This window comes from Lasiodiplodia theobromae (genome assembly GCF_012971845.1).
Source record: "Lasiodiplodia theobromae strain AM2As chromosome Unknown scaffold_73, whole genome shotgun sequence".
NCBI classification, from domain to species: Eukaryota; Fungi; Ascomycota; class Dothideomycetes; order Botryosphaeriales; family Botryosphaeriaceae; genus Lasiodiplodia; species Lasiodiplodia theobromae.
In genome coordinates, this window is record NW_023336556.1 from 1 (window position 1) to 65,968 (window position 65,968).

At 55.5% G+C, this 65,968-nt stretch overlaps 21 protein-coding genes across 21 annotated transcripts; 13 read left to right on the forward strand and 8 right to left on the reverse strand.

Moving 5' to 3' along the window:
• Positions 1-999: 999 nt before the first annotated feature.
• Positions 1,000-2,202, forward strand: LTHEOB_12741 (Histone H1/H5; the record flags this gene model as incomplete). Its single annotated transcript, XM_035509642.1, has 7 exons — positions 1,000-1,075; positions 1,160-1,185; positions 1,332-1,354; positions 1,447-1,577; positions 1,634-1,743; positions 1,796-1,960; positions 2,014-2,202. The coding sequence occupies 7 exons, from the start codon at positions 1,000-1,002 to the stop codon at positions 2,200-2,202; spliced, it is 720 nt and encodes a 239-aa protein (XP_035363859.1).
• Positions 2,203-3,879: 1,677 nt separating this feature from the next.
• LTHEOB_12742 (Multicopy suppressor of Stt4 mutation) lies at positions 3,880-6,773 on the forward strand (the record flags this gene model as incomplete). Its single annotated transcript, XM_035509643.1, has 3 exons — positions 3,880-4,988; positions 5,047-6,007; positions 6,063-6,773. The coding sequence occupies 3 exons, from the start codon at positions 3,880-3,882 to the stop codon at positions 6,771-6,773; spliced, it is 2,781 nt and encodes a 926-aa protein (XP_035363860.1).
• A 1,935-nt stretch (positions 6,774-8,708) lies between these two features.
• LTHEOB_12743 (Glycerol uptake protein 1) lies at positions 8,709-10,752 on the reverse strand (the record flags this gene model as incomplete). The annotated part of the gene is made up of 4 exons (XM_035509644.1): positions 8,709-9,671; positions 9,725-10,315; positions 10,369-10,436; positions 10,488-10,752. The coding sequence occupies 4 exons, from the start codon at positions 10,750-10,752 to the stop codon at positions 8,709-8,711; spliced, it is 1,887 nt and encodes a 628-aa protein (XP_035363861.1).
• A 300-nt stretch (positions 10,753-11,052) lies between these two features.
• Positions 11,053-17,845, forward strand: LTHEOB_12744 (Condensin subunit cut3; the record flags this gene model as incomplete). Its single annotated transcript, XM_035509645.1, has 9 exons — positions 11,053-11,101; positions 11,155-11,647; positions 11,700-11,794; positions 11,847-12,241; positions 12,299-12,583; positions 12,636-12,697; positions 13,103-17,534; positions 17,595-17,720; positions 17,792-17,845. 9 exons carry the CDS (start codon positions 11,053-11,055, stop codon positions 17,843-17,845), a joined length of 5,991 nt encoding a protein of 1,996 aa, XP_035363862.1.
• A 363-nt stretch (positions 17,846-18,208) lies between these two features.
• On the reverse strand, positions 18,209-19,170 carry LTHEOB_12745 (Btb poz domain containing protein; the record flags this gene model as incomplete). Its single annotated transcript, XM_035509646.1, has 2 exons — positions 18,209-19,022; positions 19,079-19,170. The coding sequence occupies 2 exons, from the start codon at positions 19,168-19,170 to the stop codon at positions 18,209-18,211; spliced, it is 906 nt and encodes a 301-aa protein (XP_035363863.1).
• A 947-nt stretch (positions 19,171-20,117) lies between these two features.
• LTHEOB_12746 (KH domain RNA binding protein) lies at positions 20,118-21,695 on the reverse strand (the record flags this gene model as incomplete). The annotated part of the gene is made up of 3 exons (XM_035509647.1): positions 20,118-20,140; positions 20,200-21,073; positions 21,126-21,695. The coding sequence occupies 3 exons, from the start codon at positions 21,693-21,695 to the stop codon at positions 20,118-20,120; spliced, it is 1,467 nt and encodes a 488-aa protein (XP_035363864.1).
• A 958-nt stretch (positions 21,696-22,653) lies between these two features.
• LTHEOB_12747 (uncharacterized protein) lies at positions 22,654-23,751 on the forward strand (the record flags this gene model as incomplete). The annotated part of the gene is made up of 2 exons (XM_035509648.1): positions 22,654-22,824; positions 22,873-23,751. The coding sequence occupies 2 exons, from the start codon at positions 22,654-22,656 to the stop codon at positions 23,749-23,751; spliced, it is 1,050 nt and encodes a 349-aa protein (XP_035363865.1).
• Positions 23,752-26,185: 2,434 nt separating this feature from the next.
• LTHEOB_12748 (AGC/DMPK protein kinase) lies at positions 26,186-26,896 on the forward strand (the record flags this gene model as incomplete). The annotated part of the gene is made up of 1 exon (XM_035509649.1): positions 26,186-26,896. The coding sequence occupies one exon, from the start codon at positions 26,186-26,188 to the stop codon at positions 26,894-26,896; it is 711 nt and encodes a 236-aa protein (XP_035363866.1).
• Positions 26,897-30,395: 3,499 nt separating this feature from the next.
• LTHEOB_12749 (CP2 transcription factor) lies at positions 30,396-33,096 on the forward strand (the record flags this gene model as incomplete). Its single annotated transcript, XM_035509650.1, has 5 exons — positions 30,396-30,409; positions 30,487-30,618; positions 30,737-31,297; positions 31,352-32,664; positions 32,723-33,096. The coding sequence occupies 5 exons, from the start codon at positions 30,396-30,398 to the stop codon at positions 33,094-33,096; spliced, it is 2,394 nt and encodes a 797-aa protein (XP_035363867.1).
• A 2,188-nt stretch (positions 33,097-35,284) lies between these two features.
• Positions 35,285-36,124, reverse strand: LTHEOB_12750 (Ureidoglycolate hydrolase; the record flags this gene model as incomplete). Its single annotated transcript, XM_035509652.1, has 1 exon — positions 35,285-36,124. The coding sequence occupies one exon, from the start codon at positions 36,122-36,124 to the stop codon at positions 35,285-35,287; it is 840 nt and encodes a 279-aa protein (XP_035363868.1).
• A 2,524-nt stretch (positions 36,125-38,648) lies between these two features.
• On the reverse strand, positions 38,649-40,649 carry LTHEOB_12751 (uncharacterized protein; the record flags this gene model as incomplete). The annotated part of the gene is made up of 4 exons (XM_035509653.1): positions 38,649-39,072; positions 39,124-39,223; positions 39,278-39,852; positions 39,904-40,649. The coding sequence occupies 4 exons, from the start codon at positions 40,647-40,649 to the stop codon at positions 38,649-38,651; spliced, it is 1,845 nt and encodes a 614-aa protein (XP_035363869.1).
• A 1,678-nt stretch (positions 40,650-42,327) lies between these two features.
• Positions 42,328-43,358, forward strand: LTHEOB_12752 (Nad dependent epimerase dehydratase; the record flags this gene model as incomplete). Its single annotated transcript, XM_035509654.1, has 4 exons — positions 42,328-42,466; positions 42,522-42,694; positions 42,745-42,848; positions 42,902-43,358. 4 exons carry the CDS (start codon positions 42,328-42,330, stop codon positions 43,356-43,358), a joined length of 873 nt encoding a protein of 290 aa, XP_035363870.1.
• A 781-nt stretch (positions 43,359-44,139) lies between these two features.
• LTHEOB_12753 (Arylsulfotransferase) lies at positions 44,140-46,159 on the forward strand (the record flags this gene model as incomplete). The annotated part of the gene is made up of 5 exons (XM_035509655.1): positions 44,140-44,244; positions 44,300-44,428; positions 44,480-45,647; positions 45,702-46,088; positions 46,137-46,159. 5 exons carry the CDS (start codon positions 44,140-44,142, stop codon positions 46,157-46,159), a joined length of 1,812 nt encoding a protein of 603 aa, XP_035363871.1.
• A 742-nt stretch (positions 46,160-46,901) lies between these two features.
• LTHEOB_12754 (MFS transporter) lies at positions 46,902-48,837 on the forward strand (the record flags this gene model as incomplete). The annotated part of the gene is made up of 3 exons (XM_035509656.1): positions 46,902-47,568; positions 47,631-48,105; positions 48,165-48,837. 3 exons carry the CDS (start codon positions 46,902-46,904, stop codon positions 48,835-48,837), a joined length of 1,815 nt encoding a protein of 604 aa, XP_035363872.1.
• A 1,460-nt stretch (positions 48,838-50,297) lies between these two features.
• LTHEOB_12755 (R3h and g-patch domain-containing protein) lies at positions 50,298-52,681 on the reverse strand (the record flags this gene model as incomplete). Its single annotated transcript, XM_035509657.1, has 2 exons — positions 50,298-52,519; positions 52,573-52,681. The coding sequence occupies 2 exons, from the start codon at positions 52,679-52,681 to the stop codon at positions 50,298-50,300; spliced, it is 2,331 nt and encodes a 776-aa protein (XP_035363873.1).
• A 500-nt stretch (positions 52,682-53,181) lies between these two features.
• On the forward strand, positions 53,182-54,643 carry LTHEOB_12756 (Peptidase C54; the record flags this gene model as incomplete). The annotated part of the gene is made up of 4 exons (XM_035509658.1): positions 53,182-53,722; positions 53,774-53,942; positions 53,993-54,220; positions 54,268-54,643. 4 exons carry the CDS (start codon positions 53,182-53,184, stop codon positions 54,641-54,643), a joined length of 1,314 nt encoding a protein of 437 aa, XP_035363874.1.
• Positions 54,644-55,203: 560 nt separating this feature from the next.
• LTHEOB_12757 (Histone h2b protein) lies at positions 55,204-55,806 on the reverse strand (the record flags this gene model as incomplete). The annotated part of the gene is made up of 4 exons (XM_035509659.1): positions 55,204-55,294; positions 55,351-55,438; positions 55,492-55,563; positions 55,641-55,806. The coding sequence occupies 4 exons, from the start codon at positions 55,804-55,806 to the stop codon at positions 55,204-55,206; spliced, it is 417 nt and encodes a 138-aa protein (XP_035363875.1).
• A 494-nt stretch (positions 55,807-56,300) lies between these two features.
• On the forward strand, positions 56,301-56,932 carry LTHEOB_12758 (Histone H2A; the record flags this gene model as incomplete). The annotated part of the gene is made up of 4 exons (XM_035509660.1): positions 56,301-56,356; positions 56,474-56,562; positions 56,615-56,818; positions 56,874-56,932. The coding sequence occupies 4 exons, from the start codon at positions 56,301-56,303 to the stop codon at positions 56,930-56,932; spliced, it is 408 nt and encodes a 135-aa protein (XP_035363876.1).
• A 777-nt stretch (positions 56,933-57,709) lies between these two features.
• Positions 57,710-58,228, reverse strand: LTHEOB_12759 (Complex 1 LYR protein; the record flags this gene model as incomplete). The annotated part of the gene is made up of 5 exons (XM_035509661.1): positions 57,710-57,732; positions 57,787-57,828; positions 57,880-57,958; positions 58,016-58,148; positions 58,203-58,228. The coding sequence occupies 5 exons, from the start codon at positions 58,226-58,228 to the stop codon at positions 57,710-57,712; spliced, it is 303 nt and encodes a 100-aa protein (XP_035363877.1).
• Positions 58,229-58,621: 393 nt separating this feature from the next.
• Positions 58,622-60,085, forward strand: LTHEOB_12760 (Biotin/lipoyl attachment domain-containing protein; the record flags this gene model as incomplete). Its single annotated transcript, XM_035509663.1, has 5 exons — positions 58,622-59,182; positions 59,239-59,691; positions 59,740-59,794; positions 59,849-59,988; positions 60,041-60,085. 5 exons carry the CDS (start codon positions 58,622-58,624, stop codon positions 60,083-60,085), a joined length of 1,254 nt encoding a protein of 417 aa, XP_035363878.1.
• Positions 60,086-60,508: 423 nt separating this feature from the next.
• On the forward strand, positions 60,509-62,502 carry LTHEOB_12761 (Glycoside hydrolase family 2; the record flags this gene model as incomplete). Its single annotated transcript, XM_035509664.1, has 2 exons — positions 60,509-62,064; positions 62,112-62,502. The coding sequence occupies 2 exons, from the start codon at positions 60,509-60,511 to the stop codon at positions 62,500-62,502; spliced, it is 1,947 nt and encodes a 648-aa protein (XP_035363879.1).
• Positions 62,503-65,968: the final 3,466 nt, after the last annotated feature.

Consider the following 65,968-nt stretch of genomic DNA (forward strand, 5'->3'; position numbering starts at 1 on the left):
GGGGGGGTGGGGGGGGGGGGGGGGGGGGGGGCACGGGAAGGAGATGGTAGGAGCTAAGTTTCCTTCTTGCGGGATTTCTTGGTCACGAGGCGAGGTGAGCGAGAGGCAGCGCGCGCGCACCTCCCTTATCATATGGCCTTTCTGGGCGGCCCTGTCTAGCGCCGTTTTCTTGGTACGCCCAGACGGGCAGCTGATGGTGGGAGAAAAACGAGACGAAGCGAGCGAGTGGGAGCGGAGGAAGCAGCGTGCCTGGCGGGCGGCGACAAAGGGCAGTGTGAGACACGCGATGGAGATCCGCGGCAGCGTTGTTGTCGATTGCCGAATCGGGAGCGTTGGATATGGCCACGGCGCTTGCGGTCAGTGTGCGTGTGAGAGCGTGGGCGTGCGCGTGGGCGGGTTTGGGTGAGGGTGATGGTACGGCGGGCGACAGAAGCTACCAGCGCCGGCACCTCACCCACGCCCGGCGCACGCGTCGCCGGGGACAGAAAAAGGACGGGAGAAGCAGATGGTGCGAGAAGAGGCGGAGCGCGTGCGTCAGGATGCGGGAGAACGTCAAGAGGAACGTGGAGGGCAGGCATGAGGTAAGGTAAAGATACAGGCAGGCGGCAAAGCATACGCAACGCAGCCAATCGAAGGAGCGAGACGGGAAGGCGGCCAGCTGTAACAGGCGTGGAGACGGCTCAGACTGGCCAGCGGACAGCGGGCCAGAAGAAACGCGATGATCGAAGGTTGTTGATGCGATAGGAAAGGGTTTAGCGTCGTCGAGTCTGAACTGTTGTTGCGAGTGATCTGGAGCACGCCAAGCCGCGTCTCAGCGCCTTAAGTAGGACTCAGCTCCCCTCCCCGCGCGCGAGACGTGCTCCGGCAGCTCACTTGTCTCCCCATCGCAACGCCCTCCTCGCCCGCACCCCGCCAAATAGCCCGCTCTTGCAGCCCGTCGTTGAACAGCTCCGCTCTCGCACTACTCAGCGCATCCCATTACCCCCAGTCGTCGCCGCCATGCCTCCCAAGAAGTCTGCCGCTGCCGCGCCCAAGAAGGCCGTCAGTGCTACCCCCGCCCACACCTCCTACCAAGGTATGCTGCACTCACCCACGCCGATGCCATGCAATCGCTCCATCCCCATCGTGTTCTCCGGCCAATGCTGATTCGGTACCGTAGCCATGATTTCGGATGCTATTCTTGCTGTGAGTCCACGTTCTCCGGCGCATTACGGTCGCACTCGCGCCTCGCTGCGCGCCCCCGCCGCGCGCCCGATCTGTGCCCGCCAACTTGCCTTTCCGAGGCTTGCAATGCCTGAGGAAGCTTGCTAACGTCTTTCTCCGTCTCTCAGCTCAAGGAGCGTTCCGGTAGCAGGTTGGTTTTCCTATCTTGCGCTTGCACCTCGCCGTCGCGTGACGTGCCTTGCTCTTGACTTGCCCGAATGAGATGCTGACACGACTGTACAGCCGCCAAGCCATCAAGAAGTATGTCAAGGCCAACAACAAGATCGGCGACATCACCCCTGCTCAGTTCAACTCCCACATCAACCGTGCTATCCAGCAGGGTGTGGAGAAGGGTCACTTTGACCAGCCCAAGGGTGAGTTTTGCAACCGAGCTTGCCCATGCGCCGCTAACCATGCCTGTGTTGTGCAGGTGCCTCTGGTCCGGTGAAGCTCAAGAAGTCGGACAAGAAGGAGGCCCCAAAGAAGGCCTCGCCTCCTGCTACTAAGAAGGAGGCGCCCAAGAAGGCTGCTGCTCCTAAGGTCAGACCCGTGGCAACTTGATGATGGTCCCTTGATCCTAACTCATCCACAGAAGGTTGCTGAGAAGAAGGCTGCTCCCGCTAAGAAGGCCACCACCACCAAGAAGGCTGCTGCGCCTAAGAAGGCTGCTGCTGTCAAGGCCGCGCCCAAGAAGGCTGTCGCCGCCGCCAAGCCCAAGGCCAACGCCGGCCGTCCTCGCAAAGCCGCCGCCACCTCGGTATGTTATCGCCATGAGCGAAAGCGCTGTAGCTGAGCTGACTCGAACCCCAGGCCCCTGCTGTCGAGGACAAGCCCCCCACCGTCCTGGGCAAGACCAAGTCGGGACGTGTGACCAAGACCAAGGCTCCTCAATCCAAGCCGGCCGCGAAGAAGGCTGGCGCAAAGAAGGCTGCGCCGGCAAAGAAGGCGACGCCCAAGAAGGCGACCCCGAAGAAGGCCGAGGCTGATACCAAGGCTTAAGAAGCGACGTCGCACTATTCTGCCCTTCTACTCCGGACTTATTCTTCTTGCGGTGTCTGATAACATTAACTCTCGGTAACGTCACAGGGTGTTGCTGTCGTTTGTCGGGCAAGGGAGGTGGGGATTGCGGCGTTCTCACGGGTGTCCTTCGCGGTCTGATATCCTCGCATCCATCTTTCGGGCGCGGCGCGTTGTGTACTCCGGTCGGGTGCGTGGGTGCGCAGGGTGTGTTTACGGTTACGACGGGCTTGTCTTTTTTGCTGTTACGGTTCGAGGTGTGGGATCCATGGGTATATGTTTTATTTCCGTTGCGCCTCCGCTTTTGCTGTTTCTGCTGGGAAACGAAGGGTACTATGTATGCCGGGCGTTTGGGGGGTTTGGTTTTGCTGGGCTTTACGCAGTCACGCGGGAGGCAGTTCGCCGCGCGTAGAAAACGAGACTTTCTCCTGACACTTGATGGCACCCGTGAGCTCTGGGATACATGGGCGTATAGATGAGTGTGAGAGGCGGAGAATGGCAGGGCATTGGAACGGGGGGCAGCTTTGCTCTTTGAAAGTGCTGCGGCAGGCTCTATAGCGAGTAAGTAGTGCAAGCTATCTTTGGATATAGTCATTGCTTTAACTGCCCGTATTAAACGTCTGATATACAGAAAAACAAATTCACGCTAGCCTTCGGCTGCAAGACCCACCTCTCTGCACGATTGAAGTGGGAACATTGCAGAGTGTGTTTGGGAATTGCCAGAACGGGTTGCCAGCCGAGTGCTAACTGCATTGAGTGGTGGATGATACGAGTGTTCTCTATTGATAGTAACTCGAGTGGTGAGCTCGCTGCTGGAGATCTGCATGACAGCGCTAGACAGCACATCAGCTCGCCAACGGAGGCCCGTTTCAAGTGTGCAGGCCACGCAATAGCGGGCAGCTCTGCGGTCCCGGCTCCGGGGATGAGGCATGGGCGAAAGAAGGACCGAAACTGGCAGGCCGGCGCTCGCATGCGACGGGCTGGGCGGCTTTGGGGCTCAGCGGCGTCCGAGACGCAATGAGGCTCTGTGCAGCGCGCGGAAGTCGCGGCATGTGATGTCCCGTATCGCCCCTGTCGCAGGAGATGAGCGCCGGCGAAGGCTGTGGCTGCGGACTGCAAACTGCGGACTCCGGCTTGCGCTGGCCGCAACCTGCGCTGGCACTGCGAGCTGACGGCCCGGCCGTGGTCGCAACGGCGCTCTCGCCGGCAGCGCGGTCCTGGGCGCTGCAAATAGAAACCACGTGTGGGCATGGAGGCTGAGGCTGTGTGGCTCGGAGCTGGCGCGCGCGGAAGCCGAAATGACGCCCGGCCAGGCTGGGTTGATGAGGCGCGCCGCAGCTTGGCCTTCTTTGTCATCCTAGCCAGCCCACGACTGCCCACCAGCCCGCGCGAACTTCTCCCTTGACATCGCATCTCGACATTGTTTTCCTGTGATACCCCCTCCGCGCCCTCTCGCAACCACCCTCCCGCCCCGCCGCCTGCCCGCCGCCCGCCAAGCGACGCATCCGTTGCCCAGGAGGCTGCCTTACTCGTGCTCCTCGAGTCGCAATCTATCAAGCCCCAGGACTGGCCAAGCCCCCCGTCCGCTGCCAGAGCGTCCTCCTGGCTGCGTCGCCCATGCCCACCCGCTCGTGATCAGAGCATCCAGCCTCCCTCGCCATGCCCTCCTTCCTCGCCGACGACGCCGACCGTGCTGCCTACCAGGCTTCCTACTCCCAATACGCTCCCTCGTCGGCGCTGAGCGAGAAGCAACCCCCGCTGACCAACGGTGACTCCAATGCCACTCAGCATTACTCGACCACCCGCGTCTTGACCAACGGCACCTCCATCTCGAGCCAGGCTTCGTCGCTGCCAAACGGTGGTCCCGTCGGCGGTCCCCACGACGACAAGAAGTCGCCCGGCCACTCCATGGACACGGTTCGTGTCTCGCATTCTGAGTCGACCCGAAACCAGCTGGACGGTGCGGACGCAGGAGGAAGACTGGGAACCCGCGACGACGGATACTTTGCCGCCGTGCAGAACGGTGTCGCCGAGGACGGTTGTCTGACCACCCACGTGAGGCTTGAGCCGTCATCGCCCCACGGAGACGGCCCTCAACCCGCCAGGACCGTCGCGCTATCACCCACGCAAACCGCGCCCGAGCCGCCCGTCGCCCAGAGGAAGAACTCGACCGCCACCACCTCGAGCCACCCAGCTCCTGACCAGACCTTGCGCGTGCCTGGCTCGTCGACGCATCGTCTCTCCTCACCCCCCGCATTCGGCGGCAACCCGCCGGGCTCCTCATCGACAGCCTCCACCGCCCAGGCCCCTGGACTGCAGCACCGCCACACCCTGGAGGTCCCCAAGGCATCCGGCTACCGCTCCTCACGAGAGGCTCAGCGCAACTCGGACGACATGGTCGTTTCGGCCACCGGACGCTTTTCTCCCAACACGCCCACCAAGAGAAGAGGCTCCATGTCGCTGGTCAGGCGCACCACGCGCTCAATGCAGTCGGATATGCACCTCGACGAAACCCAGGCCGACGAAGATGCTGCTCGCTGGGCAGAGCATATTCGCCAGAAGAGAGCCAGCAAGAGAAAGAGGAAGGAGGATGAAGATGATGACCGTGTGGTCGTGGGTACTAAGGTGGACCAGAACCACGTGAACTGGGTTACGGCCTACAACATGTTGACCGGTATCCGTTTCACCGTCTCGCGGACGAATGCCAAGATGGACCGGCCGCTTACCGATGCCGATTTCGAGGCCAGGCATAAGTTCTCCTTCGATATGTAAGTCAAGCTTTACCATCCTGCCTTCGGGAAGCCAATACTGACTCGCTCTCGACAGCACTGGCAACGAGCTGACGCCGTCCGCCAAATACGACTTCAAGTTCAAGGACTACGCACCCTGGGTGTTCCGCCATCTGCGGCAGACGTTCAAGATCGACCCTGCGGACTACCTGATGTCGTTGACTAGCAAGTACATTCTTTCCGAACTGGGATCTCCCGGCAAGAGTGGAAGCTTTTTCTATTTTTCGCGAGACTATAAGTACATCATCAAGACCATCCACCATGCCGAGCACAAGTTCCTCCGGAGGATCCTCAAGGACTACTACAACCACGTTAGGGAGAACCCCAACACGTTGCTTTCTCAGTTTTACGGTCTTCACCGTGTGAAAATCCCCTACGGCCGCAAAATCCACTTCGTGGTGATGAACAACTTGTTCCCGCCGCACAGGGATATCCATCGCACGTTCGACTTGAAGGGATCGACCATCGGAAGAGATTTCAAGGAGGAGGATTTGGAGAAGAACCCCAGAGCCACCTTGAAAGATCTCAACTGGTTGAGGCGGAACCTGCACCTGGAGTTTGGACCTGTCAAGAAGCAGGCTTTCATTGAGCAGATGGACAGGGATGTGCAGCTCTTGAAGAAGCTGAAGATCATGGACTACTCGCTCTTGGTTGGTATCCATGACCTGGAGAAGGGCAACGAGGAAAACCTTCGCGACAAGACCCTTCAGGTGTTCCAGCCCGGTGGAGATGCTGCGGAGGATCACATACCCGATCCTCTTCAGCGGACGCCCTCGAAGCTGGAAAACGCTCGGAAGGCAAAGGAGCTCCGCCAGATCATCAAGAACCAGAAGCCGATTCCCATGGACCAGAGCAGCAATAAGATGCCAGATGACGTGCAGGAGACTCGGAAGCACTTCTATTTCTACAGCGATGATGGGGGCTTCCAAGCCACCCACGAGAACAACACGCCCGGAGAGGAGATTTACTACCTGGGAATCATCGATTGCTTGACTCACGTAAGTATTGCAAGTCGGGCCGTGCATGAGTATTTTCAATTAACTTGTGACGCAGTACTCTTTTATCAAACGAATGGAGCATTTCTTCAAGGGCCTCACAAACACAGAGTCTCAAATCTCCGCCATCCCTCCGGAACGGTACGGCGACCGCTTCGTGCGCTTCATCAGTGGTGTTACCAAGACGCGCGAGCTCGCCGAGCAGGAGAAACAACAGGGAGAGGTCATAAACGACCCTGCATTGAAGGGCGTTAACCTGCAACCCAACAAGACCGACGAGGTCATGGAGAAGGCCGAGCACCAAGCGCAGAAATCAATTCGGCACGGCGCACACGAGGATGATGTGCCCGAGCGCGCCATCCACCCGGCCCGTAGCCCTTCGGCGGAAAGAGGTGAGCCTCACGGGAGCATTCTACCTGTCGTTGAGGAGGTCGGCGAGTCCGGAAGCGTCGGCGGCCGCAGCGCCCGCAGTCACGAAGCATCTCCTCATCTGCGTCCGAGCTCCGAGCTGCCCATCAGGCCACCCCCTACGCCTCCCAAGGACAGCAGGGATGAGGATCAGCGGCCGCCTACTCCTCCCAAGGACGGCCGGTACCAGCCGCAGGGCTCGCCACCCACGCCGCCGAAGGAAGAGCGCGGCCGTTCCCAGGATAAGACACTCCCGATTCCGCCGCCGAACTTTGCCAGCACCTTCACCCGAAGCCCGTCCCGGATGAAACCAGTGGACATGGAGGAGAGAGTCGCAAGAGTGGATGCGCGGGTCAACTAAAGTGGCCACTTTTTCTGATTGCCAAGTCGGCATTCGCTTGCTGCCATTGCTGCTGCTGGAGATACCCTAATCTGCTTGGACCGCTGCTTTGCCCCGGTCTGAAAAATAATCTGTTGTTGGGATAACCACAACACAACTCGCTCACTCCATTTCCTTTGTGTTTTTCCTTTGGCGTCTTGTCATGTTTTGAGGTCGCTTTTTTCATTCTCTTTCTTCCTCGCTCTGAAAAATCCCCGTCTCCGCCCCATCCTCCCGCATGGGGAGGAAATACGGAAGAGTCAGGTGGGGAAGAGAGAAGCAAAAGAAAGGAGACCAACAAGAGATGGGGTGAGGCGGGGCGGGGGTGCAGTTGAGTCCCGTGTGAAGTCGATCTGTTTGCACTACGTCACGGCCTTCTAATCTGCTGCTGCTGCTGCCTCCTTTGTCTTCTCTTTTCTGGAAATGACCCAGACATGAGCATCATGCAATCCTTGTATCACATCATTTTTCATCGTCATTGTTGTCGCTGTCATCATCATGGGAATTGGGGAAAGAAAGAAGCCCGAAAAGCCAAATACCAAAACTACGTCTTCGTATGGAGCATCCAGGGATTGATCCATACGCACATACACCACACCACAACCATCTATCCATTCAGACACTCTTTCCTATGTCAGGTCTCCTAATCCTGTCTTTTGATTGTCTCGTCTTCGGCTCTCGCCGCCTTCTCTTCTTTGCTTGATCGTACAAGGGGGAGCACTGACTACCTCTTGATATCGCCAAGCCCCCGTTTTCTTCTCTCGTGTGGGTTGTGCTGCTTCGTAGTGTTGCTGTTAACGCATGATACCACGGCGTTTTTCTCTCTTAGTTCATCTCACTACCTTTCTTCGCTTTATATATATCACTTGTTTTCCGTCTCTCTCCTCTTCACCTCCTGGACTTGTGCGAAGAAATAAAAAGGCCGCGACAACACATTCGGTCGTGCCTCCGTCTTGATTAACTGTCTGGACTACAATTCGATTCGATAATCGAGAGTCCTTTCCGCAATTTCTGGCTTTTTCTCGCTGCTTGGGAGTATTCTTCTGTTGTTAGCGTTTCCCTGTTCTTCCTTCTGACCAGTCGGTTGTTTTGTTTTCCTCTCGTTGTCTTTGTTGGAGGCGTAAACGTTGTCAATTTCGAAACCTGTTCTTCCGCTTGCCGCCGACATTGTGGGTTCAGCTTTGTGGTCCTCTCACTCTTCTTGTAAATATAGAGAGAAGAAAGGGAAAAGGACAGGAGCTCTTTCTCATGTGAACCATGGTTGATATTGTAATCTTTGCTATGGTTATGTGATTTCGATGCTGTGATTCTCGTTGATATGCTCTTGCGCTCCTGGCTGTACTAACGCAGCAACCACAGACGGACCTTTCCGTGTCGTAGTTGTGGGTAATTTGCTACAGACTCCTGAGAAAATGTTCAGATTTCCTGACAATCTAGAATTAGCGTGGCTGTCATTGGTAAACAAAACTTGATGCGCTTCAAAAGTCACCAGGTTCAGTGCTTTTGTTATATCACCCGTATTCGGTGTACTTGCCCGATGAGTATATCTTGCACAATATTTGTTTCTAAATGTATGCTCGACTGCGGGTTGTTTGGACGGTGTTCATTCACTGCGATGTATAGGCCTTCGAAGTATAGACTAGTCTTTCCTTGAATTATTATGGACAATCGTGGACATGCAACCTATGCTCGAGTATGCACGGTGGCCACTTGCTGCAGATCAGAAGCCAAGGGTGAGTCCGTACATGATGTTGGTTTTCCCTCATGCTCACGGATACTTCAATGTATATCGCGTCTTTCTCTTCCGCTGGCGACGTTTTCAAGCTCAAGGTTGTCAGGCTTTTGAGAACGATAACGATAGATGTCTATTTTTCGTAGCTAGAGTAAAATTGATTTACAGAGACTGCCAACCAAATATCAACACTTCATCTTAATACCTGCTCTCAGCTCTTCTTCTCTGATCTCAAACATGATCTGCACACCGACAAACAGCGCGCCGCACGCCAAAGCAAAAAAGGTCAATCCGGACGCTGACCCAAAAATGCCTCTGGCCAGTCCCTCCAGGCCGTCCAGCCCAACAGCAAAGCCAACCAAGTTCGCGGCCATCATGAAGAGAATCTGAGCAACAGCGCCGACTCCGCACAAGACGCGGTAGGCGTTGGGGCGGTTGGCCCATTTGCGCTTGGGGAAGAGGAGAGTGGCAATCATCTCAGGGGCGACAAAGAATGTGATGAGCCAGCCCCACATGAGCAGGCGTAGCTGGATGTCATGCCAAAGAGCGACGAAAGTGAAGATGGCGAGGTATGTGAGCATGACGGAGAAGATGCTGCGTCCGTGGCCACTACCGCCCAAGGGGATGAATATGTAGCGGATCAGCCAGCGGTTGTAGCTACGGTGCCAGCCACGCCAAAAGCCGGATATGCTATAGTTGTTGCTCATGCAGCGAACCATATTCTCAGGGGGGTCAACGTTGTCAAGGAGGGCCCACAGGCGGAAGAAGCGCCATGGAAGAAGCAGCTTTAGCCAAATGTGGTGCAGGTTGAAAAACCCAAGCATGCTGAGCTGGAAAGGTGTGTAGGCGTCCCAATCAGGCTGGACATGGAAGATTGCAACGGCATAGATGTAGTGAATGATGACCTCCATGGCAAGGAGGGCCAGGAGGAAGCGGATGGCATAGCGAGTATTGCGTTCACGCGTGATACTCGGCACACAATAACGCTGTTGGGAAATATAGTCATTGAAGGTGAGAATCGGGCCGGCATTGTAAAGAGGGGAATACAAAGCATATGCCACATAGTTGCGGAATGTGTAATCAGTTGGCTTTGCGGGAGTGGAGACTCGGTCGCGCTCGGATAGGTTGGAAGGATCGAGTTGTTTCTTCTTTTGCTTGTGAGCAGCGTGCACTGGTTGCGGCTGTGTTGCGAGATGCTTACCTCAATGGGACTTCCACCCTGCATATTCAAGCTCCAGTAGTAGTCCATGCTGAAACTAATCAAGCGAAGAACGGTAATGTTGAAAAGGACCTCCCAGCGCGGGTTCAGCCCTCCGCAACTGTCTAGCCATTCTCCCCACGTGCCCGAGCCGTCGCCGCCATGGATGAAGGCGGCAATATGTTTGAAGGGGTAACCCCGGAAGACCTCATTCGAGAACAAAGTGCAGATGTTGAATATCCACGCAGCAGCCGGAACGTAGCTTCGGGGCAAGGTGGTGGTGATTTTGTAATTGAGATAGAGGATCAGCAGGACCTTGGCTGCCGAGAAGCCATGCAGGGCAGATATGAAGACGATAGCAAAGCCAAAGTCAAAAGAAACGCGTTGTTCCAGCCTCGCATCGGCGGCAGCAAATGCCGTCAATCCTTGTGTAAGTTGGTGTCCGCCGGGGGTCGAGCCGGGCCGGACCTGGGTGTATGAGTCGGCGCGGCAAAGGTAATCGTAGGTTTTGCGGAGGATAGGGTGAACGAGAGCTATGACGAAGAGATAGGGGAGGTTGTCGCGGAAGGATGCGTACTGGCCGTCGGAATTGTCCTGTGGTTTTAATTAGTACGGGGGCAGCCGCGCAAAGTCACACCAGAACGTACCACTTTCCGGCCAGGTATCCAGCCGTCAGACAGGAGAGGCTCGATTTTGGGGTAATTGGGGTGCGAAGCTGGAGGGAGTCAGCTTCTGGGACCGGGTCGCAGAGAAGACAGCGCAGCACCTTTGGAGACATAGTAGACGACATAAAACATGGACGGTATGGCGGTCAAGAAGACCAAGTAGTAGAAGTAGAATTCGAGAGTGCCCCATCTGGACGGCTGCGAGCCGGCGGCTCTCGACGCCTTGGCTTCATTGGGCGTGGGTTTCGCAGGGTCGATAGCTGGCTCGGCGGCAGGCTGCTTCGGAGGCGTGCCCGAGGAGGTGGTGAAGCGGGTGTCAAGGGTGTCGAGCGAGTACAGGCGGCGCAGAAAACCGAGCAACGCCATGGCGGAACTGGCTATAGCATGGCAGAGGGAGAGGAACGAGCGACTGGAGGCACGACGAGCACGAGAGGAGTGGTGATGGCAGACAGCCGAGGAGCTTAAGTTCGCGGAGGAGCCCCGTGCGCCACCGCCAGGAACGAGACGATCGCTCGCGTCGCTGAGCTCCATCGCGACCACCCACCCACCCGCCGCCCACGCTGCTTCTGCCTCAACCCCGCTGGCCCTCCCCCGCCCGCTCGTGCATCTCGCGCCCCGAATACACGCGATCCACGCGCCCCCTGCGGCGCCCCAGCCTGCTCCACCATGGCGCTGCCCAGCTCCCAGCTGCCGGCCACCAACGAGTATGCCGGAGGTGAGCTCCAATTGCACCCGCGCGCCCGCAGCCTTACTGACGCCCGCGTGCAGACGAGGTCTCTGCCATCATCCTTGACCCCGGCTACTCGACCACGCGCGCCGGATTCGCCGGCGAGGACGTGCCCAAGTCCGTCATTCCGACTTTCTACGGCGTGCGCGAAGCCGAGTCGAACCCAATCTTCGGCGAGAACGCGATCCACAACCCCCTGTCGAACCTCGAGATCCGGAACCCCTGGTCCACCGACGGCATTGTTGAGGACTGGGAAACCGCAACCAAGCTATGGGAGTACTCCATCACCTCGCGCCTGACCGGCACCAAGGAGCAGAATCCGGCCAGGAACGGCCTGAACGACGCCTCGAACGGCGACATGGACGTCGAGATGGAGGCTCAGGCCGAGACGGAGAAGCCGCTGGAAGGCTCGCCCCTGCTCATGACGGAGCCGGGCTGGGCCACCACAAAGCACCGCGAGAAGTGCATCGAGGTTGCCATGGAGGAGTGGGGCGCGCCTGCATTCTACATACAGAAGACCGGAGTTCTGGCGGCGTACGCATGCACCCCGCTGCCGCCATGAGATCAGTGTGCTGACCGTCATCAGATTCGCATCGGGAAAGCCGTCGGCACTGGTCATTGACGTCGGTGCTGCCACGACTTCCGTCACCCCGGTCATCGATGGCATGGTGATCAAGAAGGGTACGTCGGTAGCCTCAAGCGAGAGCGGCATTGCAATTGACTTGTTGTTTAGGCGTTGTCAAGTCTCCACTTGCTGGCAACTTCGTCTCCAACCAAATACGCTTGGTGTTCCAGCAATCCCAACCTCCCATTCCGCTAACGCCCCACTACATGGTGACGTCCAAGACTCCCGTAGAAGCCGGTGCTGCTGCTCAAGCTATCTACAAGAAGTTCGACAAGGAGCCAACTGCATCATTCCGTAGGCTGGAAGAGGAGCGTGTGCTTACTGAATTCAAAGAGTCGGTGGTGCAGGTGTGGACCGGCGGAAAGTTCAGTGGCAACGCCGACGAAGTGTACAGCAATAGTCCAGGCAGGCCCTTCGAGATGCCCGACGGATGGAACCAAGTGTTCCGTGCTGAACGGTTCAAGGCGGTCGAAGGCCTGTTCGACGCCAAGGCGGCGCTGATGGTACGTGTCGGACTGAGTCTCGCCGGCTTGCAAATGGGCTAACTTGAGTGGAAATAGGATGCGGAAAACCCTAGGCCACGCGATGACCAGACGATTCCGCAGCTGGTAGTGCAAGCTCTCAGCCACGTCGACGTCGAGATGCGGCCCGCTCTTCTGGCCAACATCGTCGTCACCGGTGGGTCGTCTTTGATAGTCGGCTTCAACGACCGGCTCAACCAGGAGCTTGCCCAGATTTACCCCGGCCCAAGGATCAGGCTGCAGGCACCAGGCAACACTGTAGAGCGCAAGTATGCTAGCTGGATTGGCGGCAGCATCCTTGGCAGCTTGGGCAGCTTCCACCAGGTAAGACTTTCTCTTGGCGTGTCGATTATCGCGATGCTGACAGCGATGGCAGCTCTGGGTCAGCAAGAAGGAATACGACGAACATGGTGCTGGCATTGTGGAGAAGCGTTGCAAGTAAGGCTATTTCCCAGATCTTGAATTGATGCAGTGCGGACAAAAAAAATGGAGAGGGGAAGAAGACATGATGGCTCAAGTCGGCACAGCCAAAGCTGAAGAGCGCACGTAGAGGGCGGCCAGGCTGAGATATGACCATGATGCGTCGGATTGAACTGCGAGATAAACGGAGGAAAAGGACAGGCAATTTGTGGGCTTAGACGAAATTATCAGCATTCTGCAAAAATGCAAAGATGGCGCTCGCGTCGCGTCCCATGGACCCTGCGTGACGTCGGGGCGGCGCGCCAAGACGCGGCCGTGCGCGTCGTGTGTTTACCTACAGCCAGGTGTTTTGGCTGCATGCGACGACTCCATCCAGCCCTCCCCACGTCCCCATTGCACAATGTCGGCTGCACGACCCTCCAGGCGAGCGGCTGCGCGCCGCCAGACCATTGTCGAGTCCTCCGATTCCGACGAGCCCGCTGTTGAGCAACAGGACAGCGATGAGGAAGAGTTCACGCCCGCACCTGAGCCGGCTCCGCCCAAGAGCGCGCGTCGCCGCACTGCAGTGAGGCGCGATAGCGATGATGTAGAATTCACCCCGGCCCCCAAGAGCGCCCGCCGCCGCAAAGCTTCGGAAGTGCCCATCACCCCGCGTACAGTTCCCTCCAAGAAGGGCAAGACACGAGCCAGCGAGTCCGTCGAGCCCAGCGTCGCACCCAGCCCCGCCGAGAGCGCTGCCACCAGCGTCGTCGGCGACGACGACGACGACGAACACGAGGCACGCAAGCCGCCGAGGAAGATTGCTGCTACGCGCCGAGGCCGCCGCAATGTTCGCGAGAGCCGCAAAAGCAGAGCCTCCGTCGCTCCCGATGTAATACAACAATTCCCTCCCCTTTCCGCGTCCCGGTCCACGGCCGAAGGCCCGTTGACGATGCGTCTTGCGGAAAATGCTAAATCGCCCCAAAAGGAGCAGGATTCCGAGCACGAATTGCGCCACAAATCGCCTCTCTCCGATATCACAAACGACGCCGATAAGTCTTTTAACAGAATGAAAGCCTCAGAACCGGATGCTACGCCCCGCCCGAAGTCCCCACAGCCTTTCGACCCGGGCAACGTTGAGAACTCGACCGCGAAGAGCCCCACGCCCACTCCGCAAGAGAAGACACCAGCGCCCGAAGAAAAGACCCCGGTCCCTGAGGAGAAGACGCCAGTGCCTGAGCAGAAGATTCCAGCGCCCGAGCAGAAAACACCCGCGCCTGAAGAGAAGACACCAACGGGTCCCACTCCTCGTACTGTTACACGGGTTGACGCCATGGATACACTACTGGAGAGACCGATGGACATTGTGGCCAAGGCTAGAGCAGCTGCACAGCCCCTAACACAAGAGCCAGAGCCTCCAAAGTCGCGCATCTGCATCACGTGGCTGAAACTTACCAACTTCAAGAGTTACGCAGGCAGACAGGAAGTCGGACCATTCCACGCCTCGTTTTCCTCCGTCGTCGGCCCCAATGGCTCCGGAAAGTCCAATGTCATCGACTCTCTTCTTTTCGTGTTTGGTTTCAGGGCCAGCAAGATGAGACAAGGCAAACTCTCAGCCTTGATCCACAATTCAGCCCAGTTCCCAAATCTGGACTACTGTGAGGTCGAAGTTCACTTTCAAGAAGTGAAGGATCTGCCTGAGGGGGGCCACGAAGTCATTCCAGACTTCAATCTGGTCATATCTCGCAGAGCTTTCAAGAACAACTCGAGCAAGTATTACATCAACGGCAAAGAGTCTAATTATACCGTCGTTACCACGCTGCTGCGCGATCGCGGCGTTGACCTTGACCATAAGCGTTTCCTAATCCTGCAAGGTGAAGTCGAGTCCATCGCACAGATGAAGCCCAAGGCCGCGAACGAGCATGACGATGGTCTGTTGGAATATCTCGAGGATATTATTGGCACGTCAAAGTACAAGACGCCCATCGAGGAGTCTGCTGCCCAAGTCGAGACGCTCAACGAGGTTTGCCAAGAGAAAAACAACAGAGTCCAGCACGTTGAGAAGGAGAAGGACAGCCTTGAGGACAAGAAGAACAAGGCCTTGGCGTACATTCGTGATGAGAACGAGCTTGCAAGCAAGCAATCTGCCCTGTACCAGATCTTCATCAACGACACAAATGACAACATCCAAGTTGCACAGGAAGCCATCAACGAGGCGCAAGCCTCGCTCAATGAGGAGCTGGAGAGGCACAAGGGAAGTGAGGAGGAGATCAAAGAGCTTGAAAAGCAATACAAGACGGGCTCGAAGCAGTACAACGCGCTCGACAAGCAGACCCAGGAATTTTTGAAGGAGTTGGCGAAGCTGGATAAGGAGACGGTCAAATTCGAGGAAAAGAAGAAATTCTTGACCAACAAGGAGAAGAAGCTCCAGAAGACCCTCGAGACCAGCAAATTCGGCATTTCGGAAGCGGAAAGCACCATGAAAAAGTGCGCCGACGATATCGAACGAAACACGGTAGAGATCGCGGAGCTTGAGGAGAAGATGCGTGCAGAGGAAAAAGAACTGAACTCAATCCGAGAGAGCCTGAAGGGAAAGACTCAGAGTATTTCGGATGAGATTGCCAAGAAACAAAAGTCCTTGGAGCCCTGGAATGCGAAAATCAATGAGCAGCAGTCAGCCATGGCTGTTGCGCAGAGTGAGCTGGACATTCTGCGGGAGAAAGAAAACGAGGGCGCAAAGAAGATCGCGGACACGGAGGCCAGAATCGCCGGCCTGGAGGAGCAAAAGGCCACGAAGCTGAGTGAGCTTGAAGAATGTGAATCCGAGAAACGCAATACAGAAAAGGAGATCAAGAACATCCAGAAGGAGATGGCAGTCCTTGGCCAGGAGGAGCCCAAAGTCCGCTCCAAGCTGTCCAGCGCCCGGCAGAAGGCCGACGAAGCAAGATCCAGTCTTTCTGCAACTCAGTCTCAGGGGAACGTCCTCACAGGGCTTACGCGCCTGCAGGAGTCTGGTAGAATCAAGGGTTTTCATGGTCGGCTTGGCAATTTGGGCACGATTGACCAAAAGTACGACGTTGCTATCTCGACCGCTTGCCCGGCGCTGAATAACCTCGTGGTCGATTCAGTCGAGGTTGGCCAACAGTGCATCGAATACCTTCGCAAGAACAACCTTGGGCGTGCGAACTTCATCTTGCTTGACAGGCTTCCGCAACGGGATCTTTCGGAGATCAATACACCCGAGAATGTTCCTAGGCTTTTCGACCTGGTTCGGTCAAAGCACGATAAGTTCAAACCTGCTTTTTACAGCGTCATGCAGAACACGCTTGTTGCACGCGATCTTCAGCAGGCGAATCGGATTGCGTACGGAGCCAAGAGATGGCGCGTCGTGACACTCGACGGCCAGCTTATTGACAAATCCGGTACCATGAGTGGAGGTGGTACTAGGGTCGCAAAGGGTGCCATGTCCTCGAAGTTGGCTGCCGACGTGACGAAGGAGCAGGTCGCCAAGCTAGAGGGAGACCGCGATGCAGTAGAGCAGCAGTTCTCCGATCTCCAGGGAGCACTGAGAGAGGGCGAGAGCATGTTACGAGGCCTTAATGACAAGATACCGAAGCTGGAGACGAAGGCTCAGAAGATTGCTCTGGAAGTTGAAAGCTACGACCGCAACATCGCCGATGCACAGCGACGCATCAAGGAGATTGCAGCCGAGCAGCAACCCTCCAAGTCCGACAAGGCTCGCATGACCAGTCTCGAGAAGAGTATCGCCAGCATGGAGAAGGAGGTGGCCAAACTTCACACGGAAACTTCGAGTGTTGAAGAGGAAATCAAAGCTCTTCAGGACAAAATCATGGAGATTGGCGGTATTAAGCTGCGTACGCAAAAGGCCAAGGTCGACGGCTTGAAAGAGCAGATCGACACGCTCAACGAGGAGATGTCTTCAGCAGAGGTGAACAGAGCGAAGGCTCAGAAGCAAAGAACAAAGCATGAGAAGGCTCTTGTGGAGGCGGAAAAGGAGCTCGAGAAGGCGACGGCTGAGATGGAGAAAGTGGAAGAAGACATGCGTGCTCAGAGACGGGATTCGGGTGGTTCGAGACAGCAGGCAGAGGAGGCGCAGGAGGCCCTTGAAGAGAAGAAGGAGGAATTGCAGGCTCTCAAGGCCGATCTGGATGCGAAGACTGCGGAGCTTAATGAGACGCGCGGTATCGAGATCGAGATGCGCAACCAGATCGAAGAACACCAAAAGACACTGAAGGAGAACCAGATGAAGCTGAAGCACTGGGAAGAGAAGCTCAGCAAGCTCTCCCTCACGAACGTCAGCGACCTGGGCGAGGAGCAAGAAGAAGTTGAGGCGCTGCCAACTTACACCAAGGACGAGCTCGAGGATATGGACAAAGGCCAACTCAAACGCGAGATAGCCGCGCTGGAGGAGAAGACACAGAACGTCCAGGTTGAGCTTGGTGTCCTTGGCGAATATCGGCGCCGTGTCGAGGAACATGCTGCTCGTAGCGCTGACCTCGCCACTGCCGTGACGGAGCGCGACGCTGCCAAAAAGCGGTGCGATGAGCTGCGTCGGCTGCGGCTGGAGGGCTTCATGGAAGGCTTCAGCACCATCTCGTTACGTCTCAAGGAGATGTACCAGATGATCACGATGGGCGGCAACGCCGAGCTGGAGCTCGTCGATTCGCTGGATCCCTTCTCGGAAGGCATATTGTTCAGCGTCATGCCGCCCAAGAAGAGCTGGAAGAACATTTCCAACCTTTCTGGTGGTGAAAAAACTCTTAGCAGTTTGGCTTTGGTGTTTGCACTTCACCACTACAAGCCAACGCCGCTCTACGTGATGGACGAGATTGACGCTGCTTTGGATTTCAGAAACGTAGGCTCATTCTCCCCGCCAGCAAATTCCATTCGACCTTACTAACGTGACGCAATGCAGGTTTCCATCGTCGCCAGCTACATCAAAGAGCGGACTAAGAACGCCCAGTTTGTGGTCATCTCGCTGCGAAACAACATGTTCGAGCTTGCGTCACGCTTGGTCGGCGTCTACAAGGTCAACCACATGGTAAGTGGCCAAGAGGACTTTCATTTGCATTACTGGAAGTACGTTTGGCTAACGCTGCGCGACGTACTCAGACGAAGAGTGTCACAGTCGAAAACAAAGATTACATCATTCCCATTAGAAGTTAAATTTCCTTTGGTTACGTGTTTTTCCGTTTGGAGTGGATTATTGGTTGGGTGTTCGGGACCGGCTGATGGCTGGTGGAAGCATGGGAATGCGGTGTTGGGTGCAACAAGGTGGTGAACGGCGTTTGGGCAAACCGGGAACGGAAGACGGCTGGGAGGGCAACGTGCCGACGTCATGACGCTGCTGTACATTGGGGGGGCAAGCGAGCAGGTACATGGCCTGGATTGATAGGCACTACGATTACGGTCTAAATGACAATACCAACTCCTGTGCTTCTAAGACATGCTTAGCAGAAAAATGAAGGCCTCCAAATGCGGGGTATATCTACAGTCGCCAAAGCAGCAAGCCCTTCCCGGGTCATGACTTCACTCGACGCAAGGCGGCGTCTCCATGTGCTCGTGGTAGTGCTGGCACATGCTCTTCACCCAGGGCTTGCAGCTGGCCAGCTTGGCGGCATCGTCGCCGCACAAGGCCTTGCCGGTGGCGACGCACGAGTTGCAGAAGGCGTAGCCGCAGGCCTCGCAGCGGTTGGCGCTCAGGCCGGGCTGCATGACGTCGCGGCAGGTCCAGCAGGCGCGGGTGGCGGACCAGGTGGCGGGCTTCCAGGCGACGAGGTCGTGGCGGCTGAGGCCCTGCAGCTCGGGCCGCTTGACGCGGACGACGAGCTCGCGCAGGAACTGCGGGTGCCACTCGTCCGGGTGCGAGGCCAGCAGGACGTCCGTCTTCTTGAAGGCGAACAGGTCGACGACGAGCTTGCGCAGCAGCGCCGTGTCGCGGATCTCGTCGTACAGCGTGACCGTGTCGCTGGGCGTGGGCACGCTGTTGCTCTTCTCGGCCAGCGCCGCCACGCGGTCGACGACGGCGTTGCGCAGCGACTCGACCGACAGCCGGTCCGCGAGCCCGTACAGCGACAGCAGCAGGTAGAAGGCCACCTTGCCGCCGCGCGTGAAGACGTCGTCGAGCTGGCCCGTGTAGGCCCACGACAGGAAGAGCTCGAACGTGGGCACGTCCTCGGCCGGCAGCGCCAGCTCCTGCGAGAGCCCTTCGGCGAAGGTGCCCGTGAGCGCCGCGGCAAAGAAGGGTGAGTGGTGCGTCAGGAGGTCGCGATGGACGAGGAACGGCGTTTCGGTGGTGCCGACGAGGATGGTGGAGATGATGGTGAAGGTCTTGAACTGAGTCCTGATGCTTCTCGTCAGCCTCCCCTTGCAGCATTCCTTCGGCAGGGAGCAACTCACCGTAGCGAGAATGGCCGGCTGCTCTTTGCGCGCGCCGCGCCCCTCAGCGCCAGCGGCGTTCGCGCTCGAGGCCTCTCGACTTCGGTCGCCATGATCAGGTCGTCGCCGAAAGCGCGACCCGCCGCAGTTGACGCGCCGTGTATCGTGGTGGATGCAGCTTGATGGTCGGAGAGGAATGCTACCGCTTTTCCTCGACCGTGAGAACCAGGCTCAAGCCGAAGGGAACAGGAGAAGATGGGAAGAGTACCAGGAAGAAAAGGAGAGAATGTAAATCGGAACCTTGCTGCTGGCAGTGACAGCTGCACACACACACATGCACGGCACAAACACACGCTCACGGAGGCTGCACGCCCGTTTAGCGGCTTGTCAATGGGCACGCGCTGTTGGTCAGTCAAGGAGGGGCAGGTGTCAAACGCAGGAGTGGGCAGAGGGCAGCGACGGCATTCGTCATTATAAGCTGCAAGGACAGCGGCGCTGCTCACCTGTTCGCGTCGCTGGGCATTTAGGTCCGGCGGCTGCGATTATTTGGCACGGAGCGACAAACTGTTCGCGTGGATGCCCCAGCCTTTCCTTTGTCGTCGCCCATGCTCGCCGTCCGGATGCGGAAGGTCGACACACTACATGCGCGCCCAAAGGCATTGAGAGGGCAAACACTTGACCAGGCAGCCAGCACCCTTCCATTGTTGAACACTCAGCTCCTCCCCGTCCATTGGCTGCGCTGCCGACACTGGGCCTGATGCCACCGCACGCCGCATATTCAATCGCATTGCTGGGCTAATCCAGAGCTTGTCAGTTTTCAATTTGACATTTTTCATGCCATTTACCGCCGGTCGGGCCTCGAGAAATCGGACCCTGTGCTACGTCCATCGTCGCCAACCAGCCGCCACGTTGAAACGCCAGCAAAAGGCCGCCGATGCGCACTGGACTGTTCACTATTTAGAGAGCATACAGAACCGAAGCTGGAACCCAGAGCCATAGACTTTTAACCTTAAACCCCAATTGCACGCAGTTCGCCGAAGGAAACAATAAACACGTCCGCCTAGATGCGGTGCTTCTCGCTCTCTGCAGTCTCGTGTTAGCAACGCGCTCCACGCTCCAGGGGTTTCACGCCGTCTTCTCACCGAGTCGAGAGTAGAGCATGTAGAGTGCCATCTGGTTGCACTCTTGCGTTCCTGTGATGGTGACTAGGCGCTCGTTGCTGTTGTCCTGCGGCTCGTTGATCTTGATGACACTGCCGCTGAGCTGCCTAATCTCGTTGATCTTGGCACCACCCTTACCAATGATGGCGCCCACCATGTCGTTCGGAATGAAAATCTGCTGCGTCATGGGCTGTCCAGGCATCATGCCTTGCATAGGCTGCGCCGGCTGGCCCGCATGGCCGGGCTGTGCAACGTGAGGGGCACCATACTGTTGAGGCTGGTGCGGTCCAGCACCCGTGTATGCGTGACGAGGCGATCCAGCGCCATAGTGAAGCGGTGCCTGCGGCTGCTGCGGATACTGACCGTGCATGGGCGCGCCGTAGCCAGCCGCCGGAGTCCTCTGCGCCTGTGGTCCCTTGCGGTGGAACGTGTCTGGCGGTCCCCACTGGCCGCCCGCAGGCTGGGGCACGTACGGCACCACCTGCATCCCACCGGGAACAACGCCAGCGGGTCCGCCACTACGAGTGGCATATGCCGAAGCTGCCGGTCCGCCAAATCTCTCGGTTAGCTGCTCCACCAGGGTGCTCCCAACATAGTACGTCGCGATGTGCACGGCATCAGCAACCCCGAGAACCACAAGAGACCGCTCGGTCGAAAGAGGAAGGCACGAATCCGAAGCATTGAGACGCGCGCCCGAGGCCTCTTGGATCTCGCGGATGCGCACACCAGACTTGCCAATGATGGAGCCAATGAGAATGTGGGGGATAAGCAGGCGGAGTGGATACGTCTTGGACTGGGGGGTCGAGGGCGAGTTAAGGTCCTCGTTGTTCAGCGTGCGGATAATCAAACCGAATGCCTGTGACTTGTGAGTACACGCCGTGCACGAAAGGAAGCGCGGATCCACTGACCTTTGCAACTGCATCTACAAGGCCGCTGACGGTCAAGATACGCTCAACGGCACCTCTCGAGTAGTCGCTGACGGTGCACTTAGCTCCTGACATGCGGCGGATCTGCGTAACATTCTCACCGCCCTTGCCAATGACGGTGGCGGCCTCGGCACTGGAAATGATGGCGCGGACGTGGAGCCAGTTCGACTCGTCCTGGTGGCCGCTGGAAGCGGGCTGGGCGGTCGAGGGACCATTGGCGGTCGAGGTCGACTGGATGGGCTGGGTGTCGGGGGCGGCAGAGGCCGCCGAGGTGGGAGCGTCAGGGACGACGGTGTCGCCCTGGCCGTCTTTGGTGCCATTCTGGGCAGCAGGCACGGGGGCTTCAGGCTCGCTCTTGGCCGACTCGGAAGGAGCGGAAGCGGTGGCAGGCTCAGGAGCGGAAGGGGCTTGCTCGGTCGATTCTTCCTTGACGACCTTGTCCAGCGCGGGCCGCTTCGCGTCGGGCTGGTCGCCGGGGCCCGAGGGGGACGAGGGCTCCTCCAGCGGGCGCTTCTGGCTGGGCGCCGTGGCAGTGGTGGGAGAGGCAGACATTGTTGCCCTGCTGTATCAAAGTAAAGGACGTCTCTTTCTCTTTCAGGCTCAGAGGACCAGATCGGGTCGTAAAGTTCTTCGTATTGCTCGAGTTACGTACAGCAGAGGGCTGTCGAAGGAAAACTTGCTGGAGGGCGGGTCGGCAAAGGGACTTCAGTGTGGTGTGGGCAGTCGCCGGGAGAATGGTGCAATGTGCGGGTGGCGGCGAGGAGAGGATGATCGGTTGGAAGGAGCTCGCTCAAGGGCGGGATTGAGAGGAGTGCCAGTGGTGGAGGAGCTTTGTGAGGGAGCGGTCTGGTGCAGGAGCTGGGGCCGAAGAAGACGAAGACTCAGTAAACGCGCCCGCCAAAGCAAACCTTGCAGCGTCGTCGCAGCTTCGCGCGTGAGCAGCAGCGCCCGGGCGAAGGTGTGTCGGGGGCCGGGCGATGGGGAGTGGCAATGGGAGTTGATGAAGGCGCGGCGGAAGGTGTGGCGGCGAGGGCAGGGAGAGGTTGCGATGGACGGGCAGGAACAGGAAGCGACGTAGAAGCTCGTCGACGTGTGGAGTGCGCCTAGGGCCGTCCGTGGGCTAGTGCAGCTGCCGCAGATCCGTCACGTGCAGCTCGTGTCGAGGACGGCATCGGCAGCGACACCAATGGACAGCTGTCTGGCAGCGGGGCTGCTGCTTTGTCCCGCGCCGCTGATGCTCTTGCCGGTGGCGGTGCTGGTGCTGGTGCTGGCCTGCTGTTGGTACTGATGATGCACCAGGCCCGCCGCCGCACTCGTCCACCTCCACGGGCACCGGCAGCCTTTCCATCTGCACAACACCCGCTCTCCTCGGCACCCGCGCGTGCGGCCAGGGCGCACACGAGGTTTGCAATCTCCTTAGACTCTGCTCTCCGTTGCCGAGCGACTCGTGCAGCCAGCCCCTTTGTCTGCTTGGGCGAGTGCGGTCCCGTGCCTGCGCGACGCGTCCGCCATGGACCGCACCCGTCCCAGCACGCTCCCGCGCATCCAGCACTACGCCCCCCCGCCCGGCACCCAGATGGACCTGGATGCTCCGGACCATTCTGCCTTTGAAGCTCGCCTCACGCAAACCGTACGAGAGCTACAGGAACGCGTCGAGCAGCAGCAGCATGCGCTGCACGAGGTACACATGCGCGCTCTTTACGTCTGCCATTGCTCACTTCCTTCACAGCTCCGCGCTTCCGCACGCCAGCCCGCGCTCCACGCGCCTTCTGCGGATGCCCGGGAACGCCTCCGGCAACTAAGGGCTTTGCAGAACGCGTACGAGCGCCTAACCCCTGCAGAGCCGTATCTTCCTGGCGCAACATCAGTCCTGCCGGCTCTCCTTGCAACAGACATCACCCAGACATGCATCTCCGAGACCAGAGACGCTCTCACCATCTCACGTGCGAAACTCGAGGCTGCACAGAGAGAGCTCGACCGAGAAGAAAGCGGCCTCCGAGATGCGAATGCCATCACCCAAAGCTTGGAGGCACGTGTCGGCGTGCTCCAATCTCAGCGCCAGGAGCGGGCGGCCAAAACAGCGCCGCAGCTCGCCAAGGAATTACTGACATCAACACGCAAACGGCAGCAGAAATACGATGTCGAGAGTCGACGGCTTCAGTCTGCCCTCGAGAGTTTCGTCGAGGAGCACCTGGCCACTCTGGTCGCTGCCGAGGAGCTTGGCGGGCCCGTGGTGGGCGAGCTTATGGACGTTGATGACGAAATGTTGTCCGCAGGCTTCTCTCATCAAGGCAAGCCAAAGCCATTGAAGCAGGGGAAGGCGGCCGTGGACAGGCGACAAATGCGAATCGACAAGATCTGGGGTACAGCCGGCGCGAGCAACGACGAGCCTCTGGGCGAGAAAGATGCTGCCGCCACGGAAATTAGGTTGCTGGTTGAAGAGCTTTTGCGCGCGTTGTTGGGCGAGAGTAACGGCGGAGAATACGTTCAGCTGAGCAGAGACTCTGCAGCCGCCCGCTTCTTGGTCCGCGCAAAGGTTGCGCAATTCCACCCAAAAGACGCAAGGAAGCTTAGATTGGTCGATTTCGGTCGGGACTTGGACGTATGAATTGAAGAGCACGGTTGTGTTGGACCACGCCCTTCATCCGTTGTGTTTTTTTTTTTAAAAAAAAAAAGTGCCCGAGCACCGTTAGCCACGACAATTTACTGGCACTATCATATTTACGTAGCTAATATCTTCGATGTGACAAAATCCATCTGCTGGCAGCATTTCTTAATCGGCCTGTGCACTTTCGATGATGTGAAGGCAGCTTGCGCGGGGCCATGGAGCCCTATGTCCTAACGCGGACTAGCTCAATTTCACTAGCGCGCACAACTGAACGTTTGGCGAGCGAAACTACACACGTTCAGCCCGATAACGACGACATCGAAAGCCATACCCACGACGCTGCACCAGGAAATCAGTCGCCATGGCCAGTAAGTGCGGCGCACACAGCTACTTCTCTGTCGATGCTGACATGCCGCTCCTCAGAGTCCAAGAACTCGTCTCAGCACAACCAGTCTAAGAAGGCTCACCGTAACGGGTACGCATCACCTCCAGCCGCCTGGCCATCCTGTCCCGATACTCGGCAACCGTCCTACGCGCGACTCTCTGGCCATCGAATGCAACTGAACATGTTCTGACACGTCGCGCGAAACAGTATCAAGAAGCCTAAGACCCACCGCTACCCGTCGCTCAAGGGTGTCGACCCCAAGTTCAGGAGGAACCACAGGCACGCGCTTCACGGCACCATGAGGGCGCTGGTGCGTTTTCCCCCCCGGCGTCCTGTTAGACCCGTGAGAATTTTTGGCTGATATCAGTGGCAAAATACAGAAGGAGGTCAAGGAGGGCAAGCGCGAGTCGGCATAAACAAGGTGCAGCAATGTCCGGGGACGGGTTTTACGGCATAAAAGTCTTAAAAACGACTGGCATGGATTGAGCTGGTCGCATTGATGCAGCCTTTACACGGGGAAATGGAAAACGGCTTTTCGATCCCGACCGATGCACGCTTCTTTTTCCTCTGCGCCGAGCAGACTTTTCGCCGTCTCTTGCTGAACCGGTGACAGGTGGCACGAGCCGCCGACCTTTCTGAATGGTACCTTGAGTTCTCTCCGTTTGACATACACGTACGGCATTAGTGTGTACAGCCCCGCGCTCTACCCATGCGCGAATGCTGAAGGATTATTTTCGTGCCGAGATCACCTGCCCTTTCATTACCAAACATCCGGCTTCTTTCCCCATGGAGTTTGGATGCATGGAGAAAGGGCAACATATCCCTGTGAATTCTAGTCAAAACAGTTCCCGCTATAGTTTTGGTGTAATATGCTGATCGTTCGGGAAGTTCAATCGGCTGCTAGACACGCTGAAAATAAATGTTATTCCTTTACTTGGGCGTGCCCGCGGAGACAATCCGACGAATATCGCATCTCAGGTCCAGCTCTGCAAGCGATTGTTTGCTTACACGTACCCTAAGTAATGTTTGCATCATCCCAAGACATTTCTCTTTGACTTCGATTGATATTCCATGTGTTGCTGCCGCGTTTGAACCAGGACATAGCAATCAATCTCCATCGATGCAGGAACAATATCACGGTCAGAAGTTCTTAGCCACGGGCGAAATCCTATTTCCAATCCGAAGCTCTAGGCGTGCGACAGGGCCAGTATTTCAACCGAAGACGGGTGAGCGCGGGAACCGGGCACCAACCTCAACCACCTCGATTTCTTTGCGATGTCAGGCGCGCCAACCTTGAATGCAGTAAGCAGCCAGATGCACATTACCTATTGCCTAGCGGTAGTGAATTCCAACAGTTTGGACAGTGTTACTTCGATACCGGTGTACAAGGTTCTAGATCGATGTTCCTTTACCCATGACAAACTTGGTTAGAATCTGTCTTGGCCCCAACTTTCTTTCATCTACGGTCATTCATAAAAAATGCTACAAAGCTTCTTGAAAGTGCGTGTCCTATCGGAGACATTCCTCGGGCTTCTTCGCAAAGCAGATTATACATGCTCTGCAGATATCACCGTGGCTTGATTAATTCACCTGTACCCTGGTTGTTAATCAAATCTCACTAGGCAGTGCTACATCTCCGCTTAAAGTGCACGCCAATAAAGACTTAGTTAAGGAAAGATAGGTGCAGCGCAAGAATCACCATCCCTCAAGGATGATTCAGGACACCGGAGCCCAGAGCGCGGATATCACATACGATTGAGATGTTTGTAATATGCACACAGGATTGGACTGTTTGCGCTACTCTCATGATAGCTGCGATGTCCAAATACAAAGGGTCCAGCGGTGTCCCCACGAGTTAAGCCGAAAATAGGTGAATGAGAATAGCTGTGTCTCAGTTACGTATGTGCATCGTTCTGTGGCTGCGGCTTCCTCTTTCGCTTGCAGCGCGCCTTCCGTAGTCGCATTCAATGAACGACAACACCGCGGCAGCGCCTTCGACAATCCACAACCTCGACACCTGCGTCTCCCGGTTTCGCCGATAACCAAACCATGGCGGACTTACAGAACTGGATGCGCAAAACGATCCAGCCCGTTCGAACACGTACTCCGACGTTCCCTCTCACCTCCGAAGAGCGCCGCAACACTGTTGACTCCAGCTCTCTCTCCGAGTCCGGCACCCCACGAAGACGTTCTGGCCCGCGCAAGAAGATATCTTCATACTTCTCCCACAGGCCGAGCAAGCTCCTTGACGATCCTACTACAGAAATCTGGTCCCCAGATGGCACCGCTGATGACGCTCTGTCACCCGACATCCGCACCATGATCGATGCAATCTTCATCAAGCTCTGCAACCAGCCATTTGACGGCCTGCCGGCGCAGATGAACAGTTCTGTCCTGCATGTGATCGAGGCATATAGGAACTTGAGTGTGGAGAAAGAACAGCTTGAAGAACAGCTCGAGGAGGTAGGAAGCAGGCTAGAGGAAGCTGAAAAAAGACGGGAGGAGGAAGAAAAGGACTTCCGCGCGGAAATCAAGCGCCTGGAACTTATCATTGCCAAAGGGAAGAACGGCATGTCGCGGTTAATGGCCTCTCGTCAGGACAGCGTTGTCAGCCGAAAGAAGGGCTACAGGAACCAAGTGGGCTTGAGCACGCCAGCCACCAGAGGAACAGATGTCATGCAAAAGCAGCAGGTAAAGTCAAAGAAAGTCCAACGAGGTAAGATACCACTCATATCGAATCCTGCTGGAGAACAACGCTGAACGGATATCTCCCTTAGCACCGTCTATGTCACCGTCAAGCAAGGAAAGAGCACTCTCAATCCAACTCTTCTCGATTGTCAATCGCGATATTCCGGTGGGTACACCTCCGCTGGCGAATGTCTCGAATGCACTTGAAAAGGTTTCCGCTTTTCCGGGTGGCTCTCAAGGACCTATATCCCAAGGACAACCCTCAGCTTCAGAAGAAAGCGGTTTGCGTGATTCCAGAGAAGCGACCAACATCACTGGGGGTGCCGTCCCTTGCGATCATAACGAGCCAGGCACGGTACCGGAGAGTGATACAGCTAGGGATCTCCAGGCCATCAAACAGATGGCATCTGCAATCGCAACCAACCGAGGTTTGAGGGCAGAACAGATCCTACCTAAGCTCATTGAGTTGTTCGACAATGCAGAGGAACACCTGGGGATTCCCTCGGTGGAAGCGATGCAGAGAACTCCGACAGGGCCCCAGATTCGCAGACCACCATCATGGATCCCCAACGATGATGCTGCCGGTTGGAAAGATCCACGCACAATTCCTGCAATCAGACCGCCTCTCAAGACCATTGATAGCTTCGCGTCGTCTCGCTGCGATGCCATGAGTGACCTGTCAGCAAGCAGTTCAGAAGAATGTGGAGGTGAACGCGGTGTAAGAAGGCCTTCTAAGATCCCCAGCCCTACGCATGATAAAGGATTGGCGCGTTCACGCCAGGAGCAGCGGTCTAGCGTTGTGACGGTGGTGGCTGGCCCTGGTCGTTCAGAGGCAGAAATGCTCTCGTCCAGTACAAGCTCCCGCAGGACGGCATTCCGTAACAGTGCGGAGCGCCTCGAGGCGAACAACAACTTGTTGGCTCGGCAGATGTCGCAAAAGAGTAGCCGTCGTTCTCTTTCGGCGTCAGCAGCGCAAGGTGGAGCCACGTCGTCTCCTGACGCTGTAGCGGCAAAGTCAACAACAGCAATACCCAAGTAAAGCTCACCGCCGCCAGCCTCGGGCCGGACCAGCGGTCAACTGCTGCTAAAGCAACGGACTAATCAGGTAGACAGCGCCGCAAACCTTGCGGGTGCCGGGGCGGCCAGAAGCTCAGAGACCACAGTTAGCCGCATTGACCCAGTCAAGGATGGCGCGCGCCAGCCAGCCTTCCAAAAACGCAGCGGGTAGCAAATGAGGGAGCACGGGATTGGAGTCAGACGGAAAGCGGAAGCAGAGGATGCGTTGCAGCGGGTAGACGGTCTGTTTGGGCGTGCCGGCGTGCCGGGAGCTTCATTTGAGCTTCTGAGGTTGAGGCAGACCTGAAGGCCGTGGCATCACGCGTCGGAGATGAGGCAGAAAACAGCGATGGGCATCGCGATCGATCGCGATCGTGCCGGCGCGAGTAAGGAAAATAAAAAAGAAACAACGGACAACTGTCCCAGAAGCCTCGGCGAAAAGCAACGCCGGCTAGTGAGCTCCTCTGTAGTCCAAAGGATTGGGTGGTAATGCGCTCGATTGGGCGAGGCGCGATTATGCCGCGCAGCGGTAATCTGATGGTGAAGTGAGCACCGCACGGCGGGGGAAATGAGCGGCGCTGCGGCGCTGACGCAGGTTAGCACAGTCGTACAGGCCGGCCCAAAGCGGGCACGGCGAACGGTAAAATACACGCCAAGCTGCTTACGCTGACGCTTGAGGCGGCGGCGGACTGACGGCTAATCCTGCCAGCGCCAATCGCACTCCGCCTCGCACACACACTCCGCTCGAAATTGCAGGAACCTCCCCACGCGCGCGCGCCGGGCTCCATGCTCCAGCCTTCACCGCGCCCTCGACGCAAAGCAACGAGCACGCGCGCGGTGGACACTCTCCACTGAGATTGCATCATGCCGAGACGTGGTGCCGGCCGCCGGGCGGGCGTCGAGTTACATCGCAGTCGAGTCGCATCGCCCCAGAGTCGCACAGCGGAACAGCAGCACCGCTCTTATGACGCCAGCTTCCGCTGCGCTGGCGCGGAGCTGCTGGGCAGCCCCAGGCTCAAGACTCTCGGCCGCTGCGAAAACGCGCGTCACGCCGTCCTCTGCACCGGCCGCAACGGGCGACGGATCGCCAGCGACCGTGATTTGCGGAACGGCCCCCGTCAGCTAGCAGCTGTGGCGCATGAAGGCCGCCGGCTTCTCACGCGCTTCGGCATGACTGCCTGTCGCGGCGGCCGACCTATGATGTGCGACAGCCCCGGCCCGCCGATTTGAGCGCACGCTGCAACGCGCCTGTGAGCGCCACGTCGAGAAGCGATCGCGCACCATGTCAGACAAACGGCCGGCCACGGCTGCCTTTCCAGCGAGCACTGGAGCCGCGGACTTCGCCGCCGCCTTCTTTCCCATCAGCCCAGCGCCGCATGCACCCGCACCCCCGTCCGTGTCGCCTTCGGGCAGCTCCCCCCCGCCGACGTTCTCATCTCGGCTGCCCTCCATCTCGCAAGCGACACGGCTGCCAGAGATCTGGCCGCATGCGCCACACCAGCTGGCCGCGGCGGGATGCGCCGTGGGGGACCCATGCCTCCCATCCCTTCACCACGCAGGGGAAGCAGCGCAGCCAGCGGCTTCAGGCACTCGCACGCATTCGACGGCTCCGGGACGTCATTCTCATCTCCGCACGGCAGCTGAGGCGCAGCCTGTGCTCCCGGCGCGCGATAGGACGGGGCAGCATGTGCGCCAGGAGGCAACCGGCCCCTGGAGCGTCACGTTGTCCGTGTGGCTGCTTGCTATCCGCCCGCGGGGGCCCAAACACGTTCCAGAGGCGAGTGGCACGCTGCAGTTTCATTCAGCGGCGATGCTGGTGTGCTGGGCGGCCGCGACGACGACGTGCTCCCCGCGCGGCCGTGCCCCCGCGCCCGCGCCTGTGCGCGCTGTCGCGCCCGGCGGGCGAGATTGGAAGGCCGGCGCGCGACAATAATCTGCAGGCGGCTAGACCACAGCGGCGCTGGGCAGCCGCAGCTAGGATCTAGGATGCTGTAGGGACGAGCGATCAGCGTCCGAGTTTTCGGGCGGTCGAGCGGCGGGCAGCGTGGCCGCGTCTCTGGAGTGAGGTCCCAGGCCTAGCCGGCGCGCGCGTGGTCCAGCGCACAGCCACGGGCCGGCTGAGGTATGACGCAGCGCAATGGGGCGTGTAGGGCTTGTCGCGCTTTCCCCCGACCCCGACGATTGACGCTCGCATCGTGATCTGCTGTTCCGGTGCGGTCACCTTCCTGGGCTCGTGCGCGCCGCTTCCTTCCCTCACCACCCTTGCAAGTGCTGGTCCACATGGCGTCGAAATAAACGGTTTTGCTTCATAAAAGACTGGCGCCTTTCGCTCGCATATGCGCGCCCGCCTTTTGCTCCCCGAACCGCATGGTGCCGTACCTGTAGTCAGCCACACGTACTAGGCGACCACGCACCGCCCACCGCCGCCGTTCCACACCTCAGCTACCACCTCGCCAGCCTCTCCTCCTTCATGCTCCTGGCACCCTGACTACACGCTCCGCCGAGCTCTCCAGACATGTTCCGCAATCGGTAAGCCATTTGCGCGTGCTCGCGCCAGCCTGCGCGTCGCGCTCCGGCCAGCCTGCTGACATCTCGCCCACGCGCAGGACCAATTCGCAAAAGCCGAATGATGAGCTGATCGCGAGCTTCAAAGCCTCCTTTCCGCAGCTCGGCGTCGGGTCTCGCGCGTCCGCGGCGCCGTCGCAAAACACCACGTCTGCTCTCGACTTGGCACTTCAGTATGTTGATCACCCGCCGTCGCGACTCAGTCGCTCAGATGCGCTAGCCGCTTCGCGCATCACCATCGCGCCTGCGCCGCATCTCCACCACCACGCGTCTTTGCTGACCACAACGCAGTCATTTTGGCGACTCCGAGGATGTAAAGGACCAGGATCCCACCCCTCGCGGTGCTGAGCAATGGCGCTTCACGCCTTCGCTCATGGATCCGAACAGCTTCGCCTTCGCCTCGTTCGCCAACCAGCCGCCGGGCTACTACACGCCCACGCCCGGCGGCACCAACACCATCTACCACAACCAGGCTGGCGACCTGCACACGCCCGGCTTTACCATGGGCCTGGGCACCCCGCTGTCCATGCCCACGTCCGAGGGCGCTCTCCAGGCCTCCCAGTCGACTGGACCCGCAATGCACGGCTTCCAGCCTCACCCCATCGCGCCTCTTCCCTTCCAGAACCCGAATCCTTTTGCCATGCCCCAGCAGATGTCCCAGGCCCAGTCGTTCGCGCCTCATCAATTCACCCATCAGCCCGCTCCCTTCGACCCCATGTCCCAGGCCGAGGAGCCGCAAATGGACGGCATACCCGTCGACATCGAGATGCAAGAGCGGTCACCAATGCTCAGCTTCGCTCAAGGATTCAGCGAGCAGCAGCGACCAAGCCTCCTCCAGCAGAACATTGAAAAGTAAGCTTCCTCCGGTCTCCATTCTAATAGTCAACCCCCGCTAAGCAAAGGCAGCTTCCGCTGGCATGTGACTCTGAATGCCCCCACCGCCATGATCAAGCATGCGGACGAGGTTCCGGTCACGTATCTCAACAAAGGCCAGGCCTATTCCATCGCAATCGTGGACACTTCGCCGGCTCCTCCCCAGATTGCTAGCGTTCCCGTCAAGTACCGGACGTACATTCGGATCTCCTTCGAGGATGAGCAGCAACGCCAGCGGCCAGCCGCATGCTGGCAGCTCTGGAAGGAGGGGCGTGGCACGAACGAAGCTCACCAGCGCGGTGGTCGTCTACAAGCAGTTGAATTCGTCGATCCAACTCAGGTCGGAGGCGGCGACGGCTCGACACGCCCTCGGGTGGAACTGGAGTCTGCATCTTTCGATGGCTTTTCCGTGACCTGGACGCCGGGTGCGAGTGCCAACGGTGTCGTGGAGTGCTCAGTCGCCGTTCGCTTCAACTTCCTCTCCACAGACTTCAGCCATTCCAAAGGTGTAAAGGGCATTCCTGTGAGGCTGTGCGCGAAAACCGAGCAGGTCGGCTCTCAGGCACCAGGCTTGGCTGATTCTCCCCAGCCGGAGATCTGCTACTGCAAAGTCAAGCTTTTCCGCGATCATGGAGCTGAGCGCAAGCTTTCCAACGATGTCACCCACGTCAAGAAGACAATCGACAAGCTGAAGCAGCAGATTGCGCAAGCAGAATCCGGCATGAAGGATTTTGGCAAGAGGAAAAGGGGATCGATCGCGAAGGCGGGCGCGAGTGCCAACGACCGGCCTGGAAAGGTTCCCAAGCACAAGCGGACTTGGTCCATGTCGTCTGCCAGCTCTACCGGAAACAGGCCTTCGGCGGAGGAAGACCTGCATTTGAAGCTCGCAACGCTCCAGGACATGTTCACGTCTACCAGACCCACGAGTATCCTGTACTTGAAGGGCGAAGAGTTCGACGATCCTGACCTTCACCCGGTGCATCTTTCGGGAGAACCGCAAGACCTCACCAAGGTCGAGACGGGAGATTCGACAATGTGGGACGGCCAGAGCAGAAACTCTTCGATCGTCTCACCTACGCCGAGCTCGCAGTCTGTCAATTCGGGCGAACGTCGCAGCTCGACGTTCCAATCCTTCCCTCCGCCGTCGCGTGTGTCCTCGAACGAATGGCGTAACATGTCGCAAACAGCGACCGGTGATATCAATTCACTGGCTGTCCAACCAACCCTGTCCAATAACCCAGTCAAGGTGCAGAAGGCGTCGGCGGATGGATCGATTGGTGGCTGGATTGACGCGCTTGGCGTTGATCTTTCCTACCAGCCACCACCGGAGCGAGCTATCAAACCCAGTAAGTCTATTTTTGCCCACCCCTGTTTGCCACAGGACTATGATCTGACAATTGGCAGTTGCATGCTTCTATGTGCAACCGAGATTTGTCGGGCGGCCACCGGAAGACAACTACTATCGGGCTGTGTATCTCATGCAGCGCACGCTCAAAGATCTGGTCAACGGCATTGCAATGAAGTGCAAACTCGAGCCGACTCGGGTGGTTCGTACCATCCGGATCAACGCAAAGGGCCTAGCGATCGCCCTGGACGACAGCGACGTCCTGGAAATGCCCGAAGGCCAAGACATGACGGCCGAGTTTCAGGAGATTCAGGCTGACTCACCGATGAAACGCGAATGGGACTCGGGACCGACCGACGTGCAAGTCGACGGTGAGGTCGGCGCAACCGAGACGACGACGACGTCTGGCTACGAGCTTCGCCTTCTCTTCTGAAATGCGCGAGTCGCGCACGCGTACACTCGTTTCCCAAGGCTAATGATTGGTTATGAGCTGTAAATTTCGTCATGGCGCGAGCGCTGGTCGGAAGCGCTTTAGGGACATGTATCTGCACCCACGGGCGTTTGTTTGGCTTGAGATACCACTTGGATCGCCCACATTTGCGATTTCTTCGGATACCCACTACTTAATTTTTTTTTTACTGGTAACGACGGCGGCTTCAGGAGCTTCTATCTATAGCGCCTCGGGCGCGATGGCTGAGATTGCTCTCGATCTCCCTTTGTGTTTTTGTTCCACGTTGATGTATTCTGCGTTGCACGCTGCTCCTGTAATCTTTTCTTTTCGTCGCGGGCCTTGCACGGCGCGCTTGCTTCTTTACACGAAAGAAGATACCCATTTAGCTTGAATTATGCTTCATGTAATAATGCTCGCATGGCAGGGGTTCGGGGAGGGCGGGGACGTCCGAGTAGACGACAAATTCCACGCGCTTTCAGACTTTACAAATCTTTGATGCACGTAAGGCGAGCTCGTGGGAGGAACTGGTGAACCATGGGTCTCACACAACGTTGCCCCGCATCATGACCAGCTTACTGGCGGGCTGGTACCGCCGAGGGCTAGGGGGGGGGCATGAGGCCACCATGGAGAAGTCCCAGGAAAGAAGCGCCGCGTCGAGCGGCAGAGGTGGCGAGTGCTGAAGTGGCTCATTCCCGTCGGATTCTGGATCAACAGAAGGTTGCCTTTCTGGGGAGCAAAGAGCCACAAGCCAGCTCCCGCCACAGCGATCGGCCGCCGGGTGCCAGCTCACAATAAGCGGACAGCCCTTGCTTCTGGCGCAGCATCGGCTGACGGGCTGCAGGATTTCAGCTCGGGTCGTCACGCACTCCACGGACGGTGATTGGGCGAGCGGTTGAGGATAAGCAGCGCAGGGCACGCTTTGCCACAGCAGAGGCGCAGGGTGGGTGGCTAGTGGTGGTGCTGGGCAGGTGCGCTATCGACAGACTACCCGTGGTGTGGAGGTGCGCCGTGCCGCCTGGGCTCGATCCCGTTGCACGGCCACAGGGCCGGAGGACGTCGCACGCAGACGGGCGAAAAGGTCGGGCGACCGTTGGCGGCGAGCGGGCAGCGCACCATGACGCAAGGCTGCTGGCGAGCTTGCCTAATCAGCTCGGGAGAGCAGGCGGCGAGAGGTCAAGATGAAACGGCTAGCCGGCGGGCGAATCACAGCGTGGCACGCAGTGCGTTGCGGTGTCGCCATGGACGGCGGGACAGGCGCCTGGCCGGCTTCGAGGGCGGGGGCGGTGGCAGGGTTCGGCTGACTCGGACGCGCGCGGTGGTCATGTGGGAGCAGTGGCAGCGGCACGTCAGAACGCGTGGGGCGCTCTGGTGTGGCTAGTGTGGGGCTCGTTGCAGATGCAGAGCTGAGATCCGCCCGAGGCACACGGTCGGAATCTCTTCCTGCGCCGCATGACGTCACGCCGGGCCCGCTCGCGCCAGACCCCTCGTGCAACACCCAGCGCGCGGTGGATCCTTCGTCGTTTGCGCCGCGGACACGACTCGGGCCCGCGCGCGGCGTGCATGACAGAAGAATGGCGTTGGCGCGCGCGGAAAATGCCCGCCCCCTTGTCGCGAGAAAAAAAAATAGGAACAATGGCATTCTCCGGCCCTTCTATACAACATGTACGTATAGCCTGCAAGGAACGCCTCGTGCCCGGCCCTTGCTGCTGCTCCCTTTGGCAGCCGCCCCGCGCCAGCATTGCAATATGCCATTGGCGTCCTATACACTCTTCCCCGAATAGGCAGCCTGCAAGCGAGGCGCTAGGCCTACTCTATCTTCACAAAAGCCACCGCCCCGTCTCGCGCCATTATCATGGCAGACGAAATCGATGCACGGAAAAGGAGGTGGCGGGCTGTCATCGCTCGGCAATTCGCCAGGCGACCTTCTTCTTCCCTACCGCGTCTCCGGCTTTACGCGCTTCTAAATTTGGCATAGCGTCCATCACAACCGCTTCTGGCTTCGCCGTGGCAACGCTCACCACCACCCTCGATGCCAGGAAAGTCTTGACGAGGATGCGTGTCACCGCGCAGCGTGACCAAGCCGTGAGAACAAACGTGTAACTTTTCCTATTTCGCCTTCTTGCTTATTCCGTACAGACATACATTCTTTTCCCGTCCATGATGCTTGCTTTTAGAGTCTCGCCTTTACCACGATCCCCGGCACGGTGCTCTCACCAATTGGCACCGTCAGCCCTTCGGTCCCATCGGCCGCCTTCAGCTCTACCTCCTGGCAGTCTTCAATGCCCACGCCGTTGGCAAACTGCACGACGACGAAGTCAATGTCGTCGGCACCCAAAACGCACATTGGCGCGTGCCAGGTGCCGGCGCCGTAAGTCACGGCCTGGTTTCCCTTGGCAATGAATGCCCTGGCGTTGCTGAGGTCCGGCAGCCCAGGGCCCTTTGGCGGCGGCACCGGTGCTGGCTGCCTCGTTGCCGAAGGCGAAGGCGGCGCTGCTTCGTTGGTAAAGGGCGAGGGACGCGCGCGCGAGAAGATGTCACGCAGCGAGCGGCGTCTCCGCGGCTCCGGCGTAGGGAAGGGCGGCGGCCGCTTCTGCTGCGCCGTGGCGTGGGCCGGCAGCGTCGGGGCGACGATGACCAGATACTGCGTCGAGGCGTCAGAGGCGGCCTGGCCCATGGGAATAAACGTCTGCGACGTGAAGGGGTGGCGCTCGAGGATGGACACGTCGAAGACGTCGTGGCGCAGCTGGCGCGGCGAGCACACGAACATGTTCATGACGGCCTTGGCAGGCTTGCCGCTCGCTGCCAGCTGATAGAAATCCGTCATGTGTGTGACGTCCAGGTACTTGAGTGCCGTGCCCTGGTTGGCAGTCACTGTCTGCAGGCCGCCGCCGGGCTGCGGTGACCCCGTCCGCACTGGGTTCTCGATGACGGTGCCGAAGGGCGAGAAGGCGGCCGGCGTCAGCGGCTCTACCGGGATGCGCCGGGCCGGAGCAGGTACGGACGGCGGCATGCTGGGCGGTGCTGGCAGAGGAGTTGGTGGGAGAGTCGAAGGGCTGCGTCGAAGGTGGGGAAACCCATCTTATCGCAGATAAGACGCATGTACCGCAACCGTCGTCTCAACGACGCCAGTGCCATGTGCAGCCCTCATCGACTTTCTACCCCACGTTGGGAACTTCGCAGGCATGCTTTGATGCACAGATCGCCCTTACCGATTACTCGCTGCTATCCGACTCGAGTTCATTTCATCTTAACTTCATCCATTAATTAAGCTTACGCTAGGCTTCAGATAGCGAGCAATATCACTGTCATGCTGAGCCGGCCCAAGCTTAACGTACTGACCCACTCGTGTTTCTTCCTCGATGGTACAACTATCGCTATTCGAGCTGGGCCCCATTAAATCTCTAACGGGCACAAAGACTGCCATCCACATTCCTTCGTAGACCCCTGTCGGCAGACAAGCACCATCAGTACCAAACGCCGGCAGCGATAACGGGTAAAAAGATAGACGACTAATGCCGAAAAGCTCCTCTCCACGCACGTGGAAGAAGTATAACTGCATTGTAACAGGTGACGCCTAATGTGATATACGAGAGGTTGTCGCCGGCTTTTCTTTTCTTCCCGCTAAGAGAAATTCACAATTAGAGTAGAGCTCTAGTACATATTAGTTTTAAGAGTATCGTAATTACTTCTATACATTCTATCGCGTTAGCGTCTACAACGCGTAGTAAAAGTACATATCTATTATACGATTACGATTAATCTGGGCGGAGAATAGATGAGGTTTACTGTTATACACCCGGGCGTATCTACAGCGACCCGCCGGCGGCTACCTACAGCCACAGCAGTATTACGGCTCGAGCCTCCGACCCTCGGTGGCCGTTACTCATTATAACTGATGGATGCGCAGAATAATCCCATAAGCTATCTGCTGGGTAGCGTAGAATATATACACGCCAGATGACTAAGCAATGGCAAACATCAAAGGGAGTCGAATAGCATGGAATCCACCAACTCCGTCACACCCCACGATTGCATGCCTATACAGACTTGCTGAGATCTAAGTGCGTTGCTGTAAAAAAAAAGAGATAGCTGGACCAAATGCCCTGGTGTGTGTCCACCCCAATCCTTCAACATCATCAGTGTAGGCCGGTTAGTTGGTTGGTCGGTTAGTTAGTCAGGTGGGTAGTTCGTTGTCGTTGCTGTTATTGCACGTTAAATTGGCTGTGCTACCAGTTGCGGTGTCGGTCGCGGCGTGAGTCCTGGTCCGTTTGCCAGCGTCCACTTTCCCGTTAATACGACCTACGAATATCGTTCGCGGCGTTGCGTTGCTACTGTCGCTACTAATACCTTAAGAGGCGCGCTGTCACGGTTCCTGTCCAGATCGATCTGGGCAGGCGCCCCGACAAGCTTAGATAGCTGTCGGGTCGACCCAGTCGACCCTCCACCATCAATCCATTCATCATTCTCGATCAGAGTCCGTGCCGCAGCACGCGCCGTTTTTAGTCTAGACAACGGGGTAACCAGTTGCCTTAATAAGAGAACCCGAGAGACCCTAGCCATTAATAGGCTCTTTTACTGTGGCCGGGTCTAAAACTTACAGGATCCTACGCGAAAGGTTCGCCAAATGGCACGAAGCGTGAAGGGCTTATAATCTAATAGGTGTGTAGAATAATATACGCGCTAGATAACTAAGTAATAGTTAACAAGGTAGTAAAAAAAGAAAGTCGAATAGTATATAATCTACTAACTCCGTTAATAGATAACACGGTAGTAGTTTAAGAATTAGAGATATACTAGAGTAGATATATAGTCTCGAGAAAATATAACGTAGTAATAGTAGCGAGAGAGTATAATATATAACTAAATAACAGAGATACTATATTTAAAGAAGTTAAGAGGTTATACGAATTGCGAAGTAAACCGTAACGCTATTGACGGAGTATCTAGTGGACTCCATACTATTCGCCTCTCTTGTTTGCTACCTTGTTTGCTGTTGATTAGTTATCCGGCGCGTATATATTCCACGCTACCCACAGATAGCTTATGGATCATTCTGCGCACTACCGTTAAAGGGTAATCTATTCTCCTCGCTTCAGCGTTGAAACACATGCTTCTAATCTGTTAGGAGTATGGCTCTTGAGCCTTGAGTGAACCCGGTGGCACCCCCTCCTGGGAAAAGCTTGATTCAGACTCTGATATCTTATTGTGCGATCGCAACTACTGTTGTATACGTTACGACTGTAGGTTTCCATGGCTTGTTGATTCATCGGGGTTCACCCCTGGAGAACATTGGTTTGGATGACTTGGTCCCTGAAGCGAAGTACTGGCCCATCATCAGCACACAAGGGAAAGCTGATTGGATACACTCATGCGGCTTGAGCAATTTTCATGAATAACTTGCTGCATCATTACGTCTTATAGAATTGGGACGGCTGGAATGGTTCAAGTATGCGGTCTTGAGGACCACGCCCTCGGAGGATCTAATATAAATTCATCGTGACTTCCCATATCTAACTCGACATTGCCAGAATTGCCTAGTCGTCTAGAGCAACCGCACTGATGGCTCTGGTAACACTCTTCAGATCGTCCTCCACACGCGTTGGTCTGCTTCGTTGGGCCTTGGCCTCTTTATATTCTCTCCCAAGGACCTCCATGATCTCCTTGTGGCTCTTGCCTTCGTTCTCCCGCTTGATCCTCTGGAAGTTCTCCTTCATGAATATTTGGTACTCGTTCGGGCCTTTGTTCGGATCCTTTCGACGTACAGCCGGTTTCGTTTGCACGAGCTCTGATTTACAGGAGCCACACCGGTGTTTTGCTGGATCGATAGATTTTGAGTGGCGCTTAAATTCATGTTCGCAGCTGACACAGGTCCAGACGTATTTGTAGTCAATGGCGTATGTGTGTTTCGTGGTGACGTTCACGTTGCGGTGGCCGAAGGCCCGCGTGACCCTTTTTGCCCTGTAAAAGACTGTTTAGTCATGAACTTACACCATCTGCCAGACTTCATACCATTCCTTGAATTCTCTTCCATGTGGGTTGTCCCGCACATTGCTGATCATGAAATTCGTGAGGTGGCAAAACTCATGAGCGATTACATTGACAAGACGATCTGGCACGAACAGGTCAGCACATTTGTGGCGATCATCAGTCTTGCTTGTATTACCTTCATCATCAATGACCTTTTCTGCCAGTTCGATGCTCGCGTGATGCTTGTGACGCACAGAGGACATTCCATTCTCCTGAACTTTTATGCTCTCTTTCTTCCAGTTTGCTCTTCCGGCGGTCGTGTTCAAGGTCTTACTCCAAACTAGTTGGACGCCGCCTGACTCAGCCGTTAACGACGATATTTCTCCTTTCGTGATTGTCGCATCTAGTTCATCGAGGAAGTCTCGGGCCAACTGGTGCTTTCGCTGCTCGAACGATCTGCGTGCCGGGTCCTTCTTGGCAAGACTCTTCTTCTGCGGCGATATCTGGTAGGTTTCCTTGTCGCTGGGAGGGCCAGCCCTCTCTTTCTTGGGAGATTGCAGAACTTTGCGAGGTGAATGCAGGTCGTTCCACGAGTTGACCACCTCTGCAGACCAGAAGGCATCCAGGCTTGGCCGATGCGGCGGTGTTGGGATACGGTTCTTTTTGGGAGACACAAGACGTGACTTCTCCGGACTGGCAGCAAGAGGCGGAGTGCAAGGGCGGTCGGAGTCATGGAGGATCTTATGTGGTGATCTTCTCCGAGGAGGCGAGCTAGAAGGGTTATTAGTGCGTTGGACCTAAGATACGATAAAGAGTCCTCACTATGTCAAGACAGCGTTAAAATCAGTAGACGAAGAACTCGATGGTCGTTCAGAGTCTGCAGAGCTTATCTCAGGCTTCCTCAGAATAGGCGGGGGGTTTCTGGTGTATTGGGTCTCATAGGCTGGTACGCTGTGCTCAGAGACTTGCCTACTCCGAGACACATCGTCCGAAGAGCCAACATTGGATTTTTGGAAATCTGTTAGCAACACATTCGGTGGCCAGGTCGCTTCGTCATGGTCATCCTCGGCAAACATATCGTCCCGGTCATCATGTGAGGCAGACCATAGGCTCCCTTCTACGTCTTCCTCGGATTCGGATTCGGAACTGCAATCTGAGTCTGCTTGCGCCATGCTGTTCGAATCCGACTCCTCGTCCACAAGGTACTTGGCATTTTTCTTGGCTGCCCTGGCAGCTGTTCGTTTTGCAACAGGCGACCGCGTGCGGAAGGTTGAGCCGCTCTCATCAAGGGATGCAATGGACCCGATGGTCTCGGCGGTCACCGGACGTGCAAGCCTACTGTCTACAGAAGCAGATTTCAGCAAACGCTGACGCCTCGCGGCGACGGGGGTGCCCTTGGCCTTTTGGGAGAGCGGCGGTGCGGTGGATTCAGGGTTTTTTGCGCCGAGCAATGGTTTGTTCTTTTCTCGAGATGAGGGCGTCGCCGGTTGTGCGTTGCGGCGCCTGTTAAGGATGTCGGAAAGGGCGGGCAGCTCATCGTCGCTGCTCTCATCGTGGGCGCGCGCCATCGGTAGTCGAGTTGGCGTCGGGCTAGGAATGCACTATGGCGATGGGGTCGTGGTGGTGGTGGTAGGGTCGTGGTGTTTGCAATCGTTGGCGATGGTTGGCGCGGCAACGCGGCGGAGGCTTGGCGAGCTGACGGCGAGAATGGCGACATATGGCGACATCAAGCAGTGCTCCCAACGAGGCAACGCAAGGGGCAAAAGGGCAAATCGAATTGCTGCAACAGGACAAACGGCTAAGATGCTAAGCAATATGGCGCTGCACCCCGCAATGTGGCCTTGGACCGCAACTGTCTTTGCGCGCCGTAGGGCTGACCTCACCTCAACCTCAGCTCGACGGGCACGCCGTTGCGCCTGTCTCAGCCAAGCAACCCAGAGGTCCAGCGGGCCAGCGCTTCAGCGGGCCAGCGCCCAGCACCTGGCACCCGGCACCCAACGCCCGGCACCCGGCACCCGGCGCGTCGGGGGCGCCATCACGAGCGCCGTCCAAGCGAAGGCCGGCGGAGAGACGGATTCCAGCAGGAGAGCGACATGATCGCCGCGCTCGTGTCCGCGGGAGAGGGTTGTCTCACGTCGACGGTTATCGGCGCACGGGGCGGCGCGACTCTGGGGAAGTGCAAACACCGTCGGCACGGCGCACCGGTATCGCGGCGTGCTGCTTCGCGACTGACGCAGAGCAAACGCCAAGACGGGCCTGGTGCGACGCGGAAACGACACCGAGCTGCAGAGATGGGCAGGAGCGAGGGATAGCTGTTCTTTCCGGCGTGCAATCATTACCATGGCGGGGAGGAGCGAAAGAAGCGACTCCTGAAGATGAAACAAGCAGTCATCTGCGGGCCCGGGCCAGGGCGCGGTGCAGCCGCAGCCGTCGAGAATGTTTCGCTGAGATCTGTCAGTGCAGAGCGATCTGCCGGCCAATGACGAGCCCGCGGGGAGCGTTTTTCGCTCACGCTGCCTTGGCATCCGCCCGCCTCCTGGAGGCGTCCAACATGGGCCATCCGGCCAGCTTCAAGGCCCTCATGCACCGCTACCCCTCGCGCCCCCCCGTCAGCCCATCTGCCCGTCCGCTCTGGGCACTGGCCGTCCGGAAAAATGCGTCGCAGCAGGCCTGCGTCGCCGCATCGGGCAGACCGCGCCCTCTCCGCCACCGGCTTGCGCAACAATCGTCCTAGTGTGCGACGACCGCCCAGGTGTGCGTCGGCCCGCGTCAGCTCCTCATCTCAAGGCCAGTCGCGTCCTCGGTGTCGCTGCAGCCCGCCGGCGGCTGCACGCGCCCGGCGCCGTGTCCGTCATGCAGCCGTCGATACTTGCCCTTGCCAGCGCTCAGGGGTGCGTCTGGGCGCGCAAGCCGCCTCACAAGCTGACGACTGCCACGCCCCCGGCGCCGCACGCTGGGAGGAAGCGGCATTCGCGACGCGCGGCGATCGAAATGTGTGCACCGGTGGAGCCTGCCCTGGGTCCCTGGCCACCGATGTCATGAAACGTTTGAGAATTGCGCACTGCCCAGCTCCAATGGCCCCATATATATGAATGTCCGTGGCGGGAAGTGGTGGCCTGCCCCAGCCCTGGTTGTTTTTGTACACTTCTTCCCACGCTCCTTCAAGAAGACGTCTCCTATCAGCCTTCGCTTCTCTCCTCCAACACCATCGTTCCAAGTCTGTCGCTCTTTGAACCTGCCGCCACCATGACGTACGCCGACCAGTACACCCCGAAGCCCATCACCGACATCTTCACCGCCGACACCGACATCGACCGCCGCCAATGCAAGCGTACCGTGCCCATGAGGGTCATGTGCCTGGGACTCGGCCGCACTGGCACTGCTTGTGAGTAGTAGTAACAACTGTCCTCCTCAGAGCAGGCCCTGACCGCTGGGTGCAGCTCTCCGTGATGCCCTGCGCGAGCTTGGCTTCAACGACACCTACCACATGATGGCCGTCAGCGTGGAGAACCCGCCTGATGCGCTTATGTGGATGGATGCTCTGGCCTACAAGTACGACGGCGTTGGCCACTTTGGCCGTGAACAGTGGGACCAGCTCCTCGGCCACTGCCAGGTATGATGACCCTTCACCCTGACGGCCCGCGCAGGCTAACGATGCTGCAGTCTCTTTGCGATTGGCCGGCGATTGCGTTCGCGAAGGAGCTGATTGAGGCGTATCCCGAGGCCAAGATCATCCTGACCACCCGCGACGTTGACTCTTGGCACGCGTAAGTTGGTCCAAGGAGCAGGACTTGGCTGCAGATGCTAACCGAAGACGCAGCTCCTGCCTCAAGACGGTCGACTGGCGCGCCAATGACCCGGAGTTGAAGATGGTCGCCAAGTGGGACTGGGGCTCTGGGCTTTACCAGCCCATGCTGCACAAGTTCTGGACCAGCTTCTTCAAGGGCGACTTCAAGAAGTACGGCAAGCAGGTCTACCACGAGCACTACGAAGAGGTGCGCAAGCTCGTGCCGCCGGAGCGCCTGCTCGAGTACCGCATGGGCCAGGGCTGGGAGCCGCTGTGCGATTTCCTCGAAGTGCCGGTGCCGGACAAGAAGTTCCCGCACACCAACGACACGGACGGCTTTGTCGACAGGTGCCGGGGCCGCAACAAGGCGCAGATGTGCAACGTTGCCTTCCGCATGCTGGTCGTCGGAGGCGGCGCGGCAGCCACGGTGCTGGCGGCATCGATGACGCTGCACCGCTACTTCGGCCACCGACTGTTCGGTAGCTCGTAGGCGCGGGCGCCGTTGGTTTGCATGTTCTTTTGATTCACGCACATTGCGCCGGGTTTGGGCTTATGTTGGTGTAATATGTTATCTTTCCAAAACGGGCGACGCGGAGTTGGCATCAGGGACATAGACTCTTTTCTTGGCGCAGGTTCATGTACACAGCTTTCAGAGCGGACAGCGTCTTCCGCAGGCTTTTTCCGAGCAGGACGCTCAAATGCAGTTAATCTCTGTCCATCTCTTGCCGCTTGATCCGAGGTGAAGGAGCAATCATCCTGGACGCCTGGGCGCAATGTCATGCAGGAGGGCGGGCGTGTGGCGGCGGCGGCAGGGCGGCGTGGGCGTGGGCGCGGCCATGGGCAGCGTCGCGGCGCCAAGAATTGCGGTGCGCAGGCCGCGTGAGCTTGGGTGGGCCGTGGTGTGTCTCCACGTCCTCCTGGCGCGGAGGGCGAGCAGCGTCCGCTGGCGGTGGGATTCCGATTGCGATGGACCGGGTGGGGGCAGGCCTCTAATCTCGTTCGGGGCGCGGTGTGGCTGATCGCTGGCGGCCAGGGATGCGCGTCTCTGCGTGGAGACGCCGGTGGGCCCGCAGCTCGAACGTGGCCAGCGGCTCTCTAGCTGCGTAAGGCGCTCAGGGCGCTGCATTTTGTCTGGCCGCATCCGCGTCATCCCAGCGCCCGCGTCTGCTTTTCGCTTCTTCCGCAGAGGGGTGTGGTCTCTTCAATGACAAGCCGCCTCGCTCCATAACTGCCATTTTTTTGCCATGTCGCCGACACCAGCCTCTCCTTCCATGCCTTCGTTTCTACGTGCCGTTGCGTTCCTCTTTCTCTCGTTTACTGCCTCTGCTCGCGCGGACCTGAACAACGACACCTCTCCTACGTCCTTCTTCCACTCGGTGCGTCCTGCTGCGCCTGCGTGCCGCGTTGCGCCGCCGCTGACCACAGCTGCAGAGACCAGAGATTCATGCGCCCATAATACAATTCGACGTGCTATGGCCCGACTTCGTGTCGCCGGGCTACATTTTCCTCTCGCCCTATCGCAACGTCGACCCTGGGCCCTACATATATGATAACTATGGCGTACGTCTCTTAGCTCGCCCGCCCCCGCCCGCAGTCCGCTGACAGCCTCAGAACCTGGTGTGGTCCGGAGCTGGTCTCATGGGCCCCATGGTTGGCCACGCGCCCCGCGTCTGCGACTACCAGGGCGAGGACCACCTTTGCTTCTACCAGGGCGAGCAGTACCAAGGCTTCGCCCGCGGCCACGGCATGATCATGAACAACGAGTACCGCGTCGTCAAGACGGTCGAGAGCGGGGGTTCCACCGCCCAGGCCGACATGCACGAGTTCCGCGTGCTGCCTGGCGGCAAGACGGCCCTGATGACCGTTTACCAGACCCGCCAATACGACCTGGCACCCTTTGGCATCGAGCGGGGGATGGGCTGGATTGTCGACAGCGTCTTCCAGGAGGTTGACATTGAGACCAACGACGTGGTGTTCGAGTGGCGCGCCCTGGACCACGTGTCACCGAGCTTCAGCTACACCATGCCCGGTACCACCGACACCAGTGGCGACGGACGCTCGCCCAACTCGCCGTGGGACTACTTCCACATCAACTCCGTCGACAAGAATGAAGACGGCGACTATCTCATCTCCTCGCGCCACATGGCTGCCGTGTACAAGATCTCGCGCGAGGACGGCCATGTCATCTGGGAGCTGAACGGCGCGAACCCCAGCTTCCGCAACCTCAACCTGCACTTCTCCAGCCAGCACCATGCGCGCTGGCTAAAGGAGAACTCGACGCATACGGTCCTCTCCCTCTTCGACAACGCCAGCAATCACTACAACTCCACGAACCCCTGGTCGCGCGGTATGACCATCGCCATCAACCACGTCGCCCGTACGGCATCGATGCTCCAGGAATGGCTGGCCCCGGACGCGGCAGGAGGGGTGTTGTCGGGATCGCAGGGCAACATGCAGGTGCTCAAGGACGGCCACGTCGTGATCGGCTGGGGCAACAACCCCTTCTTCTCCGAGCACCTGCCAACGGGCGAGGCCGTCATGTACGGCAAGCTCGCGCAGCCCGAGTCGGGAGTGGTCAACTACCGGGTGTACAAGTTCGAGTGGTCGGGCACGCCCCGGGACAACCCGGCGCTGTGGACGTTCTCCCGCACGGGGACCAGCGTCGCGGGCATGGTCTTCTACGTGTCGTGGAACGGTGCCACCGAGGTCAAGTCATGGCAGTTTTACGCGGGCAACGATGCAAACGGGCCGTGGGAGTTTGTGGGAAATGCGACCAAGCGTGGGTTCGAGACGAGGCTGCGCATCGAGACGGTCAAGCCGTATGCGTTTGCAGAGGCACTGGACGAGCACGGGAACGTGCTGCGGCGCTCGTCGGTCACCAAGACGTTTGTGCCATCGGCGGGCCTCATGCCGTCGTGCGACGACTGGAGCTGCCAGCGACACCCGCCGCTCGCCGAGGGCGAGGTCATCGAAGCACACCCGCCATTCGTGGCCAACGGCGGGGCCAACTGGAACACGGGCCTCAACAGCTTAAACTACTACACAACGCTGCCAAAGTCGGTGGGAGCGAGCATCGCAAACATCGGGGGCCCGCTGGCGGTCGGCGTGGCCATTGTTGCGCTGCTGTGCCTGTGTCTGTACAAGCACCGGGCGATGCGGAGCATGTCCGGATGGCAGCGTTCGCTGCAGCAGCGGGCGGTGGATTTGCAGGAGGTGCTGAGTCCGGACGGCGTGCGGCAGCGGCTACTGCGAAAGTACAAGCGGGTAGGGGATGCGGAGACGGGGCTGTGAGACGCGAATCGTGTGTACTGTACATAGATAGTAGAATCTGCAGAGCAAACAACATAATGCTAATCTGGGCACGGGAAAGCCGTGTATCCGACTTGGCTGCGCTTGGTTCGCGGGGCTGCAGGGGGTGATGTCAGCAACGGCTGGGCGGTGAGAGGTGGTGTGCGGTGGAGGGCGTTGAGCGGGACGGCAGCTTGAGATGGTGTGGCCGTCGTCCCGTCGCGGCTGGCGTGGCTGAGATGCAGCGCGGCTGTGGCTGGTTGAGCCTCGCGTCCACACTAGCGGCGCCTACGACGACGACAGGCGACGACGATGCGACGGCGGCGCGGGGACAAGCGCAGATTCTGCGGGCGCATTGCCGGGGCTGTCGCAAGGAGAGCGTCTCGGGTGCTATTGATAGGCGGCCACACACAAGCCTTCCCAAGCTTTTTGTGCGCGTCGCAACGCCGGGCTGGATGCGGAGGCGATCGGCGCCGCGGATTTGGATGGGCGAGCGGCGCGCGAGGTTGATTGCGCGGCCGCACGGACTGCCAGGCGGGACGCTCCTGCTAATGTCGCGCGCGCACCGCAGTCCCTGTCGCCAAGCCGCGCCAAGACAAGGGCCTGAAGCACAGGCGCGTCCGACAATACGTATGCAGCTGCGACGGAGCTGACGGAGGCGCCCCACAGCGCTGCGGTGCCGGCCTACATCCTATCACCCCTCCCGCCGCGCCAATGTTTCCCTCGTCACCTCCACTCCGCGACGATGCGCAGCAGAACCACCTCGCAGGCCGAGCCCGCTGACTCGTCCACCGGTGCCGCCCTCCGCCAGCACAAAGCTCATCAGCGCCATGGCTCCGGCGTAAATCCCCACGCCCGCTCCATCTCCCTCGGCCGCCTCGAGCTCGACGAACCTGCCGACATGGACACGCCCATCGAACACAGCAAGCCGCCGCCCGCCAGCTGGGCCACGCTGCCTCACAAGGGCCAGCTCGCCGTGCTGGCCATCTCGCGCTTTGTCGATTTTTTCCAAATGGCCTCGCTGCAGACGTACATGGTCCACCAGCTAAAGTCCTTCGATCCCGCCCTGCCCGACTCGGCCATCTCGCACCAGGCCGGTGTGCTGCAGGGCAGCTTCACTGCCACCCAGATTGTCACTGCTGTCGTCTGGGGGCGCGTCGCCGATGCCCCGTGGTGTGGTCGCAAACGCGTGCTGTTGATCGGCCTCGTCGGCACCGCTTTCTCGTGTTTGGGCGTCGGCTTCTCGCAAACTTTTTTGCAGGCCACGCTCTGGCGCATGTTTGGCGGTGCCATCAACGGCACCATCGGCTCTGCGCGAACCATGGTTGCCGAGACGGTCGATAAGCGCTTCCACTCGCGCGCTTTCCTGCTGCTTCCACTTGCCTTCAACGTGGCCAACATCCTCGGTCCCAGTACGTCGCTCTCCCACCCTTGCCATTCGCATCTTCTCCGCCTGCTGACCGCCGCCCCGCAGTTCTGAGCGGCTTGCTCGTCGAGCCTGTCGCCGCATACCCAAAGCTCTTCGGCCCAGCCTCAGTCTTTGGCGGGGTCGATGGTGTCCAATGGATGGAAAAATATCCATACGCCATGCCAAACCTCCTCTGCGCCATCCTACTCGTTCTCGAGGCCATTGCCGTGCATTTACTACTCACAGAGACGCTAGCCAGCATCCGGAACTCCAAGGTCCCGCTTCCCAGCATCCTGGACCTGGTGAAGAGGTTCATTTCTCGCTTCACGTCGCCCAATGCGCACCGCTACAGCCTTGTCGACTCCGCCTCCGATGGCCTACTGGCGGGCATGGACGACGACGCTGTTGAACTCTCGTCAATCAATCATGGCGAGAAGCCGAGCATGACAAAGCGCCAGCAAGTTTTGCCATTCAGCCGCATCTGGACCTCCAACGTTCTATGGGTCTTGCTTTCAATTGCCATTTTTGACTTCCATATGGGGTAAGTCTCCGCCGCAAATCGGGCTTGGCGTTCCGGTATCGCTGACTTGCTCCATACAGTGCCTTCTCCAGTCTCTGGATTGTGTATCTTTCCAGCGATAGGCCTGCACCTGACATCACGGCCCGCTTCACCAAGAGATCCAACCCTTTTATCTTTAGCGGCGGTCTTGCCTTTGAGCCTGCTGCTATTGGCTTTGCTCTAGCTGTCCTTGGAATTGTCGGCCTGTTCCTTCAGCTTTCTATATACCCCTGGGCCAACACGCGTTTCGGCCTGATGCGTTGCTTCCGCTACTCGCTTTTTCTTTTCCCGCTGGCTTATTTCCTGGCACCCTATTTGTCTCTCTTGCCCTCGCCAACACCGGCGCCAAGTCCCGCCACAGGATTCTGGGTATGGGTCGGCATCAGTCTCATTCTCACCCTCCAGGTGACCGCGCGTACCTTTGCTCTTCCAGCTAGTATTATCCTGCTCAATAACTCCAGCCCGCATCCGAGTGTCCTTGCCACTATCCATGGCATCGGCCAGAGCGTGAGCTCGACCTTCCGCACCGTGGGACCCATCGCCGCCGGCTACTGGTACGGTGTTGGGCTAGAGAGGGGCATTGTCGGGATTGCTTGGTGGCTTGTCGCAGCTGTCAGTTCTATTGGCTGCGTTGCCAGTTTCTGGGTCCGTAATGGCACTGGCCACGAGATTCTCCTGCCTGGTGAGGAACCTCCGGAGAATGACAGGCAATAAGCGGCAACTTTCGTTTCTTTGGGGGGAGGGATTTCACTTTCCACAATATGTTCAAAGTTTATATTCGAAAGATGGTTGGAGCGAAGAGAGTTTTACATGCTGCATCCTGGAGGGCGTTCTGCATGCATTCACACCCGGCGTTGGTCCTTTTCCTCATTTGATTTGTATATGGTACCCTAAAACTAAAAGGGGCGTAGGGCACGCGTGGACTCACTTGGTTACCTTCGTCCAGTTTATCTTGCTCACATACCCTCTTCTTTTCCTTTACCTACAACGCGAAGCAGGGAAGTCTAGCAGAGCACATAAAGTGCTGGTATATCTTCAAGCGCGTGGTTCTCAGTGTCAGGCTGGCAGGCGTACATTAGTTCCGGTAGGAAATTACAATCGCATACCATCGACGTTTACTGTGCGACGAAATACGCCCGTGGTCTCGGGTTTCCCATATGGTGTTGTTTCGTCGAAACAAGCCTTCTCCTAATGCTACTTTGTGCTACGGAAAAGCGCAGTGTTACGTGAAGGGTCATGCATGCATATGGCAGCGCAGCCACACTATGTTCAAGTAAGACAGCACCTTTGTACCCCCGAGGCACATATGCAGGCGGGGTTTTGTGTTCCGCAAGTTCCCCGTCTTGGTTGAGTTGCACATATAGTGCTCACAACCCTCTGCAATTAAGGCCTTTTAGAAAAAATTTAGCGTCATGAACGATAAAACAGTTCCTGCCTGCCTCGGTTACAAGGTTTGCTCCCTCTCGTTCCAGAGCAAATACGTCTTCTCGGCGAATTATAATACACATGGTTAATGTCGCAAAACTATAATTACACCCCACGTTAATATTCAAGAACCAGGCTCCAAACTTAACCGCCAGCGCTAATGGCTTACTTTTTACCTCTTCTTACTAGTAGACTTTCCCTTGTCGTAATATGGCTGTTGCTATATTCTAGGCTGTTAGTAGACTGAAATTATCACCATAGATTAAAGATTGATCAATAATGCTTTGCCATATTATAACTTTCTCGGCAACACATGTGATCAGAAATAACAGGACTGGAATGCATATATTCGTGTTTCCGAGTACACGTTATTCCTAGGGTCCAGTTATTTGTGTACAAAGTAGAAAATTAGACGAGGTTAATTAAGTCAACACCAAAGCACTTTTTATTCGTCCGTTTCGCATTCTCTATATTTTGTGTGTCTAAGTGCCCACTCCTTTTAAGTTATACATGATGACCGAAAACACCACTAGAACCACCTTGGCCTCCACAATGATGCAAGCAACCCAGTAGACCTGTTGTTTGAACACCAGTTATGTCTCGAATGTTTGTACCGTTTCTTCGACGATCATTTTGCCTTTGAATCCGCATTTCCCTTCGCCTGCACCTTTCAAAGCTATAAAGAGTCGGTCCAGCAAAGAAGGAAGCCACACGCATGGAATGGACACAAGAGACAGACAGGTCGTGTCTTAGCCCAGGCCTGTCTTCGTGGTCTTAACAACATGTGTGACGGGCTGAAGGATACCCTTGTTGTTCAAAGCACCCAAAGCTGTACCAGAACTCCAGCCCATCTTCTCAAGCATGGCCCGTCCTTTGTTTTCTGAGCCAATTTCAGGTGCAGATGCACCGACGACGTCACCGTCTTGATAGGATACGGCAGCATACCTGCCTCCACCGCCTCCACCACCGGATTTCTTGCCAGCACCGCGTTTGTCCATGCGCTGGAGGAAGCGATTTTGGTACCTCGCGGTGATCTTGGCAAACGACATCTCGTTGAATTCCCTCGTACGCGATGTCTTGATAAGCGTAGTGAAGCGCGAGGTTCCGGAGCCAATAGATCTTGACGTGAGCCCCAAAGCCGCCGCCAGCTGGTGAAGTGCGGCACGGTCGCGTTTGTCCATGGGAGGGAAAGGCCGGCTCTGACCGGGCGAGTCCAAGAACACCTTGATCTCTTCTCTAATTTGAGTGAATGACATGCCCTCGTTGTATTTAGCATTCAGGTCGGCTTTGAACTTGTTCTTCTTTCCAAGGAGACCTTGAGAGCGTAGCTCCGCCCGCTCCTGCTTCTTGAGACGTTTCTTGCTGCGATCGTTTTCCCACGATGTGACGAGCTGAGACGCGAGATCGTCGTCGGACAGCTCAAAGGGCAAATCGACCGCCCTGCCTTTCTTCTTCTTCTTAAGACTCGGCCTATCAAAGTCCATGATATCGAAGCCATTGTAAGGGTCCTGTTCGAGCACATCGGCCATTATAGTCGCTGAGGGGAAGTCTCCTCTGGCTCGCTTCGATTTTGATTTCTGCTTCCTTCCTCGACTCGTCTGCGGCATGCGATACTTATTCCCGGCACCGAGGTCGTCAATCTCGACATCTTCATCCTCATCTTCACCGTCGAACAGAAGAAGAGTATCTGTGTTCATGCCCAGCTCCTCTTGCTTCGCAATCAAGCGCGCAAGCTTTTCATCACTCATGCGCTCTATTCTCCTCTGGATAAGGTCTTCTTCATCCTCAAAGTCCATATCGTCGTCGTCATCGTCCTCCTCGTCCTCGTCGTCGTCTTCATCGTCGTCTTCGCTCTCGTCGGACCAGCTCTCGGATGTATCGGCTTCGTTTCCAAGCGTGACATTTGCGGTGGTTTCTTCGAATGCGGCCACAAGGCTCTTATCATGTTCCCGAGTCAATCTAGAGACGGGGATCCAGCGAGCCTCGTCCTCATTTGAGTTTTCGAAAACAACAAGATATTGAAGGCCGTTTGACCGCGCCCGTTTACGAAGTATGCGATCAACGTTACCAAACACCTCAGATGAAGTACTAATATTGTCAAAGTCTCCAAGTTGGGAAGAGTCCCAGTCGTTCTTATGGGGATTTCCATGGCCAGGTTTTTGCGTGGTGCTCTGGTCGGCAGCGGCGTCCCATTCATCATTGTCCGTCAGCCCCAAAACCCGATGTGTAAGAGTTGAGGTTGCGTAGGTATTTCCAGTCACGAGTTCGCCTGCATCGTCGTGTTCCTGTGCTTTGATATTCTCAATATAGTCTGCAATAGCCTCTGCATCTGGGTCGGAATCGTTCTGATGGCGACTGCTATGCGAATGCAATCGGCGAGCGGATGCGCTGCGAGCTTGGGCCTTTGCAGTAGGTTTGGGCAGAGCTGCCGACGCGACTGATGATTCCTGGGCAGCTAGTACGTTGGCCTCGCTTTTGGTCTGCTTCAGCTGAATCGAATCCGTCACAACTTTCACATTGTTCCGGCCTCGAAATAGGACCACCTCTTCGCTGGAGTCGGAAGGGGTCGGAGAGGCATTGCGTACCACCGGAGGCGGAAATTGCGTGGCGGCAAGGGCGCTCGAACCGGCAGTGTCCTCGAAGAAAAGGGCGGGCGCAGGTGGCGACGCGGTAGCTTCGACGGTGGGCTCGAGATGCATTTGCGCCATGGCGCTCTCAGACTCCGCAATGGCATCTGCGATGGGCTCGTCGCGATTTGAAAGTGACTCGTTTGGCGTCGACCCGTCGGGAGTGCACTCATTGGGCGTAGAATTGTCGGAACGAGATTCTTCGGGCAGTGTGCCGGCAAGATTGCCTGCGCTTACGAAGCTGATGCCTTTGTGCCGGAGCTTTACATCGGAGGACCAGAGGTGGTGGCGATGCTCGGTATTGCGGGCTTCCTCCTGGAGAGAAAATGCATGGGTAGCGGGAGCTGGCGGGCGAGGTGAGTACCAGATGTGAAGGGTGGCGGGGAGGGCAGCAAACCATCAACGGAGGCTCTGGTGAACGTCCGGGGGGTGGAGGCCCCGCGAGAGCCGCCTCTGCCTCGGCGCGAGCCTCGGTGGCCTCCGCCCTTGCGCGCGTGGTGCACCATCAGAAGATTCGCAAAGCGGCGAGGTGGATGACAAGGGTGTGGAGAGAGAAAGAAGAGCGGCGAGTGCTCGGGAGCTGCGCCGGCCCTTGTAACGCTGTACGTTATCTTATCGCGTGCATGACTCGTCGCAGAGCGCCCGCCCGCTCAGCAGCCCGCTCAGCGGCTCGTCCGGCAGCGTGCTGTGATTGCTGCTCGGCGCTGCTATGAGATCGTGCGTGCTTTTCTCTGGCTTGTGGATGTGTAGAGGAGACACAGCTGATTGCACCGCGTTGGCAGCATGTTTGAGGCGTCGCCAGGAGAGCACCAGGCACCGGCGTGCTGCCGCATGCCTTCCCCGCCATCTGAGCTTTGCCTGGGGTCAGCTGTCTAGGCATGCGCCGGCGTCACCTTCATCACACCTGCACCCACCACACGCTCCCGACTTCTCCCCATCTGCGCCGCCGCACCCTTCCCGACCACCGCTGGTGATGGTATTCCGGTGAACACGTCCGCCCTCCGCCATGGCCAACGTCGATATCGGCCGCTACAGCAAGCGCCTGGTCCAGTACTTTTGGGATCCGCTCCCCAGGAACGAAGAAGCCTCTCCCATATGGTGTCTCGGAAGACCCTACGACTCCAAATCCCGCCCCTCCTCTCCCAGCGAAGATGCTACCGACCGCCCTGCGCCGCCGCTATCCGTATCGCACGGCTCCACCACCTCGTCTCGCTCGGCAACTGGTGACGGAACCAGTCAGAACAGCAGTGAGGATGAGAGTGCCCGGGCGGCTGACGCTTCGTTGGATGCGGACAACGATGGTGGCTGGCCTGCACCGTTCCTAGACGACTTCGAGGCCCGCTTCTGGCTTACTTATCGCTCCAACTTCGCAGCCATACCCAGGTCTCAGGACCCAAACGCTGCCAACGCCATGAGCTTTGGCGTGCGCCTCCGCAGCCAACTCAGCAACCAAACCGGGTTCTCTTCTGATACTGGATGGGGTTGCATGATCAGGTCCGGGCAGAGTCTTTTGGCAAATGCCCTGCAGGTGCTTCGCCTGGGGAGAGGTACGTGCTGTCACCTTCGGCCATAAGCTTGCATCTCGCTGACACACACAGACTGGCGGAGAGGCCTTAATCCACAAGAAGAGCGGCAGATCCTTTCCTTGTTCGCTGATGATCCAAAGGCCCCGTTCTCCATCCACCGCTTTGTCGAGCACGGTGCAGCAGCTTGCGGAAAGCACCCAGGCGAATGGTTTGGCCCATCAGCCACCGCGAGATGTATTCAGTTAGTCACATTCCGCTCTCCTCGTTGCATAAATACTGACTCTTTGTCAGAGCTCTTACGAACGGACACGAGGAGGCTGGTCTTCGCATATACATCACTGGCGATGGATCGGATGTCTACGAAGACAGTTTCATGAAAACAGCAAAGGACCAGAAGGGTTTCTTCCGGCCGACCATGGTTTTAGTTGGTATCAGGCTGGGCATTGACCGCGTGACTCCAGTATACTGGGAAGCTCTGAAGGCATCGCTGCAATTACCCCAGTCGATCGGTATTGCTGGGTAAGCAACTACCATCTCAGATGCGTCTTCTTCGCTGACAATCCAAGTGGCCGTCCGTCGGCTTCTCATTACTTTGTCGGCGTACAAGGCTCCAATTTCTTCTATCTCGATCCGCACAACACTCGGCCCTTCCTCCCGCTCCATTCCGATCTTGCAGATTATACCCAGGAAGATGTGGACTCTTGCCATACGCGTCGCCTACGCCGTTTGCATATAAAGGAAATGGACCCGTCGATGCTGATAGCGTTTCTCATTCGCGACGAGGCGGACTGGAGAAGCTGGAGAAAAGCCGTCACCGACGTGCACGGCAAACCCGTTATTCATGTGGCCGATTCTGAGCCCATTATCCACGGCGGCCAGGAACGTGAGGGTGCGATCGACGAGGTTGAGGCGTTTGACGACGAAGACGAAGGGTTGCAATGAAGACCACGGCGTTGAATCTGGCGCTCTCTGGGATACCACTTAATTAGACTTGTTCCCCCACAATCTTCCTGCATCCAATCCTCTGATCTTATTCAAACGGGAATCCATGCCGTGACACCGGAAATGTGAGATCGCGTCGGGAATCGTTGCCGGCCAGGTGTCGATACGGTGTGGTAGAAGGTGCTCGTTTTGCTAGCAGGAGAAAATAGCTATAGCCATCGCTCAACGGAGGTCATCCAGATTGACGTATCCTGCCATGTTAGAAGCTCCTGTCCAAATCCAAACGGCACATTCAAGTGAGATGGCGAGAAAATCTGAGGTACCGATTCCTTTCGGACTGCTTGTCTCGGAGGACCGTAATGTACAAGCGCAGTGATATCTGAAAACCATGAGTCCGTAAAGCCAAACCCGGCCTGAAAAAATGAAGCAAGCCATCCCATGATCGCATTAAAAACCCATGAACACCGTCCCCGAACCGATCCGCCCTGATGTGAGCTAAAAATCAGGGAACATCGCCACCGAAGTCAACCCTGAAACACCGCATCTGAAGATGAAGTCACCTATTTGGTGGAGGAAGAGTACTTGGTGACGGCCTTGGTGCCTTCCGAAACGGCGTGCTTGGCCAGCTCACCCGGGAGGATCAGCCTGACACTGCGGAGAAAGTCAGTATGGATTGCGTAAGCATTTCGGGGATGCGGAGTACGCACGAGGTCTGGATCTCGCGGGAAGAGATGGTGGACTTCTTGTTGTAGGCAGCAAGCTTGGAAGCCTCGGTGGCAACGCGCTCGAAAATGTCTGAATGCGCGTCAGCGTCGGATCGCTCGCATTCGGATGCGATGGAAACCTACCGTTGACGAAAGAGTTCAGGATGGACATGGCACGGTTGGAGATACCGGTGTCAGGGTGGACCTGCTTGAGGACTGGAGGCGAAAACACGTCAGTGACTGAGCTCAGCGCGCGAAAGCCGCGCAGGCGCGGAAAGAGCGCGCAAGCTCACCCTTGTAGATGTAGGAGGAGTAGGTCTCCTTCCTGGACTTGGTGCGCTTCTTCTTGTCGCCAGAGGGAGCGGCGGTCTTCTTGCCAGCCTCCTTCTTCTCCGCGGGCGCCTTGCCAGCGGGGGCCTTTCCGCCGGTGGTGGGGGTCTTCTGGGCCTTAGGGGGCATTTTGGCGGATTGAGCTGATGCTGCGCGAAAAAGCTGAAGTAGCTGAGTTGGAGAGGTAAGCTGGTGAGCTGCGTGCGACGGCGCGATGGAGCGGTATGGGTGGTGGATGGAGAAACGGAGTTGGAGCTGCGTCGCGCGGGCGGGCTCAATACTTAAAGGCCGGCGAGTGATCGGGCAAGAGCTCGTCGCGTCACTTGTTGTGAGGCCCGTGCGGGGCGCGACGCGCTAGACCGCAAACAAGCGCCGGGTTCGCTTATGCGGCGGGCGCGGCTGCGCGACTGGCGCTTTGCGCCCCGCCGAAGCCCATGTCACGGCCGGTGATCGCTAGAACGCGACGCTCCCTCATATAAGCTGTCCGCGCCGCCCGCCTCCCATTCCCCCCCCATCCACTCTCCATCCCACTACGCTCGACTTATTGCACGACCACCGCGTCAACTCACGACCCACGCATTCTATTTTCCAAGCTTAATCGCTCAACCAAACCAACCGCAAAAATGACTGGTGGCAAGTCTGGTGGCAAGGCCTCTGGCAGCAAGTCCAACGCGCAGTCGTAAGTTTCCCTCCACTCGATTCTGCGCCCTCAGCAATGCATTTTGCGTGCTTGGGCGCATTTTACGCGTCATTTCGACGCGCGCCATCTCGAACGCATTTTCTGACCCGTTTGCAGCCGCTCGTCCAAGGCCGGTCTTGCGTTCCCCGTCGGTCGTGTCCACCGTCTCCTCAGGAAGGGCAACTACGCTCAGCGTGTCGGTGCTGGTGAGTCATTTTCCGGATCCGTGGGCAATTCAAAGTTTCTAATTAAAATCAGGTGCCCCGGTCTACCTCGCCGCTGTCCTTGAGTACCTCGCTGCCGAAATTCTCGAGCTGGCGGGTAACGCTGCCCGTGACAACAAGAAGACCCGTATCATCCCCCGTCACCTCCAGCTTGCCATCCGCAACGATGAAGAGCTGAACAAGCTGCTCGGACACGTTACCATCGCCCAGGGTGGTGTCCTCCCCAACATTCACCAGAGTACGTTTTGGATCAGCGCCGGTTCTTGTAGCTTGTTTGCTAACTGCGATTTCAGACCTCCTTCCCAAGAAGACGGCCAAGGCTGGCAAGGGCGGTCCCAGCCAAGAGCTGTAAGCGGTTTCTTTCGGCTTCAGCTTCTGCTTCTGCTTTTTCAGGCGCGGGTTTGGCGGTTTGCTTTAACGATAATGGGGTTTCGGCATGGGTTCTGGGTTTCACGGCTACGGCTTTGAGTACTGCAATAGGGCAGGTGCTGTACATTACATCCATGGGTATGGATGAAATCTGACGAGTCGATTACATTTCACACGCGGTCCGACTTGAGTGATTTCGATGGTTTAAACTACAGTCGATTCCGTGCGGAGCCCCGCGATTCTGGTGGGCTCGCATCTTGTGGGGATCTGGGGTTCGCAGGGGATGAAAAAAGTAGTATTCCGTATTGGGAACTGTAGTAGAGTGGAAATACGAGATGGAACGGCTGTGGGCGATATATGATAAGATTCTACAAAGAACGTCTCGAGGAGCTGCTGAATTCGTACTATGTAAACTGCACACGACCGACATTGATATCGATGGGTGTTATAGGACCCGTGTGCTTCAAATGCATAGAGCATCGGACATGCGTGTTTTGCTTTCAGCGAAGCTGTCTAATCGCCCCGCAAATGGAAAATATGCGCCGTCAATGCTGGCGTAAAGTCCAGGCGTTTATGACGTGTCGTGATGTGCTCCACGAAGAATACTGGCTTGCTTAGAAGCCAGATCTGCCAGTCAGCGGCAGCCCTGTTCTCACGGAGATCGCGCAGAGTTGTGACAAATACGCCATTTGCGATTGGCCCGAACAGCTAGCATGAAATCTACAGAACCACCAATGAAGCCGCGATCGATGTAAGCTGTTCACAGGGTCATGTGCGGTGGAGCTGCAGGAACGATCAGCACTCGACAAGGGCTAAGAGGCACAGGAATTGGCTTACGATCGAGGATGGGAGTCGGCAAATTGCGCTCGTACTTGGAACCTGCGGGCATCAGCAATCGTCGCTGCAGCGGCTGGCAGGACATCAACTTACCACCAGGCGCCTCAGGAGGCCTGTAGGGATCCGGGTGCTTCCATTTCTCGAGCAGAGCCTCGGTCTCTTGGATCAATTTCTAGCGGCAAGCATCAGCAGGCGTGCACAGGGCGGGGCGGCGGACGTTGCAACAGACCCTCTGCTGGCGCGGTTCAACGACGTTCTTGTTGGCCTCGAAGAGCGAACGAATGTACAGGGCCTGGCCCCTCCACACGTAGCGGTGGACGGCCCAGTCGAGGGCGAGCTTGAGGGAGCGTCGGTAGAGGGAGCTGGCGGCGCGTCAGTGGAGCTCGCAGGAGGTTCGGGCGGGCGGGGGCGCGCACAGCACGACGGCCTTGTTGCTCGCCATGGTTGCCGAGGTCGCGATGAGGCGCACGCAGCTGCAGGCGATGGCGGCGGTGGTGCGTGGGGCGGGCGGCGCGGTGGGTGAAGCGTTGCAGGAGCCGTGCTGCTCAATGGACTGAAGTTGCGAGGCGGAAGGATCCGGGCGCGCGCCGCTGTACCCTCGGGCGTGGGCCGGAGGACTACCTAAGCGGGTCAGACCTTCGTCACAGGGCTTGCGCGCCAGTGACAGCCAAGAGGCATTTCTTCATCCCATCATCACCTCCTTCCCCTCTCTCCGTCCACGCTTTCTCGTCCCCGTCTGCGCCCGGCTGCCGCGCTGGTCTCGTGCCCCTCCACACTGCCCCCGGCACTCCTGCCCGCCCGCACACAGTTCTGCTCCTCTGCGCCTTGCATCGCCATGTCCTTCCGTCGCGTCCTCAGCACCTCGGTGCGCTTCGCTGCCGCCTACCCGCGCAGCTCCCAGCGCCTGCCGCAATTGCTCTTCCCTCAATACCGCACCTATGCCTCCAAAATCGTCAAGGTCCCCGAGATGGCCGAGTCCATCACCGAGGGCACCCTAAAACAGTTCAGCAAAGGCGTTGGCGACTACGTCGAGCTCGACGAGGAGATTGCCACGATTGAGACCGACAAGATCGACGTCTCTGTCAATGCCCCCGAGGCTGGCACCATCACCGAGCTGCTGGTCAAGGAGGAGGACACTGTCACCGTTGGCCAGGACCTCATCAAGCTCGAGCTCGGCGGCGCCCCTCCGGAGGGGAAGAAGGAGGAGACTGCCAAGGAGGAGCCCAAGGAGCCCGCCCCGAAGGAGCAGGAGACTGCTCAGGAGAAGAAGCCCGAGCCGCCAAAGGAGGAGTCCAAGCCCCAGCCTCCGCCGCAGCAGGAGAAGAAGCCCGCCCCCGCCAAGGAGGAGCAGCCCAAGAAGACCGAGTCGCCCTTTGGCAACCGCGAAGAGCGCCGCGTAAGTTTGCGCCCTGTCCACTGCGAGTCGGACGGAGCTGACGCTATTTCGCCCAGGTGAAAATGAACCGCATGCGTCTGCGCATCGCCGAGCGTCTCAAGCAGTCGCAGAACACGGCGGCCTCGTTGACGACTTTCAACGAGGTCGACATGTCCTCGTTGATGGAGTTCCGGAAACTCTACAAGGACGATGTGCTCAAGAAGTCGGGCGTCAAGCTTGGCTTCATGAGCGCCTTCTCCCGCGCCTGCGTGCTCGCCATGAAAGACGTCCCTGCCGTCAACGCATCGATCGAGGGCCCCAATGGCGGAGACACGATCGTCTACCGCGATTACGTCGACATCAGTGTCGCTGTTGCGACCGAGAAGGGTCTTGTTACTCCCGTCGTCCGCAACGCCGAGGCTATGGACATGATCGGCATCGAGCAGTCGATTGCGGACCTTGGCAAGAAGGCGCGCGACAACAAGCTGACGATTGAGGATATGGCCGGAGGAACCTTTACTATCAGCAACGTAAGTGGCCGCCTTCTGTTGGCGGTACCGTGACTGACGTTATGGCAGGGTGGCGTCTTCGGCTCGCTCTACGGCACACCCATCATCAACCTGCCCCAAACCGGTAAGTCATGGACATGTTGGCAGACTGACTTGATGGATAGCTAATGGGTTGCAGCCGTGCTTGGTCTTCACGCCATCAAGGAGAGGCCCGTTGCCGTCAACGGCAAGGTCGAGGTCCGCCCTATGATGTATCTTGCTCTTACTTACGACCACCGCCTGCTGGACGGCAGGGAAGCCGTTACTTTCCTGGTCAAGGTACGTTCGCTCAAACACTGGTACACGGTACGGTCACTGACAAATTGGATAGGTCAAGGAGTACATTGAGGACCCTCGTCGCATGCTGCTGGGTTAGGTAGGCCTTCGGATTTTTGGCTAGGGAATGGAGGTGATTTTGAAGCGCGCATCATTTCCGCATAATTGTACAGACTGAAGCGCTGCTTAGGCTGCACTTGGGTGGGTAGGTGTACTTATACGCATTTCAATAGTTGCGCCTCCGGAATAGAAAATTTCGTAGAATAATCGAGTTTCGCAAACATCAGCACGACGCTACCATCTTTTCAGGCGAACATGTACGAGCATCACATACTTCCAGGCGTCCTACTTAATTAATCACTCGCTGATCCCTACCTTCTTAGTGCCCCTTCATTCCTGAGGCCAAGAAGAACGGTTGCGTCATACCCCACGTCCCCCGCTAAGGACATGTGTACAGAGCCACCGTCCACATTCACACTTCAATTGCATCTTGTCAAACCATTTCCAACATTGCTATTCCAGTATGGCTTCTCAAGCGTATCCCCGCCCCGACTTCGAGCGCGCCCACGTTCATTGGAAATCGCTCAATGGGCCGTGGGACTTCCTCTTTGACGACGATGATGCCGGATTGTCTGAGCGCTGGCAGCTCCAGGGCCTGCCGGCGCAGGTAACGTCGACCGGAGCTGGATCTTCCAGAGCTGCGCACGAATCCGAGAGCGAGAGCATCACTCAGAAGATTGCTGCAGGCACCCAGAACTTGATTAAAGACAACCTTGCTTTCCGGGGCTCGGCAGGCACAGTCCATCAGAGGCGCCAGATCCAAGTTCCATTCGTGTTCCAGTCACCTGCTTCTGGCATCAACGAGCGTGGTGATCACGAGGTGCTGTGGTACGAGCGGCTCATCGAGGATATTCGCACCGCAGAGGAGAAGAATCGAGGGGACAGAGCTCTGCTCAGGTTTGGTGCCGTCGACTATGAAGCCAAGATCTGGCTCAATGGTCAATTTGTGGGAGGGCACCGCGGCGGGCACGTGCCCTTTGAGGTCGACATCACCGATTCGTTGGACTCAGCGCCATCTGGCCCGCTGAGGCTCACCCTCCGGGTCTACGATTCGGCCTACGACCTCACACAGCCCCGCGGGAAACAGTACTGGGGCGCCAAGCCGGAAAGCATCTTCTACACACCGTCCGGTGGCATTTGGCAATCCGTCTGGATTGAGACGGTGCCGGCTGCGCGGATTGCCGACAGCAGCTTCGGGACCGTCCTGCGTGCCAACGATATCGAGTCTGGCGATCTCCATGCGCAAATTGCCGTCCTGGGCCGCAAGGCAGGCCACAGGTACAGCGTCGAGCTCGAAGCCAGCTTTGCGGGCACCTCCGTCGCCACGTCGCCCAAGAAGGAGCTTCCGAAGGAGAAGAACCACGTCGTCCTGGACCTTGGGCTGCGTCTCTCGCAGCAGCAGCTCTCCAGCTTGCCGGCCGCGCTGCAGCAAGAGGCCCCTCTGGAGAGCGAGCGTTGCTGGAGGAATGGCCTGGCTCTGTGGTCGCCTGAGCACCCCCTGCTGTACGATCTGACCCTACGCCTCTTCGATTCCTCGGGAGCGCTTGTCGACGAGGTGAAGACCTCGACGGGCATGCGTTCGCTCGACTGGACCAAGGGTGATGGCGCGCTGCACTTGAATGGACGGCCGCTGTTCCAGGCCTTGACGCTTGACCAAGGCTACTGGCCCGACACGTTCATGACGCCTCCATCCCCCGACAGTCTGAAGGCCGACATTGAGCTGTGCAAGAAGATGGGGTTCAACGGTTGCCGGAAGCACCAGAAGGTCGAGGATCCCGTGTTCCTGTACTGGGCAGACCGACTCGGCTACCTCGTGTGGGGCGAGATGGCAAACGCCTACCAGTTCAGCCAAGAGTACGTCGACCGCTTCAACCAGGAATGGATCGAGGCCGTCAAGCGGGACATCAACCACCCCTCCATCATCACCTGGACCCCCGTCAACGAAAGCTGGGCATACACCTCCCTCAAGGACAACGTCGAGCAGCGGAACCACATTCGCGCTCTCTACTACATGACCAAGTAAGTCGATCCCTACCAGAGCGAGCCAACCGACTGACATTCTTCAGGACCCTCGATCCCACACGGCCCATCAACGACAACTGCGGATGGGAGCACGTGTGCACCGACCTTACAACTTTCCATGACTACAGCGATGCTCCTGCCCTGACTGAGACTTGCTCAACCCTACAGGGCATTCTCGCTGCCAAGGCCGGCAGGCCCATGTTCGTTGCCCCAATTCCTGGCTTGGATCCGGGTGCAGAGCACCGTCCCGGTGCTGTCACTCTGAACACCGAGTTCGGAGGCGTCAACATTGCCCCAGCCTCGGGCGACTCCGCCGACGAGTGGGGCTACACCACTGCCACCGATCCAGACGATCTGCTGCAACGCATTGAGCGTCTCATGATGGGAATCGTCGAGGCCGGCCACTCCAGTGGTTTCGTCTACACGCAGCTGTAAGTACGGGTACATCACATGTTAACAATTCGCTAATGTAAACTATAGCGCTGATATCGAACAAGAGACCAACGGTCTTTACTCGTTCGATCGAAAGGAAAAGCTTAGCGCTGAGAGAGTAAAGGCCGTTTTAGATAAAGTACTTCGTGTTTTTTATAGTAGTCGCGGCTTATAAGCTATAGCGACTCTAACGTATATAGCTAATAGTAGCTAATACGTCTTTTACTACCGCCAGCTAGCCGGCTAGTCGACGGTAAATTACGTAGAGAAAATCTTAGATTTTGGTATATTACTAAATTATCTATTCTTTACTAATATTTTAAACTACTTCTTTTTTAATTTCTTTATTTATTATAAATTTATTACTAAAAGCGACTTATATTTAAAGATAATTACTAAAAGTAATTTATATTTATATTAAAAACTTTAAATATAATACTATAGATTTAAAATATATATATAAAATCGTATATATTTAGTAGTATTACGGTCTAAATAGTATATTTAAATCTAAATAGTATATATTTAAATTTTTATTTTTAAAATATTAACGTTTTTATTAAAAAATAATTTTTTTATAATAAATAATATTTTTAAATCTTTTTACTATTATAAAAAAATTAAAAATAATTAAATTTTAGTCTTTATTAACGTTTTTTTACGCGAAAAAAAAAAGTTAATTTTTAAAATTTTTTTAACTAAATAAGTCGATATTTTTTTATAAAATTTTTTATTTTTTAAGAATAAATATAAAACTATATATATTTAATAGCTATTTAATCTAAATAGTATATCTAAATTTAAATAGTATATTTTATAATTACTAACTACTTTATAAATTATAAGCTTAATACTATATTAAATATTATAAATAATTTAATAAGTAGTTTAGTAGATAATCTAATAAATAATCTATATAATTTACTAGTAGCGTAAATAATATAGATATTACTTTAATTAAATAAAATAGTTAGTAATATATATAATTATAAAATATACTATTTAAATCTAGATATACTATTTAGACTAAATAGCTATTAAATATATATAATTTTATATTTACTCTTATTTTTTATTAGAATTAATAAATTTAAGTTTTAGTAGTATTATAAATATTAAAAAATATTTATATTTTTTATTATATTAAGAATTTTATATTATTATAAAATTTTAAATATATACTATTTAGATTTAAGTATATTATTTAGACTAAATAGCTACTAATTATATATAATTTTATATTTATCTCTTTAAAAAAATTTTACTAAAATTTACTATTTTTTAAATACTATAAAATTTTAAAAAAAATTAAAAAACTATTACTAAATATATTTATTTTTAATATAAAAATTTTAAATATATTTTTTTAGCTTTAAATATATTTTTTTAATATTTATAATAAATTATTAAAATATTATATTTTTTATAAAAAATCTAATATATTAGTAAAATTTATATATATTTAATATTTAGATAGTATTTTTAATATTTTAGTAATTAATTTTATTATATATTTATATAAATTACTTATAAATTAAAAAAATCTAATATATTAGTAATAAAAACGTAATTAATAATATTTTAGTAAATAAAAAATATAAAAATTAGAAATATTATTAAATATATCTATTTTTAATATAAAAATTAGAAATATTACTAAATATATCTATTTTTAATATAAAAATTTTTAATATATTTTTTTAGTTTTAAATATATTTTTTTTATTTTTACTACGTTTAAAATTACTATATTATTTTATCTAGCTAAAATACGATTTAAATATAATTTAATTTACTACTATTTATATTTTTTATTTTATACTTTTAGTATTACTATTTAAAGCGTTATAGTTAATTACTAGTTATTTATAATTTAATCTTTATAGTAGACTTAATAGTACTAGCTTATTTAATATTATTAGTATTATTAATTTATCTAATATTATTATTATTATTACTATTAACTCTAATAGATCGACTAGTAGATCTAGTATTATATTTACTAGCTTATTTACTATTATATTTATCGCTACTATTAATTTAGATAAATACGTTTTTAGTAGTAATAATAATAGTAAAAATACTACTAAAGTAAAAACTATATATATTAGTTATAAATAATATATTTATTATCTAAGAGTTTCTTTATCTTTTAGCTAAACTATACTATTATTATATTTTTTATTTTTACTAGTATTATTACTAGTATTAATTTTAATTATATAATTAACTATATTTTTAACTATATTAATTACGCTTTTAGCGCTATTTAAACTATTTTTACTATTATTAAAGTTTTTATTAATATTAATATTTATTAAAAGATTTTTCTTACTAGTATTTTTATTATTACTACTATTTTTATTACTATTAGTATTCTTTTTACTACTAGTATTTTTTTTACTACTAATATTTTTTTTAATATTCTTACTAACGTTTTTATTAATATTTTTATTTATATTTTTTTTATTAATATTATTATTTACTAAAAAGCTTTTATTTTTATTTTTACTCTTTATTAATAACTTTTTTACGCGTTTATTTCGCTATATAATATAGTTAAATATTTATTTTTAGTAGTATTACTATTTTATACGCGTTTAAAAGTTTTATAATAGTTATATACGTATTTTACGCGTAAATAACGTTATAAATAAATTAAAAAATTTCTAATAATATACTACTTTATACTATATTTTATTATAGTTAGTATAGTAATAAATATAACGTATAAGTTAATTATAACGATTTATATACTTCTTTTTAAATTACTTTATACGTTATAATAATACTAAAAATAGTATTTTCTTAAAGATAAAGTTATTAATAGTAATTAGTAGTAGTCGCGTTATATAAATACTTTAATAGTCTTTAAGATAGTAGCTATCTACTAGATATTTAATATTATTAATAATATTATATTTTTTAAGCTTATAAATAAAATATATACTATATATATAAATAAAGCGTTAATTTTAATAGATAAAATAGTTATAAACTAGTTAATTATATCTAATATTAATTAAATATTACTTATTATTAAATAATAAAATAATTATAATATTTTTAATATTACTTAAGATAATCGCTTATATATATATATTTTTCTTTATTATCTAATCGTATAGTTAATATTTATAGCTTATTATCTATTACTTTAAAAGTATATAAATAAACTATTATTAAATAAAGCGCTTTATAACGTATAAATATAGCTTCTAAAGTAGAATAAGTAGTAACTTTTTATAAATCTTTATAAGCTTAAAATTAATAAATTTAATAATATTATTTATTATCTATTTAAAATAAGAATAATTATTTAACTAGAAGTAATACGTCTAGTACTTTATTAATATATTACTAAAATATATATAATAGTTAGTATCGTATCTAGTAAAATTAGCTATAAAATAGTTAAACTAACTCTATTTAAAGATCTATACTAGCTATTTAAAAAAGCTTTTATATAT